Below are 72,089 nucleotides of genomic sequence, written 5' to 3' on the forward strand. Positions count from 1 at the left end.
TTAAATAACATGCAAAAGAATATAAGACTTTAAATATTAAAATTCACTTATACTCTCAATTCTTGTTATATGTGATTCATAAACTGTTTTTCGACAATCAATCTATTTTTCTATATCGGTTCTGTTCCTCACGAGCTATCTAGTCACAGTCAAATAATGGAGAGTAGTAATTTTTGGATCATCAGCAATATTAGTTATAAGTTTAGGATTAAGTTTTTAGAATTAATTAAATTATTTTAAATAAATTTAGACTTGAGTGAGAAAATAAACTTTGAGTAGCTAATTGTATTTTAGGTAAAAAACCAAGGACTTATACGGACTTGTTTTTGAATTAACTTATATAGTTCTGAGCTGAACACATTATACATAAACACCCACACCATCGTCGTTTTCCTTATTATCGCGACCTTTAGATCCCCATCTATCCATCCTTTTAAACAAACAAACAAACAGACAAACAGACCTCCAATGCTCCCATAAACCCAAAATCCTCTCCTTTCAGTTTCCTTTCTTTCTCTCTCTCTCTCTCTCTCTCTCTCTCTTTTCTTTATTCTGTTTTTTCTTTTCGAGAATTTTCGAAAAGGAAAATGAAATTGAATTTGAAATTGGAAACCCTAGAAATGGAAATCAGTAGCTGAATTTGATCTCCATTCTATCATTATATACAATGCTGCTGTTTTGACCATTTTTTTGTTTGAAATCTAAAGTAACTAAACAAATTCCTCTTTATCTCTCTCTGTATCAATTTTGTTTGGGGAGAGGTTAAAAAAATGGGTCTATGCAGCTCCAAACCCTCCCCAAACCTTAATAGTACCATATCATCACCTGTTTCCGATACTAGACCTGCCGTTGTTCGAGCTAATGATAGCTCTATTCCTAAACCGAATTTAGAAAACGGGGAGCCAAATGGAAACCCTAGAAATGAGGATCAGAAAGACGAAGAAGAGAAGGAGGAGGAAAAAACTGGCAAAGAAAAAGAAGAAAAAACGGCGTTAGATAACGTTAAAAAGTCTCCGTTTTTTCCGTTTTATAGTCCAAGTCCAGCGCATTATTTTTTCTCTAAAAAGTCGTCGCCAGCGAGATCTCCGGCGGCGAGTGCGAATTCTACTCCGAAAAGGTTTTTTAAACGGCCGTTTCCTCCTCCGTCGCCGGCGAAGCATATACGAGCTGTGTTAGCTCGGCGGCATGGATCGGTTAAGCCTAATGAGGCAGCGATTCCCGAAGGGAGTGAAGGTGCTGACATGGCTACAGGGCTTGATAAAAGCTTTGGATTTTCAAAACACTTTGGGAATAAGTATGAGCTAGGAGATGAAGTTGGGAGAGGACATTTTGGGTACACTTGTAAAGCTAAGTTTAAGAAAGGTGAACTTAAAGGACAAGAAGTTGCTGTTAAAGTTATACCCAAAGCTAAGGTATAGTTTATTGGTTGTGATTTTAGGACTGGATCTGTCGTTATTATCTGTAGCTAATTATTTTTCAAATGGTGTTGCTGTTGTTAGATGACTACAGCTATTGCAATTGAGGATGTGAGAAGGGAGGTTAAAATATTAAGAGCATTGACTGGACATAACAATTTAGTACAGTTTTATGATGCATATGAAGATCATGATAATGTGTACATAGTTATGGAGTAAGTGTTTTTAACTGAAGGCGTTAAATAACACTATTACTCAGGCATCAATTTTTATGATGGTTTAATGATAATTTGTTATTGCAGGTTATGTGAAGGAGGAGAACTATTGGATAGAATACTTTCAAGGTATTGTTTTTTTCCTCTCTAATAGCTAACTCGGGTTCATTTATGATGTCCATTTCTGAAACTGGTTTATTTAGGGAGGTTCTGATGGACTAAAGATAACTTATGAGGTAAGTTGCTAATTGCTAATGGTAGTTGATTGTTGATCTTTCATTGCAGGGGTGGAAAATATACAGAGGTGGATGCAAAGGCTGTCTTGATACAGATATTAAATGTTGTTGCATTTTGTCACCTTCAGGGTGTGGTGCACCGGGATCTTAAACCTGAGGTAAATTATATTTTTATTTTATTTGACTGGCGTGCATTGTAAAATGAAAATCCGTCCATGCATTTTAATTGAGTCATTTTGAGTTGGCATTGACATTGTTGTGGGAGGCTTTATTGCATGGTTGAGAGAACTTACCCACCAGAGTGTTCTTCTATGTAGTATATAGTTCAGTGCATCTGGTACACATGCCCTTCATGAACATTTGGGCTGGAAGCCATGTTTGCAATTTTTTTTTTTCATTCATGTACTCTTATCTAAGTGTAGCTAATTGCTGGATCAGAATTTTCTCTTCACATTAAAGGAGGAAAGCTCACAATTGAAAGCCATTGATTTCGGCTTGTCAGATTTTGTTAGGCCAGGTTCATCCTCACCCTGTACCCCTAAGTTTTCGGTTGGCTTGTTTGTTTGTTAGTTGCTCTGCATATTAGCCTGCGATTGGTAATGTTGTCTTAATTTGCAGATGAGAGACTCAATGACATTGTTGGCAGCGCATACTATGTAGCACCTGAGGTTTTACATAGATCTTATGGTACAGAAGCTGATGTCTGGAGTATAGGCGTGATTGCATATATTCTTTTGTGTGGCAGCCGTCCTTTTTGGGCTCGGACTGAATCTGGTATTTTTCGGGCTGTTCTAAAGGCTGATCCAAGTTTTGACGAGACTCCTTGGCCTTCCCTATCTCCCGAGGCAAAAGACTTTGTCAAGCGCCTATTGAATAAAGACCAAAGAAAAAGATTGACTGCTGCCCAAGCACTATGTGAGTATTCCAACCATAGTCAGAAGTTCTCCATTTTTTCTTTAAATGTTACTGAATTGGTGTTCACAACTTTTTGTTGCAGGTCATCCCTGGATGAAAAGTTCTGCTGATGTCAATGTGCCTTTGGATATTCTAATATTCAAACTCATGAAGGTTTATATGCGTTCATCATCTCTTCGTAAAGCTGCTCTAAGGGTGCGTATCCTGTCTCGTTCACCCATTATGTTCTGCTCTATCTACATGACTCTGAAGTATGCTAATAAGGCTTTATGTGATTTCTTTCATTATAGCTTATGTGCTACTTTCATATTGTTTTGTTGAGAAATTGTGTTGGTGTGAGTTAGGGGTTGCTTCTAGGAGATTCTTTCCACTGGATCATTCATGCATAGCCTATTTAATGCATATTCCATTTTGAAAGTTAATAATGGCTAGAGAAAAAGAACTGCATTCCCAAAGATTTCTTTTGCCTGCCTCAATCTTCCTCTTCTATGATAAAGTTGGATTGATTTTAGTTATTGGTTTCTGTGGAAGTAACTCTTAGGTATTATGTTTCGAATAGTATATACTGTCAGAAAAATACAAGAGTGGCTAAAAGAACTAGAATGGTTATCTTAAAACAAAAGCTATATCAAGGAAAAAATAGCTGCAATTAGCATCTCAGGTTCTTTCTAAGTACTGTTACGGAGTCCCACTGCATGAAGTTCTTGCTGCTAACTAATTTTTCTTCTAGAGTTTGCTAATCATGGATACAAAACCTATTTCTAAGATTTTAGATTGCCTTTTCTTGAGGTGTTCTTAGTTTGTGGTGGTTCTATCCTGAATTCATATTTACATCTTTGCTGGCATTCTTGCAGGCTCTATCTAAGACATTGACTGTGGATGAGTTATTTTATTTGAAGGAGCAGTTTGCACTTCTGGAACCAAACAAAAACGGCACTATAAGCTTAGAAAATATCAAATCGGTTGGTTGCTATCAGTTTATTATATGCTTTCTTACCTATTTTGCGGTGATTATGCTCACTCTTCCTCTGTTATCACTTCTTTAGGCCTTGATGAAAAATGCAACCGATGCCATGAAGGAGTCACGTATCCCTGATTTTCTAGCTTCAGTAAGTATTTTGACTGTGACGCTTATTTCAGTAATTTGTATGGTGCAATAAAACTTTTCAGTTTTAATAATTGGTACTTGTTTTTGCTTGTGATAGCTTAATGCCCTACAGTATAGAAGGATGGATTTTGAGGAATTTTGTGCAGCCGCTTTAAGTGTTCACCAATTAGAGGCTCTTGATAGATGGGAGCAACATGCTCGTTGTGCCTATGAACTTTTTGAGAAGGACGGCAACAGGGCAATTATGATTGAGGAGCTGGCATCGGTATGATACTACTTATTTTCCTTGAAACTATATTTTGTAGGCATGTGAATCAATATTACATTCAACAATATTGAGTGTCTAAATGTCCTAGCTGTTAAGGGTAGAAAAGTCCTTGGGTAGTATTCAACTGGAAAATTTGTGAGCATTAAATTGCTTTCTGGGATTGAATCAGATTTCAGACATGTTTTTGTGTTTCCAGTGTTTTGAGTACTTCTAGTTTTGGTAGCATGTGGCATATTCCAGATATCTGTTATAAAATTTTGACGCTCATGTAGATGACATCTGAATTTAAACTTACTATATTTATAAGTTATTTGATAGCGGTGCTATCACATGGGCTGGTTTTTCTGTTGGTCATCCACAAAATTGAACAGATACCAAGCTAACAATTATTATAAATATGTCCTCCGCCAGTTTAGAGCTGCAGGTCGTTATCAGTCTAGAGTAGTTATGATTCTGATTAACCATTTAGTAATATTGCATGCTTAGGTTGCTGACTATAGTTACTTCGGTTGGTTTAAAATGCAAATCCCTTCCAATTCATAATGACTTCTTCATTCGTTGCATGTGCCTTTTCCCGTTGCTTGTTTGCGTGTTCAACTTTTTTTTTTCTTTGGGCTGAAGCTCTGAAGCATGAAATCATTCAAAAAACGTAGACTGAAATATATGGCTTATTACAGGAACTTGGCCTTAGTCCCTCGGTCCCTGTACATGCTGTTCTCCATGATTGGATCAGGCACACTGATGGCAAGTTGAGCTTCCTTGGATTTGTAAAGTTGTTGCATGGTGTGTCTAGCCGCACCCTTGCAAAAACTCAATAGAAGTCTTTTAGATGAGGCAGATGCTCCATGACTCGGGTGGATGTCCATAAACTGTATTGGGCCAACAGAAAACCAGGTGAGAGGCACTTGAAGACGGCCTGGAAACGAAAAACATGTTTGCTGCTGCTGTAAATCAGGGTGCAGGAAATTAAGTTTGAGACAGAAGTTTCATCTGTGGCACAACCCTTGTATACGTTTTAGGGAAAAAGAATAAGAAAAAAAAAAAAGAAAGAAAGAAAAGAAAACGGTGCTACTTGTGTCGATGAAGCTTAGGCATCTGATGATTTCCACTTTCCACTGTAAAGCTGTGTAGTTTAAGTGTGTTTAGTTGCAGGTGTGAGATAATTTTCTCAAAACTGGTCGACGGACACTTGATGTTCTTACATAATGGACTGGGCTGACAGGTCCGTGATTGATTTGTATCATTTCTACCTCTGTACACTTTTTAGTCAAAAAGCCAGCCCTGGTTTGCCCCCTTTTGGAAACTAATTATAAATGTACTGACCCACTGAAAGGTAAAGAAAGAAAGGAAAGGCTGAAACACGAATATCTGGATTATGTTTTGAAGGCTGACTGTAGCAGTTGAAATCCTACTGATTCAGTTAACTTTAAGGTCTAAAACGAATTAAGTTGGTCTTAATCTAGTAGCTGGCTTTGAACTATTATTTTAAGTTTTTCTAAAGGATGCTATCACGGGCACTATTCCCTACTCATGTATTATTTTTTGTAGTTTGGATAAATCAAACATATAGAACTCATTGTTAAAAGCGCCAATTCATTTACATTTCCCTTCTTCCTTGAGGGTGATATTATCATCTATTACTTTTATGGTGCCTAAGTCACCGCACTGCCCAATAATCGAATTTACGCAATGGTCAACTGAAACTAAATGTTAAAAGTTTAACTTCTCCTTGTTCGTCACTGCTCATGCTTCCAATAAGCAATTTTTTATTTTTAAGAATTTTGATTTGAAATTTCTACAAAATTCATAGATTTAGTAAAAAAAATCTATAATTTGTTTAAAACTTATCATCTGCTAATTGATGGATTTTAATATATGAAATATAACTAGATTTATCATTTTAATGAATAAAGATTTGTATATTATTCTAATTCTAAAATTACCTTCAAATTTCATGGCTGGTAGTTGGGCCCTAAGCAAGATCAATTAATATGGCTTTATTTCAAAAGTAATCTTCCTGTTTGGAAAACATAAAATTAAGAGGAAGAATTTATAACTAATAGCATTCAAAATATCACCAGGACAACATTTCTACAAATATTTGAAGATGACTGACAGGAATCGCAAGCGCATGATTATTTGCGTCTCTTCTAGTGAAGAGGAAGAAGAAGAAGAAGGAGGAGGAGGAGGAAGCGAAAACAACGACGATGACGATAGTGAATATGAAGAAATCAGGTGGCTTACCTATACATCAATAACGCCTCTCGTGTCTTATGATTGTTAATTATTATATTTTGCTGTTTGAATCAGCGAAGATGCAAGCGATTTCAGCGAAGATGGTCCGGAATCGGATTCTGTGGATGAAGAGAACGAGGAAGCTCTCTGCAGAAGAGTCATTTGCTTTCTCAACGGTGGATTTCTTTTTTATATCTTAATTAATTTCTCGTTTATTTCATTTCTTCAAAATTACATTCCTTTTATTTTTCAATGTTTAATTATAATCAGGTTAATTTTGCTTGAATGTTCATTTCAAATTGTCCATGAATAATATCTTCAAAGGAGACAGAATGTATCATCTAATATATTATAGTAAACTTATTATAGATAAAAAATGATAAATAACAAATGTATCTAATGAAAGCTTTGAAATAGCTTGATTTTATTACTTTAATAAGTCTTGGTGCCTTATCTGATGAAGCATTTTGTGTGCATTTAAAAAAGTAAAAATAAAAACACTATATTATTGTTTTGCTCGTTCTAGTAATTGTTAGATTTTCTTTTATTTGACTGGTATTGTTCAGAGGGGAGAGATTTAGAAGCTTTAAGTTTAAAAGAGTACAAAGCATATCTCCGTAAGCATGGCCTCCGGCTAGCTGGGACTAAGGCAGTTTGTATGGAAAGAATTAAGAACCACTCGAGGTAGTTACATATTCTTTCATGCTTGTGCTTATTTTATATATAATTCTTTTCCATGTTGCTTGGATGTTCATACAAGTCTTCTTGTTAGTATTCCTTCTAGAAAAAAGAAAAAAAAAAATCATTTATATTTATAGGAAAGATGGTAGATTTTACTGCTATAGTCTGAATGGAATGTGGCTAGAACTATAATAAAGATTGTTTAAGGGTGCTTAAGCAGATGAAATGGACCTTGTGTTTCATATTCTAGATCAACCAATGTTGTTACAATTGTAACTTTAAGCACAAAGCTCTAAATTTGAAAGCTTGGAGTTTATTGTCGGGTTTCTCTGCTTGATTTGTTTGGGCTGTAGTATGGTATCATAAGAAACTGCCGCCTCTCTCTCTATACTTGGCATGGCTAAGTCCAGCTTGGTCTTTGAGCAAGGTTGGACCATGTCTTAGTTCATTTTCAAACAATAGCTATCTTAATTCTGTATAGTTGTACTACTTCTACATATGAGGGATTTAAATATGATGATAGGCAGAAACAATAGAAGGTACTTTTTCTAAATCCAGAATATATTGAAATCTATTTGGAGTCTGGTCGATGATAGAAGAGGCTTTGCTTTCAACATATCACAACATTCCCAATGCGGTCATATATCCATTGTTATGGTTGTTATGCTAAATCCTGACCAGGGCTTGCTGCTATAGCACTAAGATACTGATTATGCTCATGGATGCATGGCTTTATACAACTCTAAGGCATCCATTTTGGCAGATGGATTCATGATGCTTTCGTTTTTCTATTTCTTTTTTTTTTTCATGACCATTCTTAATTGAATTCATGTGGTTTAAATTGAGTGAAGATAGCTCAAGCCTTGTGCAACTAATTGCTGTCGTCATTTATTTTTACTGGACTTCGACCCCTTTTATGTATTAATCAGTAAATCTTTATTTTAGTAAAACTGAAAAACAATATGACATGCAAAACAACTATATGTGTGTTTTTGTGCATGCATGTTTGCAGTGGTGTTATTTTCCGTTCTTCATGTTATGGTGTCTGTAAGTACTTGTAGATAAAACTTCTATTTATGTTATGTTACAGGATAAAGGATGGAAATGGAGAATCACTTTACCCTAGATCATCCTTTGTCTTTAATTGTACAGGTAAAGTATTTATTTATGACCATATGTATTTTCAGTGTATTAAAGATGATATGAAGTTCTGTGTTTTGAAGCAGGTGATGTCTGTAAGGGAGATGTAGTTCTGTTCACCCAGAAAGTTTATGAGAAGTACCCTGTTGTCCTGCTTCTTATATATTATTGTCTCTATTTCGTGATGTTTAATTCGGGTCTTCAACTCTACTTGCTAATTATAAAGTGGTTTTGATTTCAAACAGGTTTGATAAAGTGACAAGACGTGGGAATCTTCTTGGGAAGAGAACTGTAGCGGGCAGGGTAGTAAAGGAAAGTTATGGTTCTGCCAAACAACAACATACATTTACAGTAAGGCTAAGCCTTATAGTGAAAATATTTGTTGATCTATATATTTTCTATGGGTTCTAACCAATAGATATACATTTACGGTAATTATCAGCCTAAGGCATAAATGGACTGTTCGATATATAAAGATATAAAGTTTATTCCACATTTATTGTTTTTCTCTGGTTATTTATTTATTTGAATGGTGATAGTAAATTTGTAATGCACAAGGTTGAAGTACTGTGGAGCAAGGGGGTAAAGAAATTGCATCCACTTTTTCCATTGCTTGTGAAGGGCCGTAACCTATACAAATTAAAGACTTTCAGGCAGGTAAGTGGCCTGGCCACTCATTAAGTTAAGTTTCTCTAGTATTAGCATTCAAATAAATTAGGATCCTTATTTATTTTTTGTCCGCCTCTTAGCCCTGGAATAATGAAGCAGAAAGACCAAAAGTCCTTGCTGAGAAGCATAAACGAGGTACAGCTGCAAGACTTGTGAGAGCAATGAAGAAATCGAAGAAAGAAGTGTCTGCAACTGGACGACGGAGTGGAGGTTGGTGTTTTTAAATTTCCTGCTTCTTGTAGCGTTATTGGCACTTATCCCTCGTATTCACAGGTGCGAAGCGTCAGAAGTGTTCCCGCCATCTAATTCTCTCTCAAACCATAAAGATGGACGAGACAGGGAACAGGCAGCATGGTTCTGGGCATAAAAAAGACACGTCGCGCCAATATGCACAAGTCTTTAATCATAACAAAAAGGTCCCACCAGCTAGACAACTGAACTCGAAGCGAAACATTAGGTCAGATGTTGGCTCTAAACCTACCCGGAGGCATCTGAAACGTGGGCGCCTCAATGAGGGCGCGGACCCAGCTCGTCATGCCTTCGCTTACATTCGCCAAAGTCCTTGTCAATCGTCACGAATAGCATTTCACGACCGAACTGTACCATTCCACTTTTCTGGTCATGATATGGGCTCCACTTCCACTCTCACGATGATGCCTCCTTTGGGCCCTTATGTTAATACAGTTGGGCTTCCTGTTTCTCCATATCAGTGGGTTAACCATAGAAATGAAACACGCCATGACCACTCAAATCCTAGCTACAACATTGGATAGAAATTGGAGTCACTTCTCTGAGTTGACTGATGGAATTTACCAATCTTCTCAGGGAGTGGAGACAGACATATCGACAGAGCAAGAAAGGTTTTCAGAGTTTTCATCGATGAGATGACGTGACCCAACATTTGGTACCCGAGATACTACTGCCTTTTCTAGAAGTTAAAATTACACAAACAGTGTTTGTATTTTTCAAATTTTGTTACTTTGATGTCTGAATATTCTCTTTTGATAAATCAAGTGGTAGAATATTAAAAAGGTTATGCAAATGTTTTTGGCCAATTTTTCATGGCTGAACTGCTGAGTGGGTTCGATTGCGTATTTCTTTAAGAATTAATTATATGTTAAGATTTCAAAAATTAAAAAACAAAATTACCCAATTCTGACAAATAACATTTGGTGAAAGGGATCAAGAATTTTGTTGTCACCACCACCTTCACCTATTAGTTCTTGAGTCGGTTGGGTCTTTAACCAATTACACGATAAAAGAAATTCGATGCCAGACAACATTCTAAGAGTAACAAAGATCCAAATTGATATTGTAATTACAACTTCTTTCAGATGGTTTTGTTGGTTGTGCTTCTGCAACACTTGATTGAAAAAAGAAGAAAATTCAGAGGTCAAAAAATAATATTTTGGTTTAATAATGAAAAGATTCAAGAAAAGCATATGAATTTGATCTTTTAAATCTGCCGGGCATGGAAGGGCCCCACTTTTTAACTTGATGACTGTTAAGGTTTCTTCTTCCTTGACAAGGACCAAGGGGCTACTTGTTGATGTAATTGGATAAAAGAGAAAGCATTGGCCATCTAAGTAGATAAATTGAATGCTACGATCAGTTGAAATATATTAAAAATTTTATTTTATTAAAAAGATATATTAAAAGAAATAAAAATGATAAAATTGAATGAAATGTATTTTAGTATTATAAAATATAATATAAAATTTTTAAAAATATTTATCTATTCTATTAGAATTTAGTTTAATTATAACTAAGTTGATATAATTTGAATATGAAAAATTCTAAATTAATTTTTATTTTATTTAAAGTATTTAAATTTTAAATTTACAAATAAAGACCATAAATTTTAACCAAACACAATATACGACTATTTCAGAACGAGCAATCCATATTTACCAGCATAAATAAGCAACTACAATTAGTTCTTTATATTCAAAATCTTCAGGTTTGCATTTTCAGATTTTGCCACCAAAATAATAAAAGATAAAATAGTTAGGAGAGAGAAAAGAAAAAGAGACAGGAGCCAAAACAACAAAACCTGAATAAGTATAGACACCATTTTTATAATTCTTTTTTTTTTTTTTTTGTTTAAAATGACGCGAATTAACAGTGTGAAAAAGATTCTTTGTGCTAGTTAATTGTCATGATTTTATGGTTTGTTTAGGAAAGGATGCTCTACTTAGTGCCTTTAATCCCATAAATTAATACGATATATGTATATGTATGAAGCATTGATCATTGTTCTTTTAATAGTAATTTCAGAATATTATCCTCTACGATCTCTTTTTGGATTAGCCAATTTAAAGTTTTTGTCTATATCAAGTTTTTACTCAAATAAAATGCCCTCTTGGACACATAAAAAGAAAAAATCCAAAAATAAGCTCATCAACTGTCCACAAACACTGCAATTACAACAACATAGAGCACAAACATGCCACTATTAGAAGAATAAAAATCTGCAATTTTCTGAATCCAAGAATTCGTAAGCTTGATGATCCCATTTGTAAGGTTTGGTGTCTTTGTAACCAGGAAAGGAAGAGAAACTCCACGGTACATTGTCAAAGCACGCCCTTATAAATCACCATTAGCACTTGATTCGAGCTTTCTATATAATAGATCTATAAACTATACCGTTCGAAGCCCCCATTGCTGCTTCACTTTATGAGATAAAGACCTTTACATTCATTACAGCAGAAGAAAAAAAAGTCTTTGCCCACTCTAATAAAAGCAACTTAGGACACTTATCTTGATTGCTAAATATTTACTGAATTTATTGATTGCTAAATATTTACTGAATTTATTAAGAAATGTGTAAATGAGATAGTAACGATATCTTTTAATGTTACTAAATGAAACTTTTAAGATAGTATTTTATCACTTATAAAAATCAAATCCGACGTGCTCTAAATTAATTATATATATTTTTTATCAAATTTAAAAAAAGCGCCACCAAAAGTGTTGGTAAAAGATGCTCATGAACAAAGAAAGGCATGAAATATTGGTATTGGTAAACTACCCAAACATCTGACAATATTTTCCAACTGAAATAGAATATTACTTTCGAAATTTAATTGTACATCCAAAACAACCTTAAAAAGATATATGATCCAAAGCGTATACTTGACATATTCCCCCTCTTCCAGGTCCATCACAATCACAATGTTTCAACAAATAATAGTAAAAAATTAAAATAAAGTCTAATTTGGCCACTAATTTTATTGTTTGAGTTCAATTTAGTTATTTTTTAAATTTATGAATATTTTAACCCAAATCTTTACATTTTTAGCTCAAATTAATTTTTTTTTATAGAAATGAGAGAATGAGTTATATATTCTCTAAAAAGAGGGTAGATACAATAAAAAGCAAAAAAGATTTAATTTTTTACATTAAATATATATATATTGATATTTAAGTAAAATACAATAAAGAAAGATAAATATGGCTACAATATTTTTATTGTTTTCTTCTTAATAATAACGGTAAATGAGATAGTTACAGTGATGGTGGTACTGAGCGTGGTGGAGATGAGAGCAGTTTCAGCGAAAATAATAATGGTAATAGTTACTTATTGCTTAATTATATTAATTGTACTAAAATTATAAAATAATTTCTAAATAATATAATAAAGTTTTAATTATTTTTTATTTTTAAAAGCATGTGACTCTCACTTTCTCATTTTCAAAATAGGATTAATTTAAATTAAATATATAAAATTTAAAATTTTTTAAATTATAAATTTAAAAAATAACTAAATTGAATCTGTACGACAAAGTTAATAGTAGAATTGAATTTTATTATTTAAAGAGTTTTGGAAGACCTTACTTTCTAATTATTACCTTCCGCTCGTAAGTATGGGATTACTGTTCAAATCTTACTAAAGGAAGAATACTACAATTGCATTGTCACCTTAACTGTTATGTTATTTTAAATGGTACCTAAGTTTCAGGATTTATTTCAAAAAGGGTACCAAATTGTAGTATTATTCCTTTTAGTTAAAAAAGCTTAAATGAAGATTAATTTTGGATAAACATATTTAATTCAAACTAGAATCATATTATAATCTAAAGTAGCCATTACATTTTACTCTTAAATTTCATCTCAAGTAGTATATATCAATTGAGTAGGATATAAAAATAAACTTTAAATTTAAATCTTAGTTTTTTTAGTGAACCTATTTTACCATATATCTTTAATGTAATCATTTTTTTTATATATGTTTATCAATTTAATTGTTATCTTATTCAATTAAAAATATGTTTGAGATGGTGATAATGGTAACATAAAATGTTTAACTTAAGGTAAAATATGATGGTTATATTCCTTAATTGAATTAGATTTATGTCCTCAAATAACCATATTTTGTGAATTGAACTTCTTCCATGCTTCATTTACTAAAAAATAAACTGATACCCATCCAAAAAAACACTCTAATATTTAGGTTTTATTTATAAATTAACATGACTACTGAAATGGCATTTGATTTAAAAAATATATAATAGAAATATCCATTTTTCATTGGCTCTCACAATAAGATCCACGAAAGTGACCTGCTTATAATACAGAAATTGAAACTTTTATATGTTATTATTTAAGAGATACTCAAAAAATTTAGGTACCGTCCAAATATTTAAGGGAACTTTTTTTGTTCAGTCTCTATGTTAATACAAAGTGAGTGGTGAAAAGTGAAAGCCGGTCCAAATATTGTGCGGCAATGAAAATATATATTTTATTTGTTAAGAAAAAGAAAAAGAGGAAGAAGTATACAGAGGGTTGTGTGTCCTAAAATAGAACACGAAGTCCTTAAATTATCCAATCAAGCAACTGCCCCATCCTTGTTTGATCTTTCCACCTCCAACTCACCTGTGATGGGACCCTTTCATACAACATCCAATCTAAACTGATCCATTACCATCTAAACAAGCAGACAAGTTTCTTCCATATATATATATATATATATATGTTGCTGCTAATATTATAATTAATTATCACAAACCCAATGTCTTTATTTATTCATCAAATAGAACAAACTATATACAATCAATTCATCACCAGAGAATACAATGAGAACCCAGAAGACAAATATATATTTATATATATTTGAAATCTTCCCCTCTTGAACGTAGATCACAAATGGGCTGTTTTTTTGTTTTTCTTTTTATGGCTATGGAATTAATAAAACAAAATGGGGTGAAAGACAAAAGAAGATATTATCCAAATTGAAAACGACAAACAACGCTGTCGAGGATTCATATAAAAAAGCTATTGCCTTCAATGCTCCTAAACATGTTGCTAGAATCATCTGAAAGCACACAAAATGTATGCATATGTATATATACATATATAAGGTAAAAAGGGCCGACGCTATTTTTCTTTTAAATTTTAGTTTCAGTGCATCAGGTGCGATCTTTCTGGTGCAAAGCTTGGCGGTGGTGAAGGGAAAGTGGGAAATTGAAGGAAGAGGCTGGCAATAATTGCATTTGGGTGTGGGTATGAGGGGGAACTAGAAGAATCTAAGGATGGAGTTGGAAGGGCGAAGGTCGATCTCTTGGGTCCAAGCGAAGCGGTCTTGAACATGCAAATGCCAGTAGGTTAGAGCAAGAGAGTCAGGGTCCATTAGGTCTCCACTAGTATTTCCACCTACACTCTGTTGCTGTTGTTCCCCAACTGACGTCCTTTGGGAGCTTGATGGTCCCCTACAATTTGCCAATTTGCCTTCCCTCTCATTAATTGCTCATCATTCATCACCAATCACTCTTCATCATTTATGTTCTTTTCTTTTCTTAATTTTAGTTCTTCCATTAATAACTGGAGATAAATTTTTCTAGCAACATTCTCACTTCAATATTGGCTTAGAAAATTTCTCTTCTATTAATTCATTTTATCTAATTTTTAAACTTAGTTTATCAAGTTGAAATTAGTTTAACAAGTTATTAGATTAAAAGATTTGATAAAATGAACCAATAAGAAAGTAAACATCTAAAAAAGTGTTCAAAGGAAAGCATTGCTAATATTTCTCTTTTTATCAATCAGTAGATCATTTCACTCAACATTTTCAATACATATAATTTTATTTAAATAATATAATAAAATCAGTTTAATTTGTTTCTAGTGGATAACACTTCCACTGATTTTATATTTTACTATAAAAATCTTTGACACCCAAAATTCAGACTTTTTATGAAGCTCATTAAAAGAAAAGGAAAAAAAAGAGAAGAAAATATTTGACACTCCTTTTCATTTGAAAAACACTTAGAAGGAATATTTTTAAAAAATCTTAGTAAAGTATTGGATGAGAAAGATACGATATAAATGGTAGTGATCCAATATCATAAAATAGATAAAATCCTGTAATGTGTCTAAAGAGCACACACACAAAATGAAGAAGAACTAACCTAGGTGGGCCAACTACACCATCGATCATAACATGGGCAATGTGCACTCCTTGATGCTGAAACTCCCTGGCTAGGCATTGTGATAGAGCTCTCAATGCAAACTTTCCACAGCCTGTTTTTAAGAATCAGAAAAGAGAAGAAAAGTAAAACAAATTAATTAGTAATATTGATTTCTTATAAGGTTTCCAAAATGGATCTTCTTTTTCCTAGATTGAATCCTGGATTCAGTCATCAGATATTTCTTTTTCTTTCTTACATAGTTCAGAAAAACCAGCAATGCCATTTAAAGAAGCTGAACATCCAGTGAAAAGAATTGTCCCTTTTCCTCTCTCCACCATGCCTGGAAGTACCTGATTCCATTAAAATAAAACGTACGAACATAAAATACCAAATCTCTACCAAGAGATGCTAATACTAGTAATTAAATATCTTCACAAAAGAAAAAAGAAACCCATGAATTTGAAAGAAAATCATGAGAGTACTATTATTATATACACATAAATATTGTACCTGTTGGGCACAAAGGAAAGCTCCTACAGAGGAAACTGCAAGTGACCTCTCAAAAGAGTCAATTCTGATATCAGTGAAATTGGTAGGATGCCAAGGAACTGGTTGATAGGCATTATAAACAAGAACTTCTACAAATCCAAGTGAAAGAACTCCTTCAAATGCTTCTCTTACACTTCTTGAATCTGAACAGTCTATTCTTATTGCAAATACTTGAGCCTTTTCTTGTCTTGCTATCTCATCTGCAAATCTTGATAATCTCCCTACAACAACAACAAAACAAGAAAAAGAAATCACCAAAATTAGCCCTAAAATCTCACCTTTAATAGCATAGTATCTTTCATTGCGCATGCGAATTACATGAAAAAAGGTGATAACCTTTTTCTTTTCACTTGTAACTAGTTTCGCTTTCTAATTAGCTCATGAGTTCTTTAAATCTAGCTAGCTAGATAAGTCTTTGAAGAAGTAAAGAATGGTTTACCTAAGTCACGAGCAAGAATAGCCACAGTGTAGCCTTCATGAGCAAACTTGCGAGCAATGGATCGGCCCAGCTTTGGTCCAACGCCTACAATGGCGGCGATGCCTTTAGGGGTGGCAGAGCTGGCCATGCTCCGCATCTTGATTCTTGGATGAAGCTAACTAAACTTGGGTTCTTTCTCAAATGTGAAAAAGAACCCAATTCTTGAAATAGTATATAAAAGATATAGCACCAGCACTGTGTTTAGTAGTTTTTCTCACTCAAGCAAGAAAGTTACTGGGTGATTTATGATTTTACATTTAGAGAAAAAATAAAATAATAAAAACAAAAGAAAGAGAAGAAATGAATAGAAGAGAAATGATGAGGTGGGACTGAGATTGAACTGTGGGTACACAATCTTCTTCATAGCTATCTACTTCGCTGCCTCCTTCTCAAGAGGCATTTTTATTTTTTTGCCTTAGCACTGAGCTTTTGCATCCTTATTTATATACCACTTTTAAGATTAGGCAGATAACTGTTGCATTCTGATGGTGTTTTATAAGGCAAAAGGCACATATAACATTCAACTTTTACCTAAATTATCTTTCTTTTTTAATTCATTGAAGGACCAATTGATCGTGGATCCCACATTAGGGATAATGATCCTTTTATCTTTATCGTAAAAGTAAAAAACTTATTTAACATTGAGAAAATGACTCGAATTTTAAAATTCACGCCTCTAAAAATAAACATTGTTACCACTCGAATTAAGTGTCTAGGTGTAGTTAAATTATTCTATATTTATTTTAGCCCATTAAATAGATTTAATAATAGTCTAATTTAATTTAATTTTAAATTAGAAACTAAAATTATTATTAAAATACTAAATATTGTAAAAAAATCAAAATATAAATTCGAAAATTAAAATTTCATCTCCATACTGAGCCCGTAGAGTAAAAGGGTTTACATTGCTTTCTTAGTGGAATTGGCCGTTAATTTCTCAGATCCAATACTCACTGATTCCTGCATAATACTTGAATTGCCAACAATTAAAAATTGTAAAATTATAAATTTTAATTTAGATTTATTGAACCGTTTTAAAAATGGTTAGTGCTTAAATGAGACAAATTCACATTCAGATAGTCACTTATTTTTAGGACGGAAATTAATGGCTTATCTGTAATTTCTGATTTTTATTTTTTATTTTTTTGCTTTGTTGGGGAAAAATGAAAATACAAATTCAGTTCTGAGACTTGGATTAGTTGAGTAGCATCTATCAACAACAAATAGGATGGACCAGAATGCAACTTTGAACACCTCCATATTTACCACGTTTCTCATTTATATTTTGGTTCTGATTCAAAGTTAGAAACTTTTTCTAGAAAATATATAGATATTTTATTAATAAAAATTAATTAATAAATTTTGATATAAAATTAAAAATAAATATCAAATATCAAGAAATATATATAAATAAATTTATTCATGATAATTATCGATCGTAACGATAGAGTAATAGACTGCAATTCTGCAGAAAGAGTGTTCCATTTGATGGTATTATATCACATATTGATTTTTTTTTTCTTCACCACTACCATAGACGAGAATTTAAATATTCTCATAATGCAGGACCATTAAACTTTTCTAAAAAATATTAATAATTATTTATAAAACTAGTTATTAACAAAAAGAAAAATAAATCACCGCCGATCTACAAGTAGTCAGTGATGGCTAAAAGATGATTCAAGTTCAAATTTGAAATATACAATTTTATCAGTAATTCCTATATTATGAAAAAATCTAATAATAATTATATATATATATATATATATATATATATATATATATAGAGAGAGAGAGAGAGAGAGAAAGAGATAAGAAATTTTAATTTTTTATTAGTAATTTAATTCAGCTAGATGTCTAAAAGAACATCAGTTAAAAATAATAATTGATCTAATGCATGAAATTTCATCAATGACTGTTAAATAAGATTTTTCATCACTGTAAAAACGTGTCACTTAGACAAAGCTCACTGCCGAATTAGAGGCGAAAATATAATTATCAGCTGAACGTAACATGTGCAAGAGGCTTTATTCATGTGTCTTTCTTGGGTCAGAATTCCTATCTACTTGTTCTTACATTGGATGTAAAAGCTGAACGTATTTGTATACATGAAGATTTTAGTTCATAGATTTTTGACAAACTCGTTTACTGAAATTCTTGAAAATTCACTATTTCCTTTTGCTAATGTTTTCTTTTGTTCTATTGTCTTTCTTATTAGAAGAAAAGCACTGTAATAGACTAATAAAAAGAAATTCTTGAAGTTGTACGGCGTAGGGAGTAAATAAGTCAGTCTATAGAACGGGCGAAAGTTGGAAACACACACAGTTCATTTCTAATAATTTATTTTTATTGTGTTTTTTACAACTTATCAATCAATCTCTTATAAAAAAAAAAATTAAATTTTATAACTAAATTGAAAATAAATATAAAAACCAGTGATTATTCACATAATTATTCCTAATTATTTTGAAATCAATATCCAAATTGCTTCCTATAAACTTGATCAAATTATTAGAAAGAGAGAATAAAAGGAGAAGAGTTTTGTACAATAATGAGAAATTATAGAGCAATCATATCAAAATAGAATGGTTGGAGTATTAATGTCTTAAGTTTAGTTGTAGGGCAAAGCAGTTTCTTTTTGTTTTGGGAAAAGAAAATATGTAATTGATGGGATATTCAACTGTGTCATCAAATCATATGTGGATGACTGGAAAGGAATAAAGACAAAGCAAGTTGCCAGAAGACTTTCAATACAGCAAGGTGAACATATTAAAAGATTTTGATTCTCAGGATGCCTTTTGTTTAGCACCATATCTTTTTCGGCTCTTTTTCCATTTTCTCTTCTCAAGATTTTTTTCTTCAAAAAAAAAATAAAAAATAAAAAAAATACTAAAACTAAATTGTAGGAGTAAAATGTTTGACTTATAATATTTGATTACAGTGGTTGAAAGTTATTTTATAATTTTCTGCATATGTTAGTAAGATTTAATTTGTTCTGACTAAGAGAATTGAAAAAGGAATCTCTTTAGAACTAAATAGAGAATGTATAGCCTTTCTAAATAACGCATGTAGGCATGTATTCCTGACCAATGCCCTCTAGAGTGTCTCATCATTCATCTAGAACATTCTTCTGCTCATCTCTCAACTTATGTTTTTAATTAATCTTTTTTAAAAGGATTATTAGAAAGTTTTATTATTATTATTATTATTAAATATGGAGTCTCTAACTATCAGGTGCTTTAAATGTTGAATGTGTCGAGTAAAACAAAAACTAGAACTGAAATTGTTTCAATTGGTTCATTATCTATTTGATTAATAAATCCATACTTTAATAATGGAATTCTCCAATGTTCACTTTCTTCTGCCGACATTTGACAAATGACAACCCCACCATTTTTTAACAAAAAGATTGCTATAGTATTCGTTGATTGTTACAAAGTTACATATCCCTTTTCTTTTTGTGATTTCCAAAATAATTTAGACACATTTTATTTTGTTTTGCTAATGATTCCCTAGCTAGTGTCTGAGTGGTACGAAATCCTTTTTAAATTAAAATTATAAAATTGTTCCTGGGCCTTTACCTAATAATTTAAATTTTAAATTCAATTGTATATACTTGGAAATTTGTGATAACATGAGAATAGCAACAATAAATACTACATTATTATTATCATATACTTTCCCGTTTAAATATGAAAACTTATGGTAACAGAAAAATACTTGCAAAATAATGGGAGAATCTATACAATAGATAGAGTATATGTTATTTTAAAAATATTTAAATTTAAATTTAATTCGTTTGAAAAATTAAATAGTATTAGATATATTTTATGAATATTAAAATTGGTGGCGGATGTCTTATTCACTAAATACCCTTTTATATTTATAATAATCAAATTTTAAAATATAAAATCTAATAAAAATAATAAAATATAAACTAATCAATTTCAAGTGTCTAACATCAAACATTCAATATATTAATACAATCTAAGTATAAATTTAATAAAATTTAAAATAAAAAAGAAATAAAATATGATAAAATTTAATATAATTGAATTCGATAATGGATGTCTACTAGTTCTAATCTGAATCTGATACGGGGTGTAAAAGTAAATTTTAAATTTATTTATTATTATTATTTAAATTCATCCTTTTAAGACTCGATCGGTTCAAATATTCGAAAATATGTGTTCAGCCTATTGAACAATATGTTCAGATTGAGCAGACAGCAACACATGGATACTACACATGATTATAATCATAAGCTTCCATGTTTAAATTTAAAACAGTAAGAATAAAAAAAAAATGAATTTTTTTGACATTTGTAGATAAGGACTCCAGCTACTGCCCTTTATGATTGATGCCTAAGGAGGTAGGAAAAGGAGTGAAGAAGATACTTATTCAATCATTAAGCCTGGGACCATAATAATGTGGAAGTCCTACTCTCAAACTTCTCCACTGGCCCATTTCGAATCCTGTTTGCCATTCTATTTTCAGCGCTTATTATTTATAATACGATTTACCATTCTAAAACACAATCAGATTTTGCTTATTATTTTCTGGATAATCTAAGAAAACTCAGTCCAAGTAAGATATGAATATATATACAATAAGAGGAAAATGGAATGTACAGTCATTTTCACAACATTCTTGTTAACTTCTTTATCAGAAGTGTTGCATTGCTGCAAGCACCATAAATATATGTATATATTATGTGAATATACGTATGTAAATCCAGCTGTTGAAGACAGAAAGCTTTAATATTTATGCTACCCAAGTTGCCTGGGCCCCCTCATAATCTACAGGATAACTTTCTGCATGACTGGCTGAAATGCAGATTGAGGCCACTAATTGATTTGGGCGGTTTGGGCGCTGCTACTAGCTAGAGATCAATCAATGGTAACTGCTCTTGTTTTTGTTGAATGATTGATTGAGGTTAGGTCCAAACCCGTCATTTTACACTGCTGAAAACGACAGCAGTGTACACTTAACTGAAGCTCGTCCCTTCCTTGCTCAAGTGGCAACTCTGCAACTAGAACTGGTGGCCTTGGTGGTATATATATGGGTGGCAAGTGGAGGCGGATGCCATCCTATACACAATCTATTTTCAGAAGAGAAAAAGTGCATCTGTATAAAGGGTAGCTACCCTTTTTTCCTTAATTCTGGTCCCATTTGAAAAAAAGAAAAAAAAAAAAAAGCAATTCAAAAAGCAAATCATTTCTGTAGATTTATTTATGGCTCGGATGGCTCCATGTAATCATAATTTATGGATAAGAATTTTTTACTGTAATGAATATATGTATGCCAGTTATTACAGTGTTTGAACGATTAATATATATTTAATTATTTGATATTAATAAATATCAACTACTCATATAGATGCAAACATGCATACGTTGAAATTAGGCAAGTGTTGATTGTTTTCTAATCTTTTTTTGGAAATCTTGATTAGAGTGGTGTCTATCATGATTAGGTATTCATTCTCTTTAAGGAATGTAAAAGCTTCCATTTCGTGCAAATGATAGGTGCAATTCAATTGCAACGTTGAAGTTAGGTCTAAGCTTAACTTTTAAGGGTCAAATGACTGAATCCACGTCTGGACCAGATTATATTGATCTTCCATTGCTAGTCCTCCTTTTTAAGGATGGAGACAATGTTATCAAATTTTGAATTATGCAAATGGAGAGGGTATGGTGCGGTAGGAGTTATGAATTAGAGATGGTCTACTATATCTATATTGGACCCATACGATCCATTCCCATTTATTTTATGAGGAATTTTGTACGTCGGATTTTCTATTTATGAGATTCTCTTCATTTATATCTTTACCTTCTGTTTCATCCCTTATTCTTCTCACTCTAAGGACCACTTGATTAATTTGGAATCATGCAGTGATACTGTGATAACAACACCAACAACAACTATTGCAGAGGGGAAAAGTAAATTACAAAAAGAAATGTTTATCTTTGGCCAAGCCCTCCAATGTGTTGTTTCATGGATAAAATCGACAAATACAAACTTTTTTCAGGAAAACAAACACCATGTCTTATTAAATTTGCACAATTTCATTGTTCCATCATCTGAATATGATGGTTCATTTATTTTCTTAATTATTATTTTTTCAATTCTATACTTTTTTAGTAATTTAATTGGGTTAAGAGAATATTTAATAAATTTAATTATAAAAAATTTAGATAAATTAAACTAAATTACTCTTTTATAGATATTATAAAATTTATTAAACTTATTGTAACACAAGGATAAAATATAAAAAATTAAAATTGTATTAAATATATAAAAATAATAAATAATTTAAAAATTTAACTATTAAAAAAGAAAAAGTTAGTATGAAATAAATGGATTATCATGTTACCTTTAAAAGAAAAGAGTGAAAATTTTATAATCTTGTACAAAGATATCAATTATTAAACCTTCTGGGTTCTGAATTCGAGGTTGGAGCTTAATGATACAATTTAATTCTAATATTCTTGCAACTATAATTTATTTTCCGAGAGGAATAATGGGCTTCATTAAAAAGAAATCATGGATCAAATCCATACACAAACAAAGCCTAGTTTTATTAGGAAAGGTCTTATAGCTAGAAACAAAATTTAGATTTCTGGTTTGGGCTTGTCTTCTACCACCTTTTCTTTTTTTCTTCTTTTTATGATGTCTTCCCACTTTAAACCTTTCCTAACCTAAATTGGACTAAAAAATCAATTAGTTAATTCAATCTTGTACTTTTTAATTTTAATATATTAGTTAATTAGTTAATTTTTGCTTTTAATTTTAAAAAACAAAGATTAATCTAAATAATTATAACTCTTAATATTATAGATATACAATCTCTTGAAAATATTTTTTAAATATTAATGAATCTTAAACTTTTCATCGACTAGCTAAGAAAATAGTGAACTAAACTTTTTTTTTGCTTTTTTATTTTTCATATATATTTTTTATTTTTCTGATTAACTAAAAAGTTATAGTTAAAATTAAATAAATATCTTATTTGATTTTTAATTCAATAAAATAAAAAAATAAAAAACTAAATAATTTTTTCTTGAAAATTTTTCAAAAATATCTTAAAATTAATAAAAAAATCATTTTTTACTATGTAAATTTTTTCCAAAATACGATACAATAATTGAAAAAAACTGAAAAAACCAATATTGTACCTTTGAAAAGAAAAAATTAAAAACCATATTTTAAATATTTTATACAGTAAAAATAAAGAAATTTACATCGTATTTTTTATGAAAAAAGAGAAAATATGGGTATTGTTTTTTTTTTTTTTTGTTTTTTTATATAGTATGGTACTGTTAATTGGATCTTATTCCCCTCTAAATAAATCTAACAAATCAGGCCGAAACATTTAGCCCTTTTATCTGAGCCCAACAGAATCAAAACATCTAATAGCGAGAAAAGCACACCATGGCTCAAAGGCCCAAAGCCTCTTCTGTCTTGGTTGCTCTCAGCTCAAGTCTAAACTCACGACTCAATCACTGTAATTTTTCCTTTTCCAAAAGCTAACAAAACAAAAGAGCTTCTAAATGGTTTCCTTGTTTTGATCTCTGTGAGAACAAGAACTCTCATGAATTCTCAACTTTAGATACTAATTTTTCAGGTAATTCATCCAGCACAGCACAACACAATCCTCTCTTTCAACATCTTTCAGATTAGATCTAATCTCTCTCTATTTATCTCCGTCTCTTTCATTTCTTTGATTTTATTTTGCTATGATCTAAACTAATAAATCTCCGAAGCTCGACAGAAATGGAGTGGGCAACAGTGCAGCATCTAGATCTACGCCATGTAGGTCGAGGTGTTTATAAACCATTGCAACCTCATGCTGCTGCGTTTCATCCTACACAAGCTCTCATTGCTGCCGCGATCGGTACTTACATAATCGGTAATGTTATATATTACTTTAGGTTTCGAATTGTTGATTTTGTAAATTTTTCTTAATTTGATTATTTTAGTAATAATTTCCTGTGTGTTTGTTGGAAGCAGAATTTGATGCCTTAACAGGAAGTAAGCTATCTAGTATTGACATTGGTGCACCTGCTGTGCGCATGGCTTACAGCCCTACTAGTGGCCATTCAGTTGTTGCTATTTTAGAGGTTTGATTTTTAAAAATTACTAGGGTTTATATTGATTATAATGTCACGGTGTGGCGCTTCTTTGATCTTATTTGCGGTTGTATGATCGTTTTTATGTATATGTTTGATTGTAGGATTGCACAATTAGGTCATGTGATTTTGATACGGAGCAAACATGCGTACTGCATTCACCTGAAAAGAGAATGGAACAAATATCTTCTGATACAGAAGTTCATCTAGCATTGACCCCTTTGCAGCCTGTTGTTTTCTTTGGTTTTCACCGCAGGATGAGTGTTACTGGTTTGTTTCTTTGTTGCCTTTTTTTTTGTTCAGCAGCGCTATATTATTTACTATAGTATCCGTCTTATTTATTTTCTATATGCTTTTAAATCTCTAATGATTGTCTTTTTAACTGCTGTACTGTTCTGCATGAAGTTGTTGGAACTGTTGAAGGGGGAAGGGCGCCGACAAAAATAAAGACAGACTTGAAGAAGCCTATTGTAAATCTTGCATGCCATCCGCGCCTCCCTGTGCTGGTAATCCTTTTATTTGCTTGCTGTTGAGTTAAAAGATTTAGATTGCTTTTGATAGCTTCTACTGATTTCTGGTTAGGCTATAAAATGGACTGGGAAAGACTCATCTTAATCCTAGTTCTTCACAAAAAATTATAAGTATAATTAACATCAATGATAATGATCTGACAATTCAGAGGATCAGTGAAGAGATCATCTAAGTTCATAGTTGTAATTAACAATTTTAAGAACCAATAATATTTCTTTATCTGTTGTGTTAAAATATTAGTTATTACCCTGAAATTCTTAAGCATGCAGTATGACATATTTGATGATGAAAAATTGTGGTTTCCCTAGCATTGTAGAATAGCAATAAATTAGGAGAAGAAAGCATTGGGTTCTCATTTGAGGCATGTAAATCCAATAAATTGTTTTTAATGCTATTTAAGACATGGACCGAAGTGCGAAAACATTTAAAAAGAACATTTTTGGCAATATTTTGGGTTAATTTTGTATTATTTTCTCCAGTATGTGGCTTATGCAGATGGCTTGATTCGAGCTTACAACATTCATACATATGCTGTAGCATACACACTGCAACGTAAGATGCTGTAATTGCTGATTCTTTATTTTGAATCTTCCTTTATGGAACAATATGTATAAGTTCTTTTTTACATATTTTTTTAATCTTTGTTTTGCATTGCAGTTGACAATACAATTAAGCTTATTGGTGCTGGTGCATTTGCTTTTCATCCTACACTAGAGTGGATTTTTGTTGGTGATAGACATGGGACTCTGTTGGCATGGGATGTCTCAACTGAGAGGCCTAATATGATTGGAATGTAAGTTGCTTGGAGTTGCTTTCTTCCATAGAAAAAAGATAAAGAGGAGAGTTCAGATGCTTCCTTTGGACATAGCATATAAAATGCTATTTGGGGGTGAAATTGGTAGTATGTGATATAATTAGTTAATAAGCTGATGTCTTGCAACTTTTTAAATCTTGGTGAATGTACTATGAGCTTTGGCCCTTTGGAGGGATAAGCTAATAAACTGATGAAAATCTTTACAGTTCAGCCCCTAACGAATGGCTCGTTTTTAATTTCTTTTACTTTTTACTAAATTTTTTGGAGTAGTAGTATTTTCACTGAAATCTTATAGAAATTTAATAGAAAAACTAACTTCTTGTGAAAGTGGAAAATTAGAGCATGAAACAATATTTGTAAGTGATTGAATGGAAATATAGGTGATTTCTAAGGGTGCCATAGTTTATAATAATGCAATTCTTTTTTAATGTCTTATGTATTTATTCAATGAAAACTATAAAATTAGATCAAATTCACATAGAAAATTTTAATATGTAAATATGTATGTAATTTATAAGTTGCTCAAATACCTTTTATGTAAATTTGATCTAAATTTTATTAATTTTCATTAGATAAACGCATAAAGGTATTAAAAGAAAAATTAAGTTACTACAAACTACGGCACCCTAGAATTCGCCGGAAATATATTAGTAATTGGGAGGATGAATAAAGATCTGCTTGTTTGGATGCAAGAGTGGTTAATGTTGTGGGATTTCATAAGGTAAAATTTGCATTGTAGTTTGCCGACTTAAAGGTTATACATTTATCCTCTAAGGCTTAGCTCTTTTGAGGACATTTTCCAAGTAAACAATTTTTTTTTTTTTTTTTTGCATTTTCTAATGTTTTGTTGGGCAGGGGGTTTTACTTCGGAAGATTGGGTAACTGAAGATATTCTCCAAGTTAAACTTAAACCAAGTGTTTTTGAAAGAAAACCAACCTTTTCCGACATGCTCCAAATGCCAAAAGATGTTCTCTAACTGATTTTCAGCATCACCTTTTGCCACCAAACTGTACAAAATAATTTATTTTCTTATGTTTTGTGAAAGAAAATTTTCCCCAGCCAGTTGCTTTCTGGGAAATGAATGGAAACAGAAAGTGAAAATTGTGGTTTGCAATGATTATAGTTTACGAATAATCTTAGGGCTGTGGAGTTCTTGGAGCAGCCACAGAATATGATTTTCTATCCCAAGATGCCCCATTGTTGAGACCAACCATAATTGGTGAAATATCATGTAACTTTCTTGAAAAGTACTCGAGTCTTTTTCTGTTTTGTCCACTTGCCAATCATTTTTTTTTTAAATTTCCTGTCATAACTGAACATGAAATCTTTGATTTCTTCTCTAACAGCATATTCTTTTGCAATGTAGTACACAAGTAGGCTCTCAACCAATCACATCAATTGCTTGGCTCCCTACTTTGCGGTTACTTGTCACAGTTTCCAAGGATGGAACTCTGCAAGTGTGGAAGACACGAGTGATTCTTAATCCAAATAGACCTCCAATGCAAGCAAATTTTTTTGAGTCTGCTGGTTATCTATCTCTTCCTCTTTTATTTGTGATTTTTTATTTAAAAGATGATTGAATATGGAGGCAAATGAATTAGTGTGTCATAGTCATTTTAGGTTGAATTGGCCAGAATATTTTGTGGATAGTTAAGGTCTACAATAAGGTATAACCAAGGATCAAAACAAATAAAATCGTTAGGTTTTGGGGCTCATTATGGTTTTTGCAGTGTGAATGTCAGTGATGGGAGATTATTTATTAGGATTTGATGGAGCAACAGACAAGTTTGATTTTGAATGAAATTACTCAAGATTTTGTTGAAACTGAAAAATTTAAAACTTCAAAACTAGAGTTTCTTGGCATCATTCACATTAAGATTCCATCAACCTTGTACATAACCTAAAAGAAGTACAATTTCTATGAATATTTTCTAATTTTACTAATTAACTGATATTGATAGGCATGGAAAAGTGAGATCTTTCTTATTTCATTATAACATAAATTATTTGCTTATTTTTGTTGGTACAACTTAGACCCTTACCTACAAGAATCACATACTTAAGCTAAAGCACAAAAGTTGGCTGGTGATGCCAAATGAAAATTCATTTACTGATGCATGTTTGGTTACTTTCTGTCCATCCCGACTATAATGAGGTTTATGGGGATTTTTCACCATTTTTCTTTATGTAATAAACATTATTTTTCTATTACTATGGAAAGAAAAGCAATTTGAAGCATCTTTTGAGAATTTGAAAGAAATAATAGAGGAGTGGAATCTCATAAAATTTAGGATTTAGCAAGTCATCAGAAAGACAACCAATTTCCAGAATTCAGATAAAAACTGATTGTTGTATCCTTATTGCACTTTTTGATGCTTCTTGTTGTGTAATTTTAATGGAAGCCACAATAACTTGATACTTTTTCTGCATTTTCACATGCAGGAATTGAATCAATTGACATCCCTCGAATTTTATCTCAGGGTGGAGAAACGGTTTATCCTTTACCCCGGATTAAAGCTTTAGAAGTTCACTCAAAATTGAATTTAGCAGCTTTGTTATTTGCAGTTAAGTGCGACAATTTTTCTTTTTTTCAATTTCAGAATTGAATTGTTAGTGAATATCAGAACTCAATAGTTTTAATCTTCTTCTCATGGCAGAACGTTACAGGCGGTGACAACTTGAAAAATAGGGCTGCATACACAAGGGAAGGAAGGAAACAACTCTTTGCAGTTCTGCAAAGTGCCAGGGGATCATCAGGTAAGTGACTTTTTAGTTGTGACCTCGGATTTCTTTGTGGATTGGATGATAGTTTGTCTGATAATGCCTACGATCTTCCATTTTCTGTTTTGGTATATCATTTTACTGCATCATATTAATGGTGTGACTTATCACCAGCGGTGTAGGATAGATGGGAGAGCCTGTCTGTCTGATGTACTTTTGTAGTGAACTAGGCCTCAGAGCATTGGAGATTCAGGGTTTGAAGTTAGGAAATGTGAAATTAGGTTCTGTAGATAGACTTGATGCTGGATATGCTATGTTTAACAATGAAGCCCTCTTAGTGGCTGTAATTCTAGGGTCCATTGGAGTCTGCTTTAGCTGTTTAGATGATGTATATTGGCAAAATTGCGATACTTAGGTTGTGGTGGTTGATTGAGAAGAGGGACGAGTTTGTTAGAATTGGAATTAAGAGAACTTAAGCTTGTAAAATCCTCGTGGCTTGTGCATACCTCCCTGCATACACGAAAGTATCTGCTTAACCCAGATGGTCAAATACGTCCGAGGTCAGTCATATTCTGAACTAGTTATTACCTTATTTCGCCTTTCATGAAGACAAAAAATCAGTCAGTGGTGTCATTATCTCTTTGCACGTGCGACAGTTGTAAGTTGTTGCACATGTAAAAGTTGCTGCTATTGTAAATGTGAAATTTTTTCCTCTCAATAAATTGCCAGTAATGCACAAATTTTGCACTGAAAACACTGGTAGTAGGCAACATTTGCACACTGGACTTTTTGATATTCAAAATGTGTATCCAGAACTTAAAAATTTTACAATGAAGCCCAATAACTTGGTAAAGAAAATTTAATTTCTATTTTTCTGTTAGGATTTGTTAAAATTGCTTAGATTTTCATAATAATTTCTTTTGTCTACCTATACTAACTTAACAGAACCCTACCGGAAACTTGCAGATTGATCGCTTCATCAAGCTTTTGATTGTGATAAGCTTTAAGTTCTGAGATACTACACTGAAAATCGAAAAATTTAGGGTGCAAACTATATCTTTACTCCAACACTCTGCTATTGATACCTCTAATGAGTTAATACATTTTTTCAAAGGGCTAATATTTCGGTTTTGTCAATGCCCCATGGTAGTGCAACTGATCAAGGGTTCAAACTTCTATTTCTCCTTGTCACTTCAATGAGTAGAGAGCAAAAGTAATGTGTGATTATTAATTGCAGAGTTACTTACGTGTAATGGGGGTTTAAGATTTGGGCTAGAAAGAATAGAGCAATGTCTATAGTTTTCACACTTTATGCTGTTATAACATGTAGTTGGAAAATTTCTTCAAACTTTCTTTAAGTTCTTAGTTCCATCATGTTGTTGTGTCATGAGTACTGTAGTATCGTGCCTTGTTCATTTCTATGCATGCTAACTGTAAATGTTATCTGCAGCATCCATTTTGAAGGAAAAGCTCTCATCCCTAGGATCCTCAGGAATTTTGGCCGACCATCAACTTCAAGCACAGCTGCAGGAGCACCATCTTAAGGGGTGAGCCTTAAAATTTATTAGGTTGCAAAGATATTGTTGTGACTTCTTACCGACAACGTGTAGGTTGCATTGCATTGATGTCTACAGTAGTTGGAGTTTGCACCTTATTGTCTGCAGTGGGAGAGTTGGAGGAACATTTCACATATAGTTGTTTCAATTTTGATGTGATTAATGTGACTTTAAAGTTGCATATTGTTAAGAGTGGGAGTTTCAACTGTTCCTTTGGAGTTAGTAATCTGTGTATTGACTTTTGATTTCATTGGCTTATCACTTTCACTTTTAAATTGGGCTGGTATCTCATCTCAAAGTTTTCCCATATTTGTGATGTTGATGAAACTTTTTTTTCCTTTCAGCAACCAAAGTCAGCTTACAATTTCAGATATAGCAAGGAAAGCATTCCTTTACAGTGTATGTTGCTTTCATGTTACATTTTGTATTCATGTCTTGTATTTTCATATGGTACATATGTCTTACTGAAGTAAAATGCTAACTGGTGAGAACCATTGTTAGTAACACATTCCAAGGAATAGAAAATCAGGTGGTCAATGCTCCTGAAGCTTATCATTTACTGTGTTACAATGTGTTATCACTTCTTTTGCTTGCCCATATGATGAAGTTCTTGACTGATAGGTCAAGAATTTGATGAGGAAAAATTGTAGATTCTATAACGTAGGTCAACCTAACTCTAGTAAATTCTCTTTGCCATATTTTCCCATTTACGTTAGAAGTAGGCAGGTACTTTCTGGTTGGTGTATGGCCAGAATTTTGGTAAATTGTCCAAAGCTTTGAACTGGTAATTAAGCAACTATTTATTTGCATTTTGCGTGTTAGGTGAAATTCTTTTCCTCTCTTCTGAGGCATATAAACTGAACCAACCCTGATACTTAAATCCTTCCAACTTGTGCTGATAAGGATCAGCTCTGCCTTCAGGGTCCTGTTGTATGTGTTGTAAGCTCTTGTTGATTCAGCTTCTAGTTTGTGCTTGAGAATTTGAGTTTGATGCTGAAACAACTCCAACTAAATCTCTGATTTTGCTTGTGAAGAAAGATGATTCTCAAGGGAAGATTTTAGGTCTGATTTGTCTGAATTAGGATTTGGTTTCTTTTATTTTGGATTTTGGACTTTTTTTTCTTTCTTTGTATTGGTCCTTTAGGGATCTTTCCAAGCCTATCATAAGTTTGAAACCCCCTGACCCTACTCTTAACTGCAGGGAAAACCATTTCTGACCATGCATTAGAACCTCATTATAGTGTGAACAATACTTGCCATTGCTTCGTGTAGACTACCTGTTATAGTTAAACTTACTTTGTTATCCATAAATTACAAGTACAAAAACATAATACAGAATTACAATGTTAAAAATCTGTGCTGTTACATAATTCTGAGATGATTAAGGTTTCATTACAACCAGAAAGCACCATGTATTATTCCCAGCTTTACATTGCATCAACTGGTCTTCCTTTTTTGGCTTGCGTGTTTGTTTTTGTTTGATGATTTCAACAATTTCGAGTAGACGTATTTGTTGATTTAAACCCCAACTTAAAATGTGTTTATCAGCCAGACCAAGAATAATTTATTTTGAGTAAAATAAACATTCCATTTATGCATTGAGTTATAACATGCTGAATTCTACTTGTTCATGTTATTAATATTACCTGTTATTATGTTTATTGCAACACAAAGAAGCACCTTTTAGAATGTCCCCCAGTTTTAACATAAAATTCTGTATCTATTTCTCCAAATGATGCACTATTGACTTCAGAAGTTATGTGATTTTTCAATAGCATTTCATGGAAGGCCATGCCAAAAGTGCTCCGATCTCTCGGCTGCCTCTCGTTAGCATTTTGGATACCAAGCATCATCTGAAGGACATTCCTGCTTGCCTGGTAATAAACCATCTATTAATACAAATCGTTACTTTTCCTTTTGCCTATGCCTAAGTTTGTATCTGATGGTTGTTGATTTCATTGGCAGCCCCTTCACTTGGAGCTAAATTTCTTTAATAAAGAGAATAGGGTGCTTCATTATCCTGTTAGGGCTTTCTATATTGATGGAGTGAATCTCATGGGATATAATCTTTGCTCTGGAGTGGATAATATATACAAGAAACTTTATACATCAGTGAGTTCAATGATGAGTTTCCCCTTTTTAATAATGCGAGGCAATGCACCTTAGATAAACTTTAAAGAACTGTGATTGAAGGATACCTTTTTTTTTTCTTCCCGTAGCAGGACTATTTCGATGTTTTGATCTGATAAAATTTGGTTCTTACTTTCAGGTTCCTGGAAATGTGGAATTCCATCCGAAGCACATTGTATACAGTAGAAAGCAACATCTATTTCTTGTTATTTATGAATTCAGTGGTTCTACAAATGAGGTGGTCCTTTATTGGGAAAATACCGAGTCCCAGCCAGCCAACAGTAAAGGAAACACAGTGAAAGGTTGGTCTTTATGTTAGTTGACCTTTTCTTCTCACTAATATGTTCATAGAAAGAGATGCAAATCTTACAATTACTTATTTTACTGTCTATCGATTTCTTCAGGTCGAGATGCAGCATTCATTGGTCCCAGTGAAAATCAGTTTGCATTTCTTGATGAAGACAAGACTGGGCTGGCCCTGTACATTCTGCCTGGTGGAGCTTCAAAAGCAGCTGGTGAAAAAAATTTATTAGTTGAAGAAAATCAGTCAGTGGAAACAAATGCTAACTCTCTTCGGGGTCCTATGCAGTTTATGTTTGAAAGCGAAGTTGATCGTATCTTTTCTACCCCATTAGGTGCTTGATAAAACAGGATCTGTTGTCTTTATTATTGCATCCAATAATGTATAAAAGTGCTAATTGAAGATTCATGTGGATGCAGAGTCAACTTTGATGTTTGCTATTCATGGAAGTCAAATTGGTCTTGCAAAGTTACTTCAGGGATATCGCCTTCCAACTTCAGACGGTCATTATATTCCAACAAAAACTGAAGGGAAAAAATCGATCAAGTTAAAAAAGAATGAGATAGTACTTCAGGTAATTAAGTCAACTTACCATGCATATTATAAAATATTGCTTAAAACAAATTTGGGAAAAATAAAAAGAGAATATGAAGTAGAAAAGGAGGCCCTCACTGGGAGGTGATTCCCATCTTTATCCTTTATCAAGAGGCATTTTATGGCTCGGCTTCCTTGCAAGTCTTGAATAGCGATGGCCAAACGGGTCCTATCTGATGCAGAATCTAAAAATTTAGTTTTACAGTTGTTCCCTGATAGTCTAAGAGTAAAACCTCCTATCAAATCATGTTGTCCAAAAGCAGAGTATGAGGTTGAGAAGTGTTTAACGCGAACTCTAAACAATGACTATTATGACAAGTATTGGATTGACTGTTATTGGATCTTGTTTATCTGAAGATTTATGCATTTGTGGGTGATTTGGGGACATTTTAGATCATTAGCTGAAAACCATGCTATCTTAATTGCTATAGGTGCACTGGCAAGAAACTGCTCGAGGCTATGTTGCAGGAATACTAACAACTCAAAGAGTGCTTATGGTTTCAGCAGATCTTGATATACTGGCTAGCAGTTCTACAAAGTTTGATAAAGGACGTCCTTCAATATCCTAATACATAATTTGCTCAGAACTTATTTCTCTTTTTAATGTTCTTTAGATGATGCAAATGAATTTTATAAATTTGTTTAACACTTAACTAATATGCACTTTAGATCCCTTTTGTGGGTTGGCCCTGCTCTTCTTTTTTCTACTGCCACTGCAGTCAGAGTGCTTGGCTGGGATGGAATCGTTAGGACTATTGTCTCTATTAGCATGCCCTATGCAGGTAACACAATTAAATCTTTATGAGATTCCTTATCCTCTGATCTTGTAGCCAGGTATTCTGGTTGATTAACTGCTATAATGATTTATTCGCTAATAATTGCATGATTATACTGTATTTTTATGGGGTAATCTGTTTCTGGTGCAGTTTTGATTGGCGCTTTAAATGACCGATTGCTGTTTGCTAATCCAACGGAGATAAATCCGAGACAAAAGAAGGGGGTGGAAATTAGGAGTTGTCTTGTTGGACTCCTTGAACCTCTTCTTATTGGATTTGCCACAATGCAACAAACATTTGAGCAGAAGCTTGACCTGTCTGAAGTACTGTACCAAATAACATCAAGGTATCCTTACTAATCCACATGCTATTCTTTGTGGCAAATGAAATTCTGTTTCATAGCCAAGAAAAGCAAGCCTTAACTTTAGGAATCTTTTGTATCTCTCTTATATGCTTTTTGCTGCATGGAGCATGTGCTTTCCATCATCGCTTTACAAAATCTGGCCTATTTGGCGTATTACCTGAATCCAGGTTTGATAGTTTGCGCATCACTCCAAGATCTCTTGATATACTTGCTAGAGGTCCTCCTGTTTGTGGAGATCTTGCAGTTTCATTATCCCAAGCAGGTCCACAATTCACACAGGTGTGATGGAAATTATAAATTACTGTTCGTAATTCATTTTTCAGCTTTCGAGTTTCTGAACAGTTTGTGTAATAAACTTAGGTCCTGCGAGGGATCTATGCTATCAAAGCTCTCCGTTTTGCAACTGCTTTATCTGTCTTGAAGGATGAATTCTTGCGTTCTCGAGATTATCCAAAATGCCCACCAACCTCTCAGCTATTCCACCGGTTTCGACAGTTGGGATATGCCTGTATCAAGTAAGCTTATGTTTTGGTTGCAGGTGTTCGCATTTGCATGTTCTTACACCTGCAATCGTGTTTTGATAGACTTGTTTTTGTACTCATCAATACTTGATGCTTTGGGAGTTAGCAAGTGGTTCTTCACAAATTTGATAGATCACTTTCCTTCAAATTCTTGGTGGATAGTAAGTTCTCTGATTGTTGGGTGAAAGATTAGGGAATATAATTATTAATGCTTGTGGAGAAAGTCACTTTTTCTATAGCATGCTGGATATCATGTTCATTGTTGAAGGCAGGTGCTACATTAAGCTTTAAGACTTTTTGTCTTGGTAATTTATCCAAACCGCATGCATACATCTCCTGCATTTCTCATTGTATGATTAAACAACTGTTCTTTGTGAAGTACATGTTACACATGTTCTAGCATATTCATATATTATCAACATGCCCATGGGGATTCTTTATTCCGGATTCTCTTGGTCTTCAGTTTAATGATTTACAACTGAAGAATAATAATTAAAAAAAAATTTGTGAGCTTATAGTCATTTGATCTTGTGATTGTCATTGCTTTGTCTATTTAGGATGAAATGAATCCTGATTCAACATGTAATTATCAGGCAAACGTAGCAGAAACTTATACTGTGATTTTATCATTCCTGGCGTCTAGATAATGAACTTTTATTATTTCTATAAGACCAATATATGATCTGTAATTTTATGATTCCTGGCATCTAGAATATGAAGCTTTTGTTATTTATTTGAGATAGAGAGATGGTTATCTCTTTATTTGTGTGTACCATTCCAGGTAAATAGCCAAATTTCAAATTTCAGGTATGGCCAGTTTGATAGTGCAAAAGAAACTTTTGAAGTTATAGCAGACTATGAAAGCATGCTTGATTTGTTCATATGTCACCTTAATCCTAGTGCCATGAGGCGTCTTGCTCAGAAATTGGAAGATGAAGGTGCAGATCCAGAGTTAAGACGATACTGTGAAAGGATTTTAAGAGTTCGTTCTAGTGGATGGACACAAGGTATTTTTGCCAATTTTGCTGCTGAGAGTATGGTTCCCAAAGGACCAGAATGGGGTGGTGGGAACTGGGAAATTAAAACTCCTACTAATTTGAAGAGTATACCTCAGTGGGAGCTGGCTGCAGAAGTAATGCCATACATGAAAACTGATGATGGAACTGTCCCAGCCATTATTACGGATCATATTGGCGTTTATCTGGGATCAATAAAAGGAAGAGGCAATGTTGTTGAAGTAAGGGAGGGTAGTTTGGTCAAAGCTTTTAAATCTGCTGTTGATGATAAGCCAAATGGGCTTCCAAATCCTTTAGCTAAATCCTCATCTAATGAGTCAAAGGGATTGCATGAGGGTAATTCAAAGGGAGATTCTTTGATGGGTCTGGAAACTCTCATTAAACAAAATGCAAGCTCATCTGCTGCTGATGAACAGGCCAAAGCACAAGAAGAATTCAAGAAAACAATGTATGGTGCTGCTACCAGTAGCAGCAGTGATGAGGAGGAACCTTCGAAAGCCAGAAAACTACAAATTAGAATACGAGATAAACCAGTTACATCTGCGACAGTAGATGTCAATAAGATCAAAGAAGCAACAAAGACATTTAAACTGGGTGAGGGGTTAGGCCCACCCATGCGGACAAAGTCATTAACAGGCTCCCAGGACCTTAGCCAGATGTTATCCCAACCTCCTGCTATGAGTGCAAATGCACCTACTGCTTCAACGAGTTCTTCTGCTGCAGTGGATTTGTTTGGTACCGACTCATTTACACAACTGGCACCAGTATCACAACCAGGTCCTACAGTTATGGGTGTGGGAGTTGCAGCAAGACCTATTCCAGAGGACTTCTTCCAAAATACTATCCCGTCCCTCCAAGTTGCAGCATCATTGCCTCCTCCTGGAACGTTGCTTGCAAAATTGGACCAAACTTCTAGGCAAGGTCAAACTGTGCCTAATCCAGTTGGTGCTTCTGCGGCTGCCATTGGTCTTCCTGATGGTGGTGTTCCCCCGCAAACCACTCAGCAAGCTGTCTCACTTGAATCTATTGGACTTCCTGATGGCGGTGTCCCACCACAAGCCTCTAGTCCTGGTGCTGTCCTACCTCAGCCTCATGCTCAGGCACCTCCAATCCCTGTTTCTTCACAACCTCTTGATCTCAGCATCCTTGGAGTTCCAAATTCTGTAGATTCAGGAAAACCTCCTGTGAAAGATGCTTCTCCGCCATCATCTGTGCGACCTGGACAGGTGTTACTCCTATTTGGTATTTCATGTTTTCTTGCATTTCCTTATGAGAGAACCCTAAGTAGATCTTAGTAATTGATTTTCATGCTTTTGAATTTAGAATGTGGCGATAAAGATGTCCATGTAGTAGGGTAGTATATTTGCAAGTTATCCTCAGTCGATGTATTTTTGTCCCTCTTGCCTTGTTCTACTCTTTTAACCTTTTTTTTTTCTTTTTATTGCTTGGCATGATAGGTTCCCAGAGGAGCAGCTGCTTCGGTATGTTTCAAAGTTGGACTTGCCCACCTTGAGCAGAATCAACTTCCTGATGCATTATCATGTTTTGATGAAGCTTTCCTTGCACTAGCTAAGGATAACTCCCGTGGAGCTGATATTAAGGCTCAAGCAACCATCTGTGCTCAGTACAAGATAGCAGTTACTCTACTTCAGGTGCTCTTAAGTATTATCCAAACTCCAAACACAAGAAGTGAAATAAACTTTATTTAACTTTGGGACAAGAAATTATACTTTTCCTGGATTTTCTGTTCTATCTGGTGATTTTAACAATTATTAAGTTCTCTCATTTAACAGGCATCTTAAGTCCCTAACCAAAGTAATGTTTGAAAACTATTTGGACAGGAAATTTCACGACTGCAGAAGGTACAAGGCCCAAGTGCACTTAGTGCAAAAGATGAGATGGCAAGACTGTCACGTCATCTTGGATCTTTGCCTCTTTTGGCAAAGCACCGAATAAATTGCATTCGAACAGCCATTAAACGCAACATGGAAGTGCAGAATTTTGCATATTCCAAGCAGATGCTTGAGCTGCTTCTGTCAAAAGCTCCACCAAGCAAGCAGGATGAACTGAGAAGTCTGGTTGACATGTGTGTTCAGAGGGGATCATCCAACAAGTCCATTGATCCCCTGGAAGATCCGTCCCAGTTCTGTGCTGCTACACTCAGCCGCCTGTCAACCATTGGATATGATGTTTGTGATCTCTGTGGGGCTAAATTTTCTGCCCTCTCAACACCTGGATGCATCATTTGTGGTATGGGCAGCATTAAAAGATCTGATGCACTTGCAGGTCCTGTCCCTTCTCCATTTGGCTGAGGCCTACAGAGGGAGAGTCTCGCATGCTCTTGTCGGGACTGGTCATGGGATCTGATCCTGGATATTTCGTTGCTCCTTCCCAAGTCCCGACTGATATGAAGTTGCTGGTGCTGTAATGTTTTTCAGAGAATGCCCGCTTATCTTATCATGGAAAAGATTCCAGCAATACCAGCGACATCATTTAGTGTATATTTGTACCATTAATTTGTTTTGTATTGAGGCTTTATATCTCTGGCCTTTCCGGTCTCTCCCTGCTTTTCATGCTTCATTGTCTTATATAATCATCATCTTCATTTTTTTATTGCCGTTCTATACCTGCAGTTGTGGTAGCGCATCACTAACTTTCCAGATATGCAATTTTGTAGAAAATGCTACAATTCCTGTGGTTTGTAGTTATGGGGTTGCTTTTCTTGGTCATGAAATTCCTTGATGAACAGATTAGTGTTTTGTAATATTTGGTTGTGGTATTTGAAGATTTGATTAGTTTAAACGGACAGGTTTGTTTATCTCCAAGTTTGTTGATAGCTACTTGCATCATTCCTATCTCTACGTGCAAAGCTGGCTTGATGAGTAATAAAAAATTCTTATCGAGAAGGATATATATATAGTTTGTTTTATACTTTGATATTGAGTGGTTGCCACATACAGTTACTAAAAATTAATGAATATGTAAATTATCTATTAATTTAGTATATATTTGGACTAAACCACTTGAGATTGGAAGAAAAAAGTTATTTAGGAATATTGATTGACAATAAAGAAATTACATAATATTATAGAAAAAGAATAACTCAAATATTACTATTTCGTGTTGAAAAAAATAATTAAAATGATAATTTGGTTGCTACTTAAAAAAAAAAGAAAAGAAGAAATTATTATTAAATACTGTCTTTTTTAAAAAAATATCTTTTTTTACGGTAGTTTCTTTTCTCTTTCGTTTATATTGTACCTATGTTTTATTTTTACTTTCTTTAACTATTTTTATTTCTTTTTTATGGTGACTCATATTTTCTTTCCTTATTTTCATTTTTGTCTTTTTATAGCAAAATTACACTTCCATCTTTAAAGGTAAGAAATGCATGCATTTATCCTAGAGATTCACATATAGGGCAATACATACAACTTTAAAAATAGTGAAAAAGAAAATTCACAGTGTCAATCTTTGTATTATTATGAGCAGTCTTTTATACGTTGTATAATTAATGTATGAATTGATGAAAAATAAGTAAAAAGACATATTCATACTTTGTCAGTTTTTTAGTTAACTCTTTTTTCCTTTTCTTATTAAAAGAAATAAAATGGATAAATTGGGTCTTTTTCTATTGTGAAAAATTTTCTTTTGAATATTTTTTAATAAAAATTTCTAAAAGAATAATTGAACTCTAATTTTTGAATTTCATATTACTTACTCAAATGTATTTTTTATTAATTAATAATATTAAAAAGTATATTGGATTCTTTTAATTTGTTATCGATTTTATATTTAAAACATTGAGAAAGTAATATGATAAGAAATATAGTAATTGACACTTCTAGTGTTAGAAAATATTGATAGATAAATGATTCCAATTAATATTTGAATGCACACCTAAAATGTTTAACGAATATCCTGAATAATTTTTTTTTTTCTTTTGAAGATGGTTTTAATGAGTATAGTGTTTATGGGTCTGATACTATATACGAAATAGTATACATATGATATGCATATACGAAAGCATACCAATATATATAAAAATATTATTTTTCATATAATTTTAAGAAGAAAAAAAATCTTATTTATAACTTTGTTATTTTGATTTGCTAGAAACATATATATTAAATATGTACCAAAATATGTGAAATAGATATTACAAATACGAGTTAATTACCATAACAATTATAACAACATATATATCAAATTGCCAATAATTCATAAGAAAAATATATCTAATATATATCACTGTATTTTTAAAATAATTTTTTAAATTACAGTATTTTTTAAAAAATATTTTACAGTAAAAATGATATTTTTTATCTTTTTTAGGGTATTTATGAAAGGACCCTTAAAAAAATATGTTGATTATATGTAGCCGATCATATAATAGTAACTATATTTTTGTGTAATCAATATTTTGATTTATGTACTATTTTGGTATTTTTGCAGGGATCGATTAATTATTTAGTGTTTTACTTTCTTTTATTTAAGGGGTTAAAGTTCTAATCCACATTTACTTATCCTTTTTGAGACTCGCTTACCAAAGCATATAATCAACTGAATGCAACTCTTTTTTTTTTTTTTAATGAAACTAAATGAAACTCAAGTAGACATATAATATAATATTTTATCAGTATAATTGAGATCGAGGTGACAATTACGTTCCCAAATTGTTTCTCTTTATATATCGATAAACATATATTATATATTAAAAATCTTTGAAAATATTCAAAAATAAAATATTTTTCTTGTCACGATCGGATCTGTGGACCCGTAATTGGCATTAGAAAATGGATAAGTTTAAGGCCACCAAAATCTTTAACAAGCCTAATTAATTAATAAGTTAGATAAGCGCGCGCGCACATATATATATATATATATTCATTCGCATAATCACAACATAATTAAATTAATCTATCAGCATGATTATTTGATAATTTTCATAGTTTCAATAGGCTATAATGAAATGTTAAGTTTCAGAACCAGTACTGCGGAGAGTCTAAATTCTTAAATAATTTGAAATACAAAAGATAGAAATTGATTACAATAGCCCCGAAGGAGAAGAAAGTCAGGCGATCCGAAAAAAGACGGCGTAAAATCTAACTATCACTTGAAAAATTAAAATTGAGACTGTTAGTCCCGAGAATGAGTTAAAATCATATATTTTGAATTAAAGCTGTCATATATAAAATAATTCTTTAATAGTATGGAATATCACAAAATAATAAATATATGTCATATCATAATTTCAGAAAAAACGTAATTTTTTTAATACATACGGATGAGTACTCCAACAGAACCCTAAACTCCAAATTTAGCATCATTTCGGCTCTCTTATTCTAATAAAACTAACGCCCAGATAACAAAGTTTAACCAGAGTCCTTAAGTCCAGTCTAGTTACTTAAATACCAATACAACCAGCACCAAGAGAGCAACGCTCGACCAAGGACCTTCCTCCGACAAATTAAAACCCTATAAGCCCAGAGAGCTATGCTCGACCAGGGCACAACACCGAATATTCCTCTATTACCTGATTTTGATTTTCACTAGTGTGCACACGGTACTAATGCAACCCATCAGATGGCACATTCTACTGTTGTCTTACCCAAACCACAATGTAGAGTAGCATCAATAATAATATGTAACATGGTACTAAAATAAATTCATAAAAGATGTAATGGCATATAATTTAATAATGCAATATTCATAATAATAATAATAATAACAACAGCTGAACAATAATAATAATAATAATAATAATAATAATAATATTAATAATAATATAGGCAGTGAAGAAAATAGATTTAATATTACTTATACTACTAACTAATTACTCATTGAATAATTGCATTTAGATCCATATTTGGCATATGCAGTAGAATATATTATTTTAACTCATAGTTCTGTCAAGTTTTGCTATTTGCCCCTACGCCTCGAATAGAGCTGACTGAACTGACGAATTATCTATTCACGAAAATAATTAAATTAATAAAATATTTTATAATTTTTTCTAAGGACTCCTAGATTAGACCGATCCCGACTCGAAAATTCTATTGGAAACTCGACAGAATCTTTCTTAAAATACGGATATTTATCCTCTTTAAAACGGGTACAAAACCTGCTAGAAACCCTTCAAATATTTATTACATAATTATCTGGAGTCGAGTTACCCATAACTGTATTATTTTTCTCCGATTTTGCTACGCATTTCAAGCCACAAAATTATTTACCTGCTCGGCATAAGCAATTAATTCACAAAAAAACTCACAAGTAATTTGCTGATATCTAAACCAATTATTGACAGCTACATTTATCACAAAATAGAATAATAACTATTCATACTAATTAATTTATAATATTTATAACTAAGTTATCGATTAATTACATTAAATTATTTATAATTGGCAATTAATGGTAGTAGTATTTTCTAAAATCTTTAAATAATTTTTAAAGTCCAAATAAAATTTACCGAGTTCAAAAATTTAAATTCAGGGCGTCCGGAAAGCACCGGTGTCCGAAAGTTGGTACTGCCAATGCTGTCGGGGTTCGAATCCAAAGACCCTACGTGAAGCTTGAGCTGCAAGGAGTCTGAAAACATAGAAATCACGACCAACTCTCACAGGAGGACACTGGATCACGGCCGAAAAGGCGCTGCTCCAATGAGACTACACCTCTAACTTCCGGCGAGAAAAATTGGTGAGGAAGACTTGACCTTTCGACGGTGGGGAGCACGAATTTATCATCGAATTTGCAAGAAAGAAGCGGCAGGAGGCTGCACTTACAGCGACAGCGACGAGAAGCAACTCTCTCCTCGAGCTCGACGTCAAACGGCGAGAGAAAAAAGAAGAAAAGGGCGGCGCTGTCGATAGGAGGGGAAAGAAAGAAATTTTCGGTGACTTATTGGAGGTGCAGGCGGCGGAAATGGAGGTAGGAAGGAGGAAAGGGGTGACGTCGGGGAGGAAAAAGGAAAAGGGGATGGGGGCTTGAATGTAATTTTTAAAAAATGTAAAGATGGAAAAATGTATATAAACCCCACCCCCCTCCCCAAAGTATATTGCTATAGTAACACCCAAATTATATTTTACATACACTTATTTACATATTTAATTTTTATTCCAATAAATGAACACTAGTTAGACTCATAATAGTGATGATATCTATATAAAATAAACAATCCTTAATATTTAGAATAATTTAAATGCAAGTTAAATATAAAATAAGTATTTTAAATAAACTAAAATAAATGAAATCGATTTACTCATTTAAATCACAACTAAATTTAAAATTTATCAAAAATTTATATAATATAATTATTAAATAATATTAATTTAAATGGTACTTATATTAAATATTTGATTAAATGCTCAATTTAACACCACAGATATTTATTTACCAAAATACTTTTGAAAATAAATGAAAATAAAAATTCAAAAATTATTGGTCTTACATTTCTTATGAATATAAGTTTGATAAATATATAATTTATATTGTGATACTTTTTATAAAATTAAGTTAAATTTCGTTTTAAAATATTTTGAATTCAGTTACATAATCATCTAATATCATAATGTTTTTTATATCTTTTTTGACATTTGCAAATTATATATTATTAGAAGTATTATTTTTATTTTTAATTACTTGTTCTGATCTTTAAAAGCTTTTCAGATAATCATGGTAAGCTTTATCCAACCTTATAAACTAATCATCAAGAAAACTCGTATGCATTTCTTGTTTTCCATTGGAAATTGATCGGTAGCAAAGTTTTAATTCAAGTGAAACAGCGGAATGGGTAGGGAAGAAGAAAAGAAGAGACGGAATTAAGAGTCCCTAGAATCAACCATTCTAATACCAAATGTGAGGTACCTGAATTACTGATCAAATTGATAACGGAATGAGAATGTTTACAAATAAGAATCTCTAGCTCACTCCATATTTGCCACATGAGCAATAGCATTCCAGCTGCTGCATTCCCATTGGTCGACCACCAGCTGACATGGGAAGTCCCAGCTTTGCACAATCCTGAGCTTCATTCATTTGTGCTCTTCTTTCAATAATAACTTGTGATGCATCTGCTATTGCATCTTCTGCTGCCAGTGATGACCAGCTTCCACATGAGTGCAAATATAATCTAAGCTAATTGCATTTAGTAGAGTTAACAAAAAGAACAGTGAAATTCAGATGACATCAACCTACAAATTTTAAGTAGTAAGAAAGTCTCGAGATGAAATGCTCCATGGTACTTGTATTTAGTAGTTGTCCCCAGACGGGACGTTTATCGTTGCCTGAGGGAAGCATATAATTCCAAGTACCTCAATAAAGAATCATCATCTTTCAAAGCCAATATACAGAAATATCAGTGGCCTAATTAGAAGGTGGAGTACATGCATGCAGTTATTGATAATTACTACATGCTCTGCGGTCAAGAACTATTTAGCAGCTTATAGGCATTCACACAAGTTCTTAAGAAACTCATAAAACAAAAGCCAAAACAAGAAAAGAAATCATTGGCATATGGACATTATGCTACAGATAGTGAGTGGCAACTAAAAATTCAGGCAAGTTCTATATTATGGATAACCATACCAACTTACATAAACACTCACAAAATAAAAGCAATGGATCCATTTTGGTGAAACCATAAAAATTGAAATTTTAAGTAGATAAAATTATTAAAGGTTTTGCATGAATAAATAGATCAGCAAGTCCTACCTTTTACATTAGTGCTACAACCATTTCAGGAGTCTTGGGTATCCCATGCTCCATATTGCCTGAAAGACTAATAGCTTGTTTCCATAAATATGCTGCAAAATAGCATTTCTGCAGTAACTTTTCAAGGTTTTCTTTTTAGTTTTCTTAAGTTCGTAGTCATAAAGTCCAACAATCATAATCCAAACTTTTTGCTGATCTAAAATCATGCTATTAACCTATGGCCCGTCATATTGAAAATGTAAATTTAGTTCAGGACAGAGTTCTTACATTTATCATCCATGAAGTATAAGTGTTTATCCAGAAAGCAAGCTTCTGCTTATGTGTAAGACCCTCTAAAGTTACAGAGGCAAGCTTGCCAAGTAAAAAACTGAATGCAGTTATAAATATGGAGTGAGAAAACAAAATAGGAAACTTTGAACATTAAAATAATTAAAGAGCAACAGAGAAACTTACTTTATTCTACGAATCCAAAAAAGGAACTTGTGATGCTGTTGAGATTGATAGAACTATTTCAATTGCACAAAGATGCTTATGGTGCCCAATATCTCTAACTGTAAACTGTGCAGAGATACAGTACAGATCAGAAACCTCGCTTTCTTGATTGCTATCAACAGAAACTATGGCTGATCACACAGGTAAATTCCCTGATCCACTGCTTTATCATTAAATGTTGTTACTCTTAACAAAATGCTGGACAAGCACTTCAATACATCCTCAGATACCTAATATATAGTGATGTTGGTTTCTGATGCTCTATCATCTGAATTGCCAGAAGAGCTTTCTCGGGCTCTTTCCTGGTCAGCTAATCTGCAATCTAACTGAGCAACAGAACTAATAATTACTAGAACCAAAATAAAGGGATGCAATAATTCTCTACAAAACCTGCTGATTAGTTATGTATCCATACCTTCAAAGGATCCAAGCACTTCTCCTCAGATTCATGCTTGTTTGACATTCTTTTTATTGGAGTTGCAACTTTTGTAGTTTTCTTGTCTGGAGATTGCTTATCCTTCAAAGAATTAATATATGAACGGTTCACCTTTCCTCGTCCATCATCCACAATAAATGAAGAGGAATTGGGTTTACCATAAGCTTGTTTCCCGCATGGTGACCTGGAACTATGTGCTGCTCGATCAAAGATAGAGTCAGAGGCCATTAGCTTTCTACTTGAAGTACTTCTAGCAAGACAAGGTTGAGGCCGCGCTGCAAATGTGGCTGAATTGAACTCATTATGTGAAAGCGATTTGGATCGTGCATGTTTCGGCCTTATAGGTGAAGGTTGGTCAATTGAATCACTAGACCTTTCCACATTCTTCTTAGAGGAGATGTAATAAAGCCCTTGTCTAAAATTTACAATTTGCTCTTCAAGACGAACAACCTCCTCTTCTAAAACAGCTACTTCCGCTAGCAGCTCTAACGTCTGATAACATAACAGAATAGGCATTAATTTAAAGAAAACACAAGCTTTCAAAAATGAAGCGCAGGTTGATTTATTCAATAGAATAATGCATCTGGGCATCTCCCATTTCTTTCCTTTAATCATTTCATCCATGCAAAAAATCCTCTTCAACACACATACAGAGAGAGAGAGAGAGAGAGAGAGAGAGATCTAATAGATAGAATACAGAATTATACTAACATAAGGTGGAAGATAAGGAGGCAAGCGAGGTAGAGCTCCCAAAGGCCTAGTAAAAGCTCTCTCTAATGCTCTATGAATATTTTCTTCATGTCTAAGTTTCCTCTTCAGCATATCAACCTGCAAAATTTGGAAATAAATAATCAAATTGAAAACATCAAGTATATTAAAAGCAAGAAAATAACATGAAATGATTTCGCAGAGGAAAAATTAATAAAATTTACTTACATCTTGCAGTAAGGCCAATTTTCTTTCCCTGTTCAATCGACGACGATTAACGGACGATTTTTGGGCACCTGCTACTTTGCTTCCTTTATTATCCATCTTCTCCTTCTATGCAATTTCCATTAACAAATGCAATGAATAAATATCATTAAAGAATGAACCTGGAAGTAAAGATGGGCAAAAAAGAGAGAAAAAGAAAAAAAAAAAAAAAAAAAAAAGCAAAAGCTGAAGCTGAAGCTATATATTCTTTTCTTGAGATGAGTGAAAGAACCCTATGCAGGATTTTGGATCTAAAGTACATAACTTTCTTTTTTATCAGTTAATCTGGAACAACCATTTAAAAGAAACTAATCCAATCTCTCAAAAAGCAGTAGTATAATTTATTAAAACCCTTTCTCCACTTGAGATAAAAACAACCCATCTCTCTATTTGAGATACATTTGAAAACCCAAATCTCCACTTGAGATAAACTCAAAAACCCAATTCAGATTTATCATTTTTTATTAAAAAAAAAAAAGAGAAAGAAAGAAATAAAAAACCAGTTCATCTTTCAAATACCATGCAGATTCTTGAATATAAAATAATACAAGTATAAAAGGTAGAAGATGAAGAAGAAGACGAAGAGGGAAGTGAATTACTTTATTAGCATTATCAATTTGGTTTAAAGGAGCTTTCATTGCTTGAAGAGCAGTGCGGACTCTAGTATTCATCTTTCTGTTCTTTTTTTCCTTGTTCTCAACTGAAAACGAGAGAACAGTGGCACCAAAACCAATTATAAATTATAACCTGAAACAAAGATAAAACAGATAGCAATAATTATCTAAACATAATATCATTAAAGAAAGAGAAAGAAAATTGCAGAACAGTACTTGATTGATTTTTTTTTCCTTTTTCTTTTTGGTTGAACAGAGCGGGAAACTTGAAAGCAAAGAGGCCCAATGAACAGAAAACGCGAGCAATGCTGCTTACTGCAGCATGCTCTCTGCTCTTTTAAGTGAAAATTATAAAGAAAATAAAAAAGACTTGACATTAATAAAAAAAGATAAAAGAAGTTATAAAGAAAGTGGGGAAATCTTGAAGAGTGTGAGAAGTGTAAAGAAAGCAACAAAAGGTGACAGACAGCAAGAAGAAGATAGAAAACGACGACGATTATTCTATAATTCTTGCTTATGAAAAGCCTCATCTAACATCAGTCTATTCTCAGAAAAAAAAAAAAAAAAGAGACGATCAATATATATATATTCAGCTGATTTATAGTAAGATGTTTTCTACTTTTAGTAATTACTGTAAAAGGAAAAGGAAATAAATTCTAGCGCATTATATGAATTCACAATCATTTTATATTTAGTATCACTTAATATTTCATGAATTAACATTTAGGAATTAGGGTTTAAGTTTCAAATTTTTTTCTTTAGAAAAGAAAAAGCTCTTATAGATTAAGAGTTTAAAGGGCACCCCAACAATGATTATCACAATAGCTAGCAATTATTGCGATAAATATTTAAAAATATATCATTAAAGAAAATTTTCACATGGCATTTTTAGTTAATATTTTTTACTAGCTTAACCTCCTCTCAATAAAAATTTTCTGTTAGTGTATTATTATTATTATTATTATTATTATGATGATGATGTTAAGTTGTTTAACAAGTAAAATTATTGAAACTATGGTAAGAATCCTAGTAAGCTCCACGAATAGTACCATTACACCATGCCACTCACAAACAAATTGTGATGGTAAAGTATACTAAGGGACTAGAAATGATTGGTAGAAGCATCCACCACACAAGAGACATTAGATAGGACAACCATCCAACTTGGTCAACATTTTTAAGTGTTGCTTTTTTATTATTATTATTCTAATTGCATCCCAATCACAAGTAATTTTCTGTTTTAAACTTTTTCTATTTATTTATGACTTAATTTTACCATTTTTCTTGCAATTTATTGCAAGGAAATCCAATTTTTCTCTCTCTTATTATTAGATTATTATTCTGATAATAGAAAATAAAATTATCATAATATATGTAGAGCTAACTGATTCTTATGCTTGATATAGGAGGTCAAAGTATTGAAAGTTTTTCTAATTGGTTATCAAGAAAAGAAAAACTATAATTCATGGGTCCAAAGACAAATATAAAAGAAAATTAAAGGAGCGTGAATGAATCTAAATCAATAAAATTAACTTAAATTTAACCATTAATATGACCTAAACTAAATTAACAAGTTTACCCTTTTACATTGTAAACATTATAAATTAATGCCATACATCTCCAGCAAAAAGAAAAACAAAATTATAGAGCAGCCAAATAAGTTGTTAGGCTTCCGGTGCCTAAAGTCCAAACAAAATGTAGGAGTCATTAATTAATAATCATAATGAAAAGGTTGCTTAAAAAAGTGAACTTTGGAAGACATTAATAGTGCATTAAACTAATGTTAGCATTTTAAGATGGAAATGATTAATTTAACTATACTTATTTTGCATATTCTATTAGCCAAAGCACGTGAGGATGCCTTAATTTCTTTCATATATGTATCTCTAATTGAAAACGGTTTAAGGCAAAGGCAAATATAGCCATAACCCACAACATCTTTACTTGTAAAGTGGCCGATTGCATTGTAATATCCACTCAAAGACCCACTTTCCCATCACCATATACTCTTCATATGACATCAACTCACAATCTTTTCCTCAGCAAAACATAGCGTGCCTTAAATAAATCCTTTTGTTGATCAAAGCTTAAGTCAGGGTTTCTTTCTTTTTATCTATATCAAAGTAATTTTATGAAATACAAAGATTACTTCTAGAGGTCCACCTCTAATTATGTATTGAAGGCTTAATTTAACTATCTCTATAAGGAAAAAGTTTGCTACTTCAATTATCCATGAATTTCTCTAGATGTTTTCAATAGATTAGTGATGATTAATATTTATCTCTTTAATTCATTGAAAGTCGAATAGATCATGAATCACATAATATGAATTGTTATTCTTTTATATTTCCATCACTTTAAAGATAATAAATTTCTAATAATATTACTATAATGATTAGAAAGATTAGTCTAGCTTTACAAATAAAAATACCTATAAGCTATTAGTTTGATTGATGTAATTAATATCATAAATCATAATACCCTTAATTAATCACTCAATATTACAACTAGAGTGGTGATACACAAAAATTTGTATATAAATTAAATATGGCAAAAAAAATTAGATGTTTATATAATTTATATCGGATTATTTTAAATTAATAAATATATATTAATTGGTGTGTGTAGTGGGAGACATCCACCCATTCATCTTCTTCAAAATATCCAACTCTGATGCTGATGAGGACGCCTTTGAAATTATTGTGTAACTCCTGCCACCTGATTGAATTGTTTCTCGTCCTTCTTACTTCTTAATACTTTTCTAAGTAGTAATAATGAAACGTTATAAATAAATGAATGAAAAGAAAAGGAAAACAAGAAACTTCCAATGGAGAAACTTTAAAAAATAAATATTATAAACAATTTTAATGTTGTAAAAGAAGCGTAGATGGTCCCAAATAGCAAGGGACAAGGGTGGGTCGGTGACACACCATGGAATTTAGGGCTCATTGGAGTGTGAGGACATGTGGGGTTAGCCATCTGCCCTAAAACTATAACAGAACACTGAAGCAGTGATCGAGATGAAAAGGGCAAAAACAGAGCCGCATGCAGAGATCAAAAAACTAAAATTGAATAGATAAAAAGAAAGAGAAAAATAAAAATTAAAGGGCCTCGTCCCCACTACCCACCCACTGGTATAAAACAGTTATCCTAGTTTTTCATAATATCTATCGACTCTGAAGCTGTATTATATGCAGTTCTTGAATGCTGTTACACCCATATATTTACAAGGAAAACTTCGCAGTATTAGTTTGGAGGAAAGCAATTAGCAGATTACTGGCCTTACTTACAATTTTCTATTCAAACAAAAACACCAACTAAATCAATAATTAGATTCTTAATCCAGTTATTTCAAAGGCATAGGTGCAATATTGACCGGCAGCCCACATGGAATAACATATCAATGCACCGCTGGAAACATAGCCTGTAAAGTTTAGATTGATACAAGAGAAGATTGCTTTTTTTCTTTTTTTCATTTATGTGTTAACTCAGTATCTTTGTTTTCTTCTTTTCTTTTCTTTTCTTATTTGTTGTTATTGTGAGTTGTTGGGTTGTACAAGGAGGATTGGTGGTCAATTGCCTTTGCTAAATCTTGGCTGGCAGCAGCACCATTAAGTCAATTTTATGCATGCCCTTTGTCCTCCTCTCAGTAGATACATATTGTCACATGGGCTCAATCAAAAGGATTTTAAGTCTAATGTAGCTTTCTTCTTATTTTTCATTTCACCGTATCTATACAAGACTTCATGTTTTAATTTCGACTTTTGTATTTCTCATTTTAATTGAATTTAGTCATTCTGACAGCATTACTAAAATAAAAAGTTATTATTTATTCGATTTATATAATATATATATATGATAAGATAGATAATGATTTTAACCAAAGAATACAACGCAATGAATCAAGAAATGCCATATTACCTTAGTATGATGTGAATTACATGAAAATACAGAAATGGTAATTATTATCCCATCTCTGTCTCTTGTACCTTGTTACGTATGAAAAGTACCCAACAGAAATGCCCCATGGGAAAACATGACAAGTCACACTCTCTATTTGCTGTACTGTACATATACCCATGTGGTCCATTACTGGACACTACAAATTGGACCACCCACCTCTAACGGATCCAGATTCTCCCAGAACCAACTAAACCCACTTCTAGTAGAAAAAAAAAAAAAAAAAAAAAAAAAAAAAAGAAGAAGAAGAAAGAATACCAAAAAAAACTTCTGATGAATCCTATCCAACTAAACCTTACTCTTAATCTCAAATGAGTTCTATGAATTTCCTTTCCTCAATTCTATCCAACTAGAACGGAGTCACATTAAAATAAAATAAGGACATGATTATATCTTAAATGCTCAAATTAGTAAGAAGATGAATTCTGCTTTTACTTTCTTTAAAATCAAGTAAACTTACTTTATTTTACATACTATAGATTCATAAATGTTAGATATCAACTAATAGTAACTGTCAGTCCGTCGAGTCCATTTAGAATTTGGTAAGTTAATGAGAATGTTTAAAATTCCCAAAAATAATTACTATCTCATGAAAAATAACAATTTCTTAATTTCCTTTTCATAAATCGAATAATTTTTAATAATTGTTCTTAATTAAGAAAAAATTATGATATTATGGAAATATCACTACTTTTGCATAAGTCAACAATTTAGAAAATAGTAAATTAATGAAAAATGATAAAAAAATTTCTCAAGCACTAAAATAATTGCTATTTTACAAAAATGACAATCTTTTTTGTTCTTTTCTAAGTTAAAATAAACTTTTGCATTTCTTATTGCTTATGAAGAAATATAATATTACAAAAATATGATTGTTTTTTGTATAAGTTAATAATTATAAAAAAATTGTTAAATTGAAAGAGAAGAATCAATTTTTTCATAACTGGGAGAAGAATAATTATCTTATAAAAACTGATAACCCTTCTTATATTTCTTTGATAATTAAAAAGTTATATATTTATAGGTATATGAATTTTTTAAATTGGCTTATTATTTTTGCATTTCTCATTTATGTTTGATAACTCGTAACAAAATTATAATATTATTTTTAATATTGCAGTAATATTTATGATTTGGCAATTTCCTATGGTGCTTTAAAACGAAGGACAGTGACTTTGTTTTTGAAGTAAAATAATCATAGAATTTCCCTAAAAATAAATAGAGGCACACAATGCCCATAAAACAAAATGAGACCACAAGCAAGAGAAGATGAAGAGAAGATAGCATTCTATTGTTGGGCAAATTAGTAACGTCTCTATCTAGTGCTTCATATGGGCAATGCCAGATCGGCTCTTTCAAGAGAACCCAAAACAAAGAAAAATTGGTCCCAGAAAAACTATACCAAATAGTAATGATTATGTCGAAGATGATAATTGGTGTTATCTTGGGCAGTTGCTGGGTCTCGAGCGAACATCTATGTGGAAAATCTTCCTTAACTTGCAGTGCTGGCATGGCATGCATCAGATTTGCAGCTTAAAGCTCGCTTCCACCTGTTGTGAAAGTTACAAGTTTCTAACAATCTTTATGGCAGAATGCTTCTTCTTACCCATGCTTTGCCTATGAGTTGAGTCGTTATACAGTAGACAATATAATATTACAATGCATGCGCATCTCATATTCTAGGATCTCCCGACCTCAAACTTACAGCTTTCATTTGAGAGGTTATTTTGGAATGACTCGATCTTTATACTATGTACAATGTCTCCATCTTCAATGATCGAGTAGGAAGTAAAGTGCTGTCAAGGTAAAAACATTGGCTAAACTTTTTCATAATACTTTCCATCGTAGAATTTTATAAAACTATATTATATAATTTTTCAATGAAAAAATAAGATGTGACATATTTATAAAAATAGTAATTATAAATATTTATAAAAAAATTAAATATAATTTTAAATGTTAATAATTAATATGATAAAAAATTATAATTTTATTTAAATATAAAACTATCATATTATTAGATAATATTATAATAAGTATAATAATTATTATAGCTACTGCATATTAATAAACTAACAAGTAGTAATAATTAACTTTGTTTCCTACCTGATACATCAACAAGATTTTTAGCACAAATTACTGAATGGGTAGCATTACCCATTAATCTTTCAGATATAGCTTCTGCTTAAGAGCCTATTTTTTGGTGCAGTCCAAACCAATGAGAGATTTTTAGGCCACTGAAGACTCTCAACGCATCAACCTTATTTTGGGCCGCCAATCAGATTATATCTCTCTAATTTTGTAAGTTATCATTAAAACAACTCGCTATAAGGAGAAATGAAAAGATAAAATTAAGTGATAAATAATATTATATTTAAAATAAACAGTTTACATTTTTGTACAAGTGAGATCATAATCTTTACATATACGTTTCTTTTTTGGCCTAATTATCAATTAAATTTTTTTAACTTTTGCTGAAGAACGCCGTTAGTAGCATGTTCAGTTTTCAACTTAAACTCCCACAACACTTCTTTATTGATTACCTCAAGTGTACACCTTCCTTCACTCTGCTAGAATAAGGTTCCTCAATCCACTCAAAGTGCAGGCTATGGCTAGAAAGAAGAGACAATGATAAAACAATTAGATATATAATTGCAAACCTGTTGCCTTAATGGACAAAGATAAAACCTATGACTTGGGTTCTCAAGCGTGATTGACATCGGCAATATCTGCAAACTCCCCTGGGTGTCGAAGATGCTGAATTCAAGCTTTCCCGGTGCTTCCTCTCGACATCTTTAGTTCCCGATTGGTCCGAAATAGATGATTTCAACTTTTATTTAAATAAAAGTTGGAAAAGAAGGATGCGCTGCATCCCAACTAAACTGACACCCCTTTAGCGCCCACACGCCCATATTTAGCTTCAATACGCTAGGCAATCGCGAATTCAAATGAATGGAAATTCAGTCAAATTTGCCCCAATAATCAGAGAATGGAGTCTGTAAATTATTTATCAACCCGTCGAGAATTTTTAAAATTTTAAAAAGAGAAATCAATGGCTCAGAAATTTAAAGTGCAATTTCTGAAACAATTGATTAAAATTGTTAATAAAAAATTAAAAGTTGAAAATTTATTTGGTGATTAGGATTTTTGTTTTAATAACTATAACCTGTTGAACACCTACAAAACTTTTAACAGATAACTTGTCTACAAAAGTCTTCTCATGCCCTGTCTGGACAACCAAGATCAAGTGGAATATAGGTGCTGCCTTACTTCAAAAAGCGAAAAATTCAACAAGAGAAATTTTTAAATAGTAGAAATATAAAATTCCAATTATGAAGTGATAATAAAATATAATTTGAGCAATCAGGCTTGCTAGTGTAATAAGTTGACTAAAAGAATATTGTTAACAAGTAATGCCTAGTTTTAGAAAACGATAAAGAAGAGCACCAGATGTCACAAATAGATATATTTTGCTAATAACAGCACTAAGCAGGACAACGGTGAGACCTTTACCTAAAAGCATTTTGTGAAAACTAAAAACAAAACCGATATTTGGATCAATGTTAGAACAAAATCTGCAGCTTAGAAAATTTGGAAGAGACCTTTCGCAAAATCTTTATATGCATGCACAAAATAGCTTTGCAAATTCTCAACAGCATTATTGCTAGGGAACTTTTGAAAAACTTTAAAAGAGCAAGCTAAGGAAATAAATGGAGCCATAGATATATTTAAAATTACTTTAAATTATCATTAACCCTCTTCTTGATTGCAACTTACCGATTTGGGTTGGGATTCTGCCACAAGGGCTTGTGGACCCCTTACAAAGAAGCTACTGGAATTGTTTTCTGTCGCTATAGTTTTCATGGTTGTAGCCTCCGAACTACCTACTACTAAATGGAGTCCAGAAAAATGGTCACCCCAGATATCATATGTATATTCATCGCCTACCCTTTCTTCTACCTTTTTCTGGTTATATGGTTTGGGCCCAGGAGCTCGAGCATGAGGAGCAATTGTAGCTGTTGAAGCTGGTGAAGGAGCCAAGGACAACACATTAGAGACTGCCCTGCCAGCGGAACAAAAAGTAGCAGAAGGCAATAAAACAGGCTTAGTAGTAGTTTCTCTTGGCAATGAAGATGGCTCTGGATTAGATGAGAAGCAATTGCTGCTGCTGCAGCGTTTTAAAGAATACTTGGACTCTGGTACAGTTTCCTTGGCAGTGGGTTCAGCCACCTGTGCCCTCTTACATTGTTGGTCAGCCACTTGTGTGGATAAGGTTCTGGCCTCAATAGGATCTGTGTCATGAAATGTTGACAAAGTACGATTAGGTGTAAGAGATGTTTGAGGAGACAATGGAGATGAAGGCGTAGAGTTCCCACTTTGACTACTTGACACTTCAAACAGTCCTGTTAAACCTGCAGTAACACCTTTTCTCTTCCTCCGCCTTCTTCCTTTCTCTTTTCCAATCTTGACGGTAAGATTACAAGGTTGGGAAGCTTCAAGGGCAATAGAAGAATTCTCAGCCACTACAGATTTCGACAATAAAGATGGAACTTGTTTGTGATGTTCTGGAACTGGTATCCCGTTCTGAACAATAATTCCCTGGTCTGGACCTCCAAGTTGACGATCAGGATACTTGAAGCCAGATTCGTCCTTTGAGGTTTTTCCTTCTGCGGTTGATCTTAATAAGCCATCCAGTTCAGTAGATACAGAGAATTTACTATTTCTCTGGTTATGATGAAGGCGAGCAGATTTTCCAGAACTTCTCATGGCGGTGATAGAATTTTTCTCATTCTTACACGAGTAGTCCTGAGAGCCAAAATTGATGACTTCGGGAAATATGCAACAAAATATCAGAAAGATCAAGGAAGCAGAAAGAAGAACCATTGCAGAGAATTTCTTCAACCGCATCCAGAATACAGATTTCTTGCAAAGATTGAACATGTACGAAGGTAGACTTGCCTTCATCGGTATCACAAGGATTCCACTAGCCAATGCCAGTTCAAGATCTCTTTGTAACATTGCTGCATAAAAATCAGACTGATATGATATCAGAAGCTTCATTGATTCACCCGGTTCAAGTGAAAAACCTTTGCAAGTATGAACCACAAAACCATCCAACCCACACTCTGTTCCAGAAACTTCAATCCTTTTCACCTCAAGAGGCAAGTCCCCCATGTTTTTGGCATACAGCTCTTTTGATAATGGCTGAGAACAAGCATAAGTAGTATCCTCTGTGTGAGTTAGCAGATCTGGAGCAGACATATTTAGCGGAAATGGTAAATTAAGATTAAATTCAATGCTCTGAACAGGCTCAGACCCCTCAAGCAGGACAAGAGAAAGTGATCCTCCAAATCCCCGCAAAGGTAACCATTCCACACCAGAAAGATTGTTCCTTATCAGTGCAGAACTTGTCCACCCACATCTATTTGAAGGATGAAAGAAAATTGGCCCAAAAGATGCTTTACCAAAAGGATGAACATAGGCCTCTGTTTGTGCACCCTCTGACATAGAGAAGCCATACTTAGACGCAGTGAACTCATTATGAACCAAATTACCTAGAGAAAGGGGCTGTACAAGACCATCTCTACCCCTGCATTCATCAATAATTTCTCCCGAGTTAAGAATGAGCTGCATTATAACTGGCTGTTCGCTAGGATTCTTTACAGTGATCCACTTAGAGTGTTGTGTTCCAACCTGAACCATTGGGAAGAGTACTTCATGATCATCAAGTACAGACATGCTGTTTGTGGTGCCTTGAGATTTCCAGTTCTCTAGAACAAATTCATCTCCTTCCATGGTCTCCAATGCCTTAAATATACATCCAGACCAATATTTCAATTATTCTGGACATATGAAAATACGAATGAACATGGAAAGAAGAAAAAAGAAGGAAAGATTACTTGATAGCACACTTATATCAATATTCAAAATCCTGGTTGCAGTTCCTTCTAGAACTGCTCCTCGTCATTGAAGGACTATATACCCTTCACTGCATGTCTCTGAGAATAGACATATAGACTGACAGGCACAAATTCAGAAACATGTGCAAATGCACCCTTTTCACATCCAACTCAGTTTAGACTACATCTACATAAAGCTTTGGCTCTACTAAACCTTTTCCACCACTTAACCCTACAGCATCCTATGTCTATTTTGTCTTTTTCTCTCCTGCAACTTCAATATGACCATTCTTCCAGATTAGTGCATTTGTTAACTTGCCAAATTTCTCAACATAAACTATGGTGCAAAATACAAGTCAACGCAAAACATTATTATCGATTTAGTCCCAAACTCAGTATCGCACAACATCTTAAATAAGTAATAATCAAGTCTTTCACAATGATCTATGACAGAATCCATTTTAGCATACATGAAAACCAGAATAAGAATTAAAACATATATTACATGCATTATCAAACCAAAACAATAAAACCAAATAAATTGCTCTCATTTTGCAATTTATCAGAAATTTTAGCATTATTTGCATCATTTTTGTACAAAAATGAATTTCAGTAGCAGATAACTCTCTTACAGGATACTTAATAGCTACATATGCACTATACACCAATTTAACATTATATCTCTTATAGAGCACCGAATACTGATTGTGTGAAGCATCTTCCTGGTTGAACTAAATCTGGGCTCTAAGAAATAAGTGAAACAAATAGCTGACAAGTATTGCATTCTACAATTAGAGAAAAGTCTACAACTAACGTGTGGCTTTGTCTTCGATCAAGAGCTTTAATTTTTCATTTAGTTGTTTGTCTTTAATTAGGTACCATTGGTTTTCAATGTGTCTGGCTCCTTATTAGAAAATAAGCATGGACTATTAGCATTAATAGGCGTGCTGCACAGGTTGAGACATCTAGGATGCCCAGGTCAACCACTGATGCACATAATACAGCAAAAAATTTCATGTCATACTTACATTATGAGCACATAGATGCAAACTATGTGGCAACTAGTTAAAATTACAAAGTCAATTTGAAACTCGAGCAAAGTAAAGTCAAACACTTTTCCCCCTCTTCAAATTCAACAATTTAGAATCCTTGGATACATAAAAGTCAACACTTGGTCTTATAAATCCTGCATGGCATGTTAAACCACATTCTTTCGAACCTATTCTTGAACCATATTTTTAGCCCATAGAGAACAAAAATTGGATCTTAACTCAGAGTTTTAAGTGTTCAGTAATCAGAAAAAGGATGACTAAAGTGTATAATTAGTCAAACCTCAAGGGATTTTCTACAATTTTCCATATTGGTTTTCACTAATTTTGAGAACCTCAGGCTTGTTATGCGACTGGACAATTTCAAGCACAAGAATGCAATGAATCATATGACGTTAAGTATCAAGAATGCTATTTTCAGAAAAGGAAAAAAGTACCGAGAATGCTACAAATTGGAAATATAAGATAAGGATGGGCATACCATGATCTCTGATGGCAACTGTGTGCTACTGTCCAATGATCCTGTCCTTCTATTATCAGATTCAGCATTTTCAGACTGACAATCAAGTCCTATGGATGAATCCCTTTGATGCCTCAAACAAATACGAATTAAGTTCCGGCAAGGAATTTCAATTTGAGGACTAATCGAGTCATTTGTCAATATAACTAATTTGCAGTTCTTATTTACATTGGATATTTCAGGTGGGGAATCATGTAATTCATCAATCAGTTGAGTACATGTAATTGTAGCAACTTGTGTAACAGTTCCGGGGAAAAGTAGCAAGCCATGAATGTACTTCATCATGAAAACTTTTGTTGCTGGAACTTCACTAATCTTGACAACTCTTAGCACATGAGAAGCTCCATTTCTCAAAGATATTGCAATAAGAGTTTTGCTAGAATGAGATGGAAGCAGAGCCTCAAGAGAAACTGAAACCAAATCTGTGATACCGTTACCTGCAACTTTTCCATCCAGATCAATTTCCAAAGGAACCAAAATGGTATCAGGCTTATCCTGAGAAGACCTAAGTAACTGGACACACAAAGCACCAAGAATATGTGCTTCAGATTCAAATGAGAAGTCAATGTCTATAACAGCTTCACAACCATAAGGACCAATGTCCCAATTTTCATGGGGCCTCATAGCCATCAATGGAGAACCAACTAGGTCACTCTTCACAATCAACCAATCCTCAACATTCAACAGGCTGAGCCCGTTAGATTCTTGAAAGTTTGCTAGACTACAGATTGCTTCAGTGTGATGGGAAGCATTCCCTTGAGAAATAGATATCCACGCACTTATTTCCTTCACATATAGGTCTTCATTGAGAGGATTAAACAAAGACAAATTTGTAATCAGCCTTCCACTACAAGAAGAATCTTGGTTCATCACAGTACTAATCTTGTAAGGGGACTCTACAGCATAACCTTTAGCCTGGACAAGGAACCCACCAGAGCTTGTCTGCAAGATCAAATGAGCTGAGGACAAGCCCAGCCATCTTGGTAAAAACACAAAACAAACTGAAGCTACTTCGCCAGGTCTTAGAAAAAACTCGCTAAAATTGCAGGCATAGAACTGTATATTGGTACTAAACGGTTCATAGACATATAAAATGCTGTCATTAAACATATTAGCTACTGTTAAGAAAGCTACTGAGGGAAAATACAAATTCTTATGTCCCCAATCAAGAACTGGAGGGCTAATTTCTACATGGGATGATGAAAAAACATCAAAAGAACTAGATTTTGTCAACTCGGAGTTCATATTCAGCCTAAGACCTGTGCTCTTCTTAATCGTTAGAGGACCCCTACACGAAGAAAGATCATTTTGATTAGCACTACTGGATTGCATGGATGATAACTCACTGACACCGTCCATGGAGTTCAAAGAACAAAAAACAGTCTGCCCACTTAATAACTCAAACAAACCAGAATCTGACAACCAGCTGCTGTTACTAGCCCCCTTGCTCCCCTGAGTTAGTTCTACAGATGACAGACTCTCAGATTCAGTCCTAGAAGCTTTTGAAGAGTCTACCTTGAGCCTGTGTTCTTTAGATGAAAGGCCAGACAATGTTGAAGGAAAGCAGAACGAATGTGAATTGGCACATATACTCTTGATACTTAAGCGAGTCATTGAACTTCCATCATGATAGCCTGAACCAGCATCAGCAACGATAACATCTTGAGAATCCACAGCGCTATCATCTCCATAAGACCCACATCCATCATGCTCAGCTGATTTTTGCATCCCACCATCCAAGCATGGTCCACATGTAGCAGGAAAAAAAAGGGTACATGACAAAACCAGAATAAAAAGGAATGCTTTGACCTGGTGAAACAATCCCCTGAATTAACCACCAAATTAGACAACATTACAAGTGAGAATCGTTTAAGGCTGCCTCTAGCCAACAAAAAGAATTAGCAACTCAAGCTAATGCATTATTCGAATTACATCATGCGCAAGAATTCAATTGATTTCATATCTTGCAAAAATCATGTCACTATGGCATGATTTCTTTTCTTCCAAAGTACCTTCAAAATGCATGGTATTTTTAATTGGACAGAATTGAATTCTAGCAAATATGACCTTTCCAAACATGAGTATTGACTAAATATAATTCAATTGAATGGAATCCTTACATAGCAAACCCTTTGGAAAAAAAAGAACACAAATAACTCCTAGGAGTTGAACAGCTAAGCAATAGTCATTTTTTATCACATTATAGTTCAAGATATAGATTAACATCAGTACACAAATTATAAACAGTCTCAATTTACTTTTTTCCACCATTTGCTTTAAAACAAACAGAGACAATACATATATATATATATATATATATACACACACATACACACATGCGTATATAAACACATTTACACACACATATAAATACCCACACACGTGATATGTTTCTGAAGAAATAGAAAACTAGAGTGAAAGATAATACTAAAATGAGATATAACTCTACACATTTTTAATTTTAGAACTGCTCGTGATCATAATTATCTACTAGTTAGACTTAGAACTTATCTATTACAGCTTTTTTCAATTTTTTTCCCAAAAAAAAAGATTGCAGCAAATTTTAATAACTAGCCATTTTTACCTCTAAATTAATTTTCTTAAAAAAAAAAACTGTTTTGGCTCCTACAAATATGGAAGCTATTATTGTCCTCATAAACTCGTTATCGATAGTTATATTAATTAATATATTTTTCTTAAAAGAAGTCTTTAATATCAAATAGAAGTAGGAGCTTCAAAAGAAAAACAGAGAATAAAAATAAATAATAAAAATAATTATAATAAAGAATACATGAAAATCGATTATCTAAGAGTCCTTCAACTGTAAAGCAACTCATGAAAATCATCTAACCGCTTTAAGCTCTATATCGCTCTATTTAGCTCAAACCAATAATCACTATCTTAAGGGAAAAAAATTAATAAAACAAAGAAGAAACTATTTAAGCAGAAGTAAAATAGCAGCAAAAGAGCAAAAGTTTTAAGTAAATAAATGAATAGAGTGATGACAGAGTTACCGGAAGTAGCACATGGAGTGCTGCTGCTGCTGCTGTATCCGTTGAGGAGGAGCTGTGATCGTTGTTAAAGCATGAAACTCCATACCAAAGAAAGGAGAGAAATCATCTGCGAACTTTTTTTCCTTTCTTTTTTTGGTTATTAAAAAATAAAATAGAAAAACAAGAAAATGCTAGGGTTTGATTTGAAGGGCCCCAAGAAAAAAGTGAAAAGGAAGAGCTTAGAAAAGAAGCACAGCAAACAACACCAACACTGAGAAAGTGATAATTATAATAAATAAATAAATAATAAAGCAAATGAATGGCCTCCAGAAAGAAAGAAATGGTGCATCAGTTAAAATTATCAAACTGCCCCCACCCCCCCTTTTCTTTGGTTGCTGTCCAACGCCGTCTTTGTTGCGGTAAAATAAACTAATTATGATTTTTTTTATAAAATGAATGACGTATCGTTAGTTTTCTTTTTCTTTTTTTTTGAAACAGACGTATCCTTATTTTTAACGAATAAAAATTGAAATATATATAAATTTATTATTATTTAAATATTGTTTGTGAATTTAATAATATAAATAAGATTTTTATTTCAGTTTAATTTTAAGAAAACAATAATTATTATTAAGCAGAAAAATGTCTGATTGGTACACATTAGTTGATTATAGGTGATTCACAGTAAAATTAAGTTTTAACCCAAAAAAATATTAAAATTCTCATTTTTTTTAAAATAAAAATAATTTATAACAATAAATTTCAGTTGATTAAATAATTAATTCTAATTATTTTGATAATTATCATCTATTGATTTCAGTCTTCTATTAATAATTTTAACTTAATTCTATTCAATTTCTATAATATATATTAGTCATTATGATTATATTATAAAATAACTAATACAAGACTTCATGACGAGGGTAGTTTTGGGACACTATCTATTATATCGCAATCCGACGGTAGTGCCACATAATTTTGTCAGCTATATTTGCTGAATAATTTTGGTCATTAAATTATAAATGTTTCTACATATTAGCGAAGACGTAAAAAGAGAATTATCTGAATTTTTTTTTATCATTTTTTAAATTTAATTCTTAGTTTTGAAATTTAATATCTACTATAAAATAACTTTATATTATTATTACATTAGAATACCAAATAATTTATAAATTTAATTATTTTAAATTTTATTTTATAAAGGACATATCATATTCTTGCTTAATTGTTTTGTATAAAAATCGTATAAATGTATTAGTATTGCACAAGACTACTCTATATATTATAAGATAAACTCTCAATTGAACTAATATATTGCATGTATCTTATTTATTCTTTTGAAAAGATTTTTTTTTTCAAGATTAATATATATATATACGTAATTAGCATGCAAGCAGGTTTCTTTTTTAAATATGAAATGGTTTTTGATGTAGTACTTTACATAGAATTGAAATTTAAAAATAATATTTATCGAAAAAGAAAATGAAAATAATACCAGTAGATAAAAGAAAATAATATTATTGTCTGCTCAATATTGAGATTAGAAATTATATAATACTGGGATTTGTAATTATTTTATTGTTTGCTGAATATTGAGATTTAAGAGTTACAAACAGCCATACCATTTTGATTGTCAAGGTCGGCAGTGGTGCACTTTAGTTTACACCTGTTTGCTGAGTAAACACCTTTTTTATTATTTTTTAATGATCTTTGGTGCCACGTCAACTATAGGTGTAGAATTTGGAAATAAAGTTGACCTATCAAATTTAATTGAATTTTCTAAAAATATTTAATCAGAATTGAAAATTATAGCTAGATTTGAAAAATATAAAAAATTCAAGCTATAAATAGATAGATAACATTTTGACTTTCTAATATATATTTTAATGAAAAAATATTATAATTTTAAGTGGAAAATAATTTGTGCGTTTTAAAATGTAGACCAAAAAATTGAAATATGAAATTTTATAATTCACAGTGAATAGTTTCATAATAATTATTTAATTATTAATAAAAATTTGATTATTATGTTAAAAAGTCTAAGGTGTCCCCTCCGGTGCAAAACATGCCGTCCAGTGGAGAGAGTTGAATTATTAATGAAACGTCTATTAAATCAAACACCAATCAGCCTAAAAATAAAAAATCAAACGATAATATTCTAAAATTTATAAACAACGGAATACATCTATTATTAGTATTTATTAACTACTAATATAGAAGATGGCCCCGCCACCGGGAATCGCACTTAACGGCCAACGTCAAGTTATATAAGACAGGGTGGCGGCGGTGTCACAATCCCCAAGATTCCGTGAACATATTGTACAATCTGCGCCGTCAGTTCGGAAAGCGGCCATCGCATACCGTTGGATTCTAAAACCTGTCAACCAGGTAAGAAGTTTTTAAAAATAAAAGGTACGAAATAAATAAGCGATGATTCTTTCGGTGTGGGTCATGAGTTGGTTGGCCTATATTAACTTTCTTTTACCAATTTGTCTTTTTACTACCCACGTGCTGGGTCTTGGTGTGTGACTTATCAAGTGGAGCCAATGGCTGTGATTTGATCAGACGAGTTAAAAGATTGATTGTGGCCCCTACCTTGTGGCGTGTAAAGTGCGCTGTTGAATAGGAGTGGGACCCGCTTGAAATATCATTTTAACTCTATGGTTAATTTTTCACCGATGATTACCTCTTACAAAAGCGAAAGTTCACGGGGGCGTTTTCGTATTTTGTGCTCTGCTCTGGTTGAGCACCAGCAACCCAGCCGGTCAAGCTAGAAAATCGAGAATTACATGTTAGAATAGGTTAGCCATTCGCTTAGCTAACACTAAATCCAGCCGCTGGCGTAAAGAGTTCGGTTGGGTAAAAACTTGTTTTAGGTTGTTTTTTTAAAATAAACGAATCGAATTCGAACTTCATTTATAAACTTGTTTAGTAAACGATTCGAATAAATAAGTATATTGTCACGACTTCATCTGTGTATCCGTGATCGTCATTAGAGAATGGGTAGGCATAAGACCATCGAATCTCGTAGTAAGCTTAACACTCACTGACTTGAACAAATCTCATCTCAATTAATACTATTGATTCCACAATTTCATAACCATTAAATTTACAATTAATTCGGTCTGCCAGAAGAATTAGGCTAGACCTGAAACTACAAAGCATTACAACTGATGCATCTACTATTACTACTGCGGAGAATCTAAAATTTTATAAATTAACATACTAAATCGAATACATCACCTGATGATGAAGGAGTCGGGTTACTGATTAAGAGTAGCGGGAAGACTAACAGTCACGAATTTGAAAAACAGTAAATAGAGACTGTCAGTCTTGAGAGTGAGCTAAAATCATATATCTAAAACAGTTTCAAACATCTTAATATCACATTTATTTAATTTTAAAATAAATAATAAGTCCTGCAAAAATTAAACGTGTCATGCTAAAACATATGTGTCATACCATATGCTTAAACAAAAATTATTCCACACGCAACGGGACGGAGTACTTCAGTAGAACCCTAATCCCAACTCAACATCTCGATCAATTTCAAAACTTACGTCTCGACTAAACTCAACTCTAATATCTCAACTCTCTCATTCCAACAGGACTGACGCCCAGAGAGCAAAGCTCGATCAGGGACCTTACCTTCGGCAAACACACTCTACTAAGCCCAGAGAGCAAGCTCGATCAAGGCAAGTCCTAATCTTTACTTTTCAAATTTACCTATTTACCCGTTTCCATTACTCTCGGACCTATATCAGTACATTCATCAACCTAATTGTTCTACTGTCGTCCCATCCCGTGTCATCATGCAATAATAAAATTGTAATGCGGAAAATGAAATATGCATAAACAGTATATAACAAATTAGTCAACATATTAATCATTAAATCAGAGATATCATAAAAAAAAATATTAGCATGACACACGTAAGCAGATATATGACTTTAACTCACAGCTTTGGCGACCTCCTAGCTCCGCTCCGGTGCCTCGGTTCGAGCGAGCCGAACAAACGAATTATCTAATCACGAAAAATAATTTATCAATAACGCTGAACAATTACAATTAACCCTAGGTCTAGATTTCTAGGACTAACTGTCTAAGAATCTTGACTCGGGTAAATTCTACCGAAAATTCTGCAGAATCTCCCCTAAAACATGAACGTTTACGCCTCGTAAAATGGCACCAGGACCTGCCAGAAAAACACTTCAAATATCCAACAATTCAAAACAACGGGAGTCGGGTCCCCAGACATCACATTTTTTTCCGGCTCTGCCACACAGCACAAAAATCATGACTACAGCAGGCAGTTCAACAAACTATTATTTTTGACTCACAAATATCATCTAATACTCAACATAAATCAATAAGCATAAATTAAATCAAAGAATTCCAAATCAACGGGTCAGAGAATTACCGAGACGCTTGATTGCTCGGTCGACTCGCCTCCAGCCGCCGGAGTCTGATCGACGATCCGAACACACCATCGGACTCGAAACGACGAGCTGATGACGATCCCCGCTTTCGATTTTCTGATCGACCCCCGATCATCCGGAGAGATTTGCGGATGATCTCGGTCGTCGATTCGCAAACGAAGTCCGATCGCCACGAAACCGGTGCCATTGCGAAGCTTGAGCTGAGGAGAGCCGGGATACTTCCTCCGATCGTCCATCATCCGCCGGAGCTCGCCGGAAAAGCTGAAAACGCCTTACCGCCACCCCAAATTTCACTTTGGGATCTTGCATTCGCCACCACAGGCTATACCGGTCATCAAAGAGAGCCATTGCCGAGAGGAGCCGATTGCCACCGGAAACAGTCGACAAGGCCGCCGGGATCGACCGGAAAAATGCTTAGAAGCCGCTGCCTTCCTTGCTCGCCCCGCCGACATTCTGAGTCACGAGCCGCCGTCGACTGCGCTCCCTCGGCCTCGGCCGCAGCCTTCTTCCTTCCTCTTCCCGACGTCTCCCTCTCTCTCCCCGTTTCTCTCTCCCTTTTCTTCTTTCTTTCCTTCCAATATCGACATTAGACCCTCAAACTTTCCTTCCTTACAATTTGGTCCCTCAACTCTTTTAATTATTTGCTCGCATTTGATAATACGAGTTTAGAGTTTAATAATTTTTAATTTTATTATTTGACTGTTAGATCGCAGTTTAAAAAGTCATTGATTTGGATAATATCGATTTAACGGTTAAATAATGACGTTCTGAATTGTTAAGTTTAAAACCTGTATTATCAAAACAAAAAGTACAATAATAATAGTTGATCAAAGTAAAGATAACTAAATTCTTTCCAATCGATATTTTTAACAGTGAAATATATTTTTTGTCACAATTTTTAACAACATATCTTTTTTATCTTAAAAAGAAATACACATTGACAATTATCAAATTGTGAAACTGTATATTATATTTTTATACTTATTCCTTAAAATCACATGTAAATAAATCGTTTTAAATAATAATTTGAAAAACTATGTATTAAAAATTATGTACAACCACAGTATGTATATGATGCTAAATAATAAAAAGTTTTGAGAAGTTTAATAATTTAAATATTACAAGGATAAAACAATTAATTCATATTAAATCATTTACAATGACTTAAAATGTAAAATTTCTGCATTGATAAATTTATTATTTTGATTTTTATCTAAACAAAAAGCTATTATGCTAATTTAGGAATGGGATTATAATACTTATCATTTAATTTTCAAAATAAATTTTTTTAAAGAAGTAAAATAAAAAGTTCGAGTTCTAACTGAATTTGAGTAAAAAAATAAATTTTAAATTTCAAATCATTTCAAGGAGCAATTTTTTAATTTAGAAATTGAATCGACGGAGTAAAAAAGATGTGATATAAAATTTATTGTATTTAGTTTATGCCACTTAATGTTGTCATTTTTGCAATTTTAGTAATTAAAATTTATAAATATTAAAATTCTAAACCAAATAGTGTATAAACACAGTTGACCTGAAAACAATAGTGTACAGACACGCCATACAGTATAGTGGCGGAGGGAGGCAGAGGGTAGGGGTCTTAGCCTCCATTTTCTTGGAGTTTTATTTGAATAATCAAACTTTTGGCAAAATTATTTTTAAGCTTTTGAATATTTTAGTTTTATTTTATTTTATTAAATCATTTTTTTTATTGGTGACCTAGTAATTTTTAATAAAAAATATAAATATATAAATTCAATATATAAATAAAAATTTATAAAATATAATATTTTTAATAAAATTAAATTAAAAATATAGGAAATTAATAAATAAAATAAAACAAAAGAATCTAGAGATTTAATAATAATCTTGCCTGAAATTTTTTTATTTGGCCTTCTCAACTTCTGAATTCTTTAAGAAAGTATTCTATATAATTAAGACTTTTTGAAAAAATAAAAATTGGCCCTCAACTCTTGTAGTTATCAACTATAAACTATATATTTAGAGTTATTTTCATTTCAGTCCTCTTAAACTTTTAAAATAATCTTTCGACTCTAAAGTTCCGACTTTGTCCCTGTAGCAAACGTCATCATGCTTGTATTTATGAATCTACTGATAAATGAAAGAAAAAAACAAGGGAGGGGAGAGGGGGAAAATATTATATTATTTGGATTATGTTTTTTTATTAAAATTTTTATTTTTATATTATAGCATTTATCATAAATTTTTTGTTAGTAAAACTTTAAATTTCAGTTGAAGAGATTTCTTTTTATAAATAACTAAAAGAAATAATTAGGTAAGACTCATAAAAAATAATATTAAAAATAAATTATATTTTTAATAATTATTTAATATATTATAATTTTTACTAAACGGTTTAATTTATCAAATAATAGCTACCGGTTATCCGGCGTTGACTAGTAGGTGCAGTGATCGGTTAAAACAACTAAATTTTGCAAAATAAGTGGCAAAACCATTTTTTAACAACTTGAAACTGTTCAACCGACGGTAAAAGAATTTGATAACCTCAGGAGGCCCTGATTGGACTTGAGCGGAAGAGCGTGAGAACTAAACACAAAATAGCATGGAAATACATGTTTCTGAGATGAGACTTTGCTGGAGTTTGGTGATTAGAAAAACAATAATTGCAGTTTTGTTGATATTTCAATATTAAAATTCTCCGGCAATTTTCACAAATCTATTGCTACGGTTACTTTACATGTTAACATCAATAAGAAAGCTCTCTCTTATAAATCATTCAGTTTTTTCCAAGAAATATATATATTATTACACAAATAAATATACACATATATATTATATGATCTGAAAGTTCTTTTTCAAATACTGTAATTTAATAATTTTATTTTAAGAATATGGTAATAAACTTATATTACAAAAATATGGTAGGGATATATTTGATATATTCTTTATGCAAATTGTATTATTTGATATGTGTTTTAGACATTTTCTTTTAATAAATTTGAACAGTATTTGGATATATATATATATATATATATATATATATATATATATGATCGAAAATAAATCAGTGAGGCCAATACCGGTACGACTGAATATGCGTTAAGAAAGGTCAATCATTTTCCCACGGCACAAAAAAAAAAAAATCAGGTCGAACTTCTAACAAGCTCGCCCGCTTCCATTGATCAATATCGTGGCAACATAGACCTAATGTGGTATCATATTGGATCATTGGGAACCATCACAAGTACGGCCGGCATCGTGTTGTCCGGCGGCATAGAAGAAGGTGACTCGCATAGACAACTCTGACTCATTTTCAATAGAAAGGAATAGCCAAACCAAGCCAACTGCCTGGTCAATCTTAGAAATCTTATCGGCCGGTAAACTTGAGATGAACGACCACGGTCCCGACCTTACCAGCATCAGAGGTGTACTAATCAATGAACCCACGAGTATATATATATATATATATATATATATATATATATATATATATATATATATATATATATATATATATATATTCACATCATCTATTATGGTTAAGTATTGGTATATATTTGCTTAGTATTAGGAAATAATATCTATTTAATAAAAGTTTATACTCAGATTTGCTAGAATTGATCTATGTTTATATATGATAAGCATTTAGAACATTAATTTCCTTAAAACCTAAATGAACAATTTCAAGAAATAATATCCAATTAATGTATTTTGACATTTTTTTCCTTATATATTTATATATTATTTTAGTAAAATGTATAATTAAGTTTTTAAATTTTATATTCATTTAACACTTTAATTCTTATTTGATATCATTGACCCATTACTTTTTTTTTTTATTTCAATTAAGGATTCAATAAAATAAATAAGACCTCATTAAATATATACAAAGTGCATAATCTAACCAAGAATAAATTAAATATTCAATAAAATAAAATTAAAAATCCGACAGCTTGTTGAGTATCCTTGAATTAAATGCCAATATGTATAAAATATATAAATGGGTAGTATCCCCCCCAAAAAAAAATATCAAACAAATATATTACTATAAAGATTCAGCGTTAATCTTTAAGTTCTCTTTGATTCCTCTTGCATATTCGAACATCCACATTTCCAAATTCAATGGATTCTTTCATACCCAGACAAAATTGAATTGGAAATCCAAACTATTCAGAATCCCAATCTCAACTTGCCTGTTTCTCTAGCTAGTGGAATCTATATTTTTAAACATTGGCAAAGTAGTATTATATATATATATATATATATATATATATATATATATATATATATATATATATATATATATTAATTTCGGATGCGTCGGATATAATTTTTATGGATGACAAAATACTATTTTAAAAGTTTTAATATAATTATATATCTAATATTCAAATTCGAAATTTTAGTTAAACTAAAAAAAATCCTTAACGTCCTATCTATACATCTTGGGCTGTGAATTTGTTACATGCAGGCAAATAAATATAAACTTAAACTCATATAAAAAAGAAAGTTGATTTCCACTTTCTTATGTTGATATAGCCTTTTGATTCCATCTGTAAATTCTTAATTCTAAAAAAGGAAAAGAAAAGGAAAGAAAGACCCAAGTTGGCAACTTGAATAATCAGAGCTAATAGGCTGTGAATAATCTGAAAGCAAAGGCGGTCCGTAGAAGTTCCCAAGATTTTGCTGACAAGGGAAAAAGGGCCACCAAGGTGACTTTTGTATCTTGACTATATAGTTATATTTTAGGCCTCCAAGATTTGGAGCTGGCCCAAAATCCATCAATGTATATGACATATCCAGAATAATGAAAAGACTGGGTAAGAGTCAACCTGGCCAAGGGGCTGAACCCGTCTGGAATCAGATAATATCAAGGGAATTTTTTATTTTTTTTGAAATAAGTAATGCATTAATCAAGAGGAAAGTGCATCATTTTGCAAGAAAAAGCTGGTGCATCTTGCCACAAAGAGGGACTAGCATTAACATGAGCTGCTCTTGCCAAACCATTAGCAACTTCATTGGCTTGTCTCCTAGCAAAGCAAAGCAAACAACCACTACTTTGGTTACAAAGATTGGAGAATAATCTCGAGCCCAGAAAAATTAGGAACAATTGTATTAAACGCATCAACAACCACCCTCGAATCTGAATCAACCAATATTTTAAAAATCAACATCTTTTATCCAACTAATTGCTTTCTTAAGGCAGAGAGCTTCGGCAATATGAAGAGAAAAGACACCGGTGACGTTCTTAGACATGCACAAAACTAATCTTCCGAAATTACCTCACAATAGCATTCTCATACCCGTCATGCCATGCTCCACCGAGATAGAGGCATTGGCGTTACATTTAAAATGCCCAGGAGGTGGTTTACTCTTAACAATAACCAGATTCACTATTAACATGAGAGGACAAATGAGTTGGGTACCTGACACAGGCAATAAAAGGAAAATATCGTTTTTTACTGTATAGTTTTTAAAAATATATTATTTTTTTAAACTTTTTTTCACAATGTGGTTATTTTTTAGTTATTTTATAATTATTTTTTGATTGTTTTACTAAAAAAATAATAAAAGAAACTAAAACCACAAATTTAAAAAAAAGTTAAAAAATCTTATTTTTGATATTTAATCCAGTAAAAATAAAAATAAAAAATAACACAAATTTGAAAAACAAAAAATATAGTTATTCTTGATATTTTTCCTAATATCAATTAAAGGCTCTTGATATTAAACACAAAATAAATTTATATTCGGAAGAAAAGATTGTTATTTTTGATATTTTTCCTTTATTAAGAAAAAAAGTACATATAAGTGCATCAATATAATTATAAGAATAACAATATATATATTATATATATGTGTGTGTGTATGTGTATAATTTCATTTGAATGGTAATAATTTCTTTTAACATTCTTCAATTCATCAATATCACATTCTACGCATCAATTCTTTGTTTTGAAAGGAATCCAATTATTAAAAAGAAGATGTTATTTACATAAGTTATTGAAAGAATTTACTATCCCATGAAAAGAAACAACGATAGTATGATACATCCACAAAAGAAAATTTAGTAAATCCATAAAGAGTAGTATCCTTATACCTCTACAAAAAAAGATTTAATAAAATCCCGTAAAAGAATGACATAAAACAAAAATAAAAGATCCATGTTTATTTAATAAAAGCGACTAAAAGAAAAATCAATATTGGTCTAGTGAGATAGTCAATAAAATGTTAACGTGAGAACTTG

At 32.6% G+C, this 72,089-nt stretch overlaps 5 protein-coding genes and 1 pseudogene across 7 annotated transcripts; 3 read left to right on the plus strand and 3 right to left on the minus strand.

Annotated features, from left to right (window-relative positions):
* The first annotated feature begins 383 nt into the window (after nucleotides 1-383).
* On the plus strand, nucleotides 384-5,400 carry LOC8267231 (CDPK-related kinase 5). Its single transcript, XM_048376614.1, has 11 exons — nucleotides 384-1,412; nucleotides 1,500-1,630; nucleotides 1,718-1,759; nucleotides 1,916-2,024; nucleotides 2,305-2,383; nucleotides 2,485-2,781; nucleotides 2,864-2,976; nucleotides 3,636-3,743; nucleotides 3,828-3,890; nucleotides 3,987-4,154; nucleotides 4,835-5,400. The coding sequence occupies exons 1-11, from the start codon at nucleotides 771-773 to the stop codon at nucleotides 4,973-4,975; spliced, it is 1,893 nt and encodes a 630-aa protein (XP_048232571.1). The 5' UTR covers nucleotides 384-770; the 3' UTR covers nucleotides 4,976-5,400.
* A 649-nt stretch (nucleotides 5,401-6,049) lies between these two features.
* Nucleotides 6,050-9,918, plus strand: LOC8267230 (zinc finger CCCH domain-containing protein 62). Its single transcript, XM_002522268.4, is given in 10 exon segments — nucleotides 6,050-6,392; nucleotides 6,468-6,568; nucleotides 6,959-7,076; nucleotides 8,164-8,225; nucleotides 8,300-8,351; nucleotides 8,459-8,564; nucleotides 8,772-8,870; nucleotides 8,963-9,092; nucleotides 9,156-9,651; nucleotides 9,653-9,918. Coding segments are annotated over 10 exon segments (1,410 nt in total). The 5' UTR covers nucleotides 6,050-6,264; the 3' UTR covers nucleotides 9,771-9,918.
* A 3,961-nt stretch (nucleotides 9,919-13,879) lies between these two features.
* LOC8267229 (very-long-chain 3-oxoacyl-CoA reductase) lies at nucleotides 13,880-16,729 on the minus strand. The gene is made up of 5 exons (XM_002522267.4): nucleotides 16,278-16,729; nucleotides 15,800-16,059; nucleotides 15,546-15,639; nucleotides 15,290-15,401; nucleotides 13,880-14,590 (listed from the first exon to the last, which is right to left on the minus strand). The coding sequence occupies exons 1-5, from the start codon at nucleotides 16,411-16,413 to the stop codon at nucleotides 14,398-14,400; spliced, it is 795 nt and encodes a 264-aa protein (XP_002522313.1). The 5' UTR covers nucleotides 16,414-16,729; the 3' UTR covers nucleotides 13,880-14,397.
* Nucleotides 16,730-23,761: 7,032 nt separating this feature from the next.
* Nucleotides 23,762-38,588, plus strand: LOC8267228. Of its 2 annotated transcripts, none has more exons than XM_015721265.3 (25): nucleotides 23,762-23,940; nucleotides 24,080-24,225; nucleotides 24,327-24,436; nucleotides 24,550-24,715; nucleotides 24,851-24,951; nucleotides 25,456-25,528; nucleotides 25,634-25,769; nucleotides 27,158-27,318; nucleotides 28,234-28,355; nucleotides 28,449-28,548; nucleotides 29,963-30,059; nucleotides 30,413-30,467; nucleotides 31,844-31,945; nucleotides 32,034-32,180; nucleotides 32,338-32,500; nucleotides 32,603-32,833; nucleotides 32,919-33,073; nucleotides 33,525-33,653; nucleotides 33,758-33,875; nucleotides 34,020-34,215; nucleotides 34,401-34,512; nucleotides 34,594-34,748; nucleotides 35,562-36,996; nucleotides 37,228-37,422; nucleotides 37,612-38,588. In XM_015721265.3, exons 2-25 carry the CDS (start codon nucleotides 24,090-24,092, stop codon nucleotides 38,080-38,082), a joined length of 4,866 nt encoding a protein of 1,621 aa, XP_015576751.1. In that variant the 5' UTR covers nucleotides 23,762-23,940; nucleotides 24,080-24,089; the 3' UTR covers nucleotides 38,083-38,588. The 2 variants fall into 2 exon arrangements, with proteins under 2 accessions (XP_015576751.1, XP_015576750.1); XM_015721264.3 differs by having other exon boundaries at nucleotides 24,088-24,225.
* A 5,002-nt stretch (nucleotides 38,589-43,590) lies between these two features.
* LOC8267227 lies at nucleotides 43,591-47,792 on the minus strand (annotated as a pseudogene).
* A 5,505-nt stretch (nucleotides 47,793-53,297) lies between these two features.
* LOC8267226 lies at nucleotides 53,298-61,828 on the minus strand. 2 transcript variants are annotated; one of them, XM_015721266.3, is made up of 4 exons: nucleotides 61,443-61,828; nucleotides 58,390-60,253; nucleotides 54,737-56,767; nucleotides 53,298-53,887 (listed from the first exon to the last, which is right to left on the minus strand). In XM_015721266.3, the coding sequence occupies exons 1-4, from the start codon at nucleotides 61,523-61,525 to the stop codon at nucleotides 53,837-53,839; spliced, it is 4,029 nt and encodes a 1,342-aa protein (XP_015576752.1). In that variant the 5' UTR covers nucleotides 61,526-61,828; the 3' UTR covers nucleotides 53,298-53,836. The 2 variants fall into 2 exon arrangements, with proteins under 2 accessions (XP_015576752.1, XP_048232605.1); XM_048376648.1 differs by having other exon boundaries at nucleotides 58,390-60,143; nucleotides 61,443-61,822.
* Between the last annotated feature and the right edge of the window lie 10,261 nt (nucleotides 61,829-72,089).

Source organism: Ricinus communis, chromosome 7, assembly GCF_019578655.1.
Source record: "Ricinus communis isolate WT05 ecotype wild-type chromosome 7, ASM1957865v1, whole genome shotgun sequence".
NCBI classification, from domain to species: Eukaryota; Viridiplantae; Streptophyta; class Magnoliopsida; order Malpighiales; family Euphorbiaceae; genus Ricinus; species Ricinus communis.

Bases quoted from the DNA above. Each gene is read 5' to 3' on its own strand.
- LOC8267231 (XM_048376614.1), top strand. From the start codon at position 771: ATGGGTCTATGCAGCTCCAAACCCTCCCCAAACCTTAATAGTACCATA. The intron at 1,760-1,915 runs GTATTGTTTTTT...CTTTCATTGCAG, and splicing joins TTGGATAGAATACTTTCAAG to GGGTGGAAAATATACAGAGG. The intron at 3,891-3,986 runs GTAAGTATTTTG...TGCTTGTGATAG, and splicing joins TCCCTGATTTTCTAGCTTCA to CTTAATGCCCTACAGTATAG.
- LOC8267229 (XM_002522267.4), bottom strand. From the start codon at position 16,413: ATGCGGAGCATGGCCAGCTCTGCCACCCCTAAAGGCATCGCCGCCATT. The intron at 15,640-15,799 runs GTACAATATTTA...TAATGGAATCAG, and splicing joins CTTTCCTTTGTGCCCAACAG to GTACTTCCAGGCATGGTGGA. The intron at 14,591-15,289 runs GTTAGTTCTTCT...GGCAAATTGTAG, and splicing joins GGTGTAGTTGGCCCACCTAG to GGGACCATCAAGCTCCCAAA.
- LOC8267228 (XM_015721265.3), top strand. From the start codon at position 24,090: ATGGAGTGGGCAACAGTGCAGCATCTAGATCTACGCCATGTAGGTCGA. The intron at 28,549-29,962 runs GTAAGTGACTTT...TGTTATCTGCAG, and splicing joins AAGTGCCAGGGGATCATCAG to CATCCATTTTGAAGGAAAAG. The intron at 37,423-37,611 runs GTGCTCTTAAGT...CTATTTGGACAG, and splicing joins TAGCAGTTACTCTACTTCAG to GAAATTTCACGACTGCAGAA.
- LOC8267226 (XM_015721266.3), bottom strand. From the start codon at position 61,525: ATGGAGTTTCATGCTTTAACAACGATCACAGCTCCTCCTCAACGGATA. The intron at 60,254-61,442 runs GTAACTCTGTCA...TGGTTAATTCAG, and splicing joins CACTCCATGTGCTACTTCCG to GGGATTGTTTCACCAGGTCA. The intron at 53,888-54,736 runs GTAAGTTGCAAT...GCGATTGCCTAG, and splicing joins CAGAATCCCAACCCAAATCG to CGTATTGAAGCTAAATATGG.